The sequence below is a fragment of the Cyprinus carpio genome, chromosome B17 (assembly GCF_018340385.1).
Source record: "Cyprinus carpio isolate SPL01 chromosome B17, ASM1834038v1, whole genome shotgun sequence".
Lineage (NCBI taxonomy): Eukaryota > Metazoa > Chordata > Actinopteri > Cypriniformes > Cyprinidae > Cyprinus > Cyprinus carpio.
In genome coordinates this window covers 17,766,807-17,838,895 of record NC_056613.1, presented here as the reverse complement: position 1 = coordinate 17,838,895, position 72,089 = coordinate 17,766,807, and the positions used below count along the sequence as shown (strand labels likewise).

At 36.4% G+C, this 72,089-nt stretch overlaps 1 long non-coding RNA gene across 1 annotated transcript; it reads right to left on the bottom strand.

Annotated features, from left to right (window-relative positions):
* Positions 1–44,306: 44,306 nt before the first annotated feature.
* On the bottom strand, positions 44,307–45,819 carry LOC109108073. The gene is made up of 3 exons (XR_002020843.2): positions 45,339–45,819; positions 45,104–45,200; positions 44,307–44,911 (listed from the first exon to the last, which is right to left on the bottom strand). It is a non-coding gene; the product is annotated as an uncharacterized LOC109108073 (long non-coding RNA).
* Between the last annotated feature and the right edge of the window lie 26,270 nt (positions 45,820–72,089).

The following is a 72,089-nucleotide window of genomic DNA, read 5'->3' as shown; positions in this document are numbered from 1 at the left end:
TTCCCATTGAGTATATTCGAGGGATCCATTTGGTGGGAAACGCACCTCTCATGCTTTCCTGAGCGAACTGAATATTGTCCCGTTACAGATAGCACAGAATTGTTCTTGTCTTTGATTTCATTGCCCCCCCCCCCTCCTCTTAGCAGAAATGTGGTCAGTGGTGTCATTACTGTAAATCAAAAGCCTCTTTGGCATTATCTAGTTCCCCTTCTGGCTCTGTAGGTCAGAACAGATGTTGGAAAAGAGGACAAAATGGATCTCCCCCCACAGAGAGAAGCTTTTCTTGCCATCGCTAATAGAGACTCCTTGAAATGCTAATGTCCGCAGTGAATGTGGCCCAGGCTCGCATAGAGACGGTGGGAATACACTCTGATCCCCGCAAACCCCCTTTTGTCATAAGACCACTGAAATATGCTCTGTAAAGAAACATCTGAGACCCCAGTGAGAGGAGAACATTTGAGCAAAGAATCACAAAAGAACAAGGGAACATTACCTCAGATCTGCCCCACACATGGAATTCGGCTGTGTGCAGGAATCTCATCGACCCAAACCTGCGTAGTACACCACAAAACATTAATATTACAGACACTCTGCACTCTGTAGTGATATTAGCTTGTACAATAATAATAATGCATAACTATAATTTCTTAAGGGAAGAGTTCACCCAAAAATCATATCAAAAAATTTATATTTTTGCCATTGTTCTGCAGAAGAAGAAATGCTCTGATGTTCTAGCATCCACCCAAAAACTCTCTAGTGATAACTCCGTGAACTCCCTAGCAAGCATCTAGTGACACCCCAGAAACCACAACCAAAACACTCTAGCAATCTCCTGGACCTCCATAGCAACCACCCAGATTATTTGAGCAACATCCTAGCAACCTTCTAGAACTCTCTAGGCAAACTAATATTGCCCCAATAACCACCTTGTTATGTCATAACTTCATAGAACACCCTAACAATGCCTGTAGCAGCTAGCAAAGCTTTAGTAATCCCTAGCAACCACCCAGGATATCCTAGCAACAACCTAGAACACCTTAACAACACCTCTAACATCTAGCAAAGCCCTAGTAATCCCTAGCAACTGCTCAGAACACCCCTAGCAACCACCTAACAAAATCCTAACAACTACCTAGAACACCATAACAACACCTCTAGCATCTAGGAAAGCCCAGGTAACATTCTAAACCACCCTAGTTACCACCCAAAACACTCTTAGACTCTTCTAACACTGTTAGAGCTCCCAAGTAACCTATTTAGAACACCCTAGCAACCACCCAGAACACCCTAGCAACCTTCTTAGAACTCCCTAACAACCACCCGGAACAACCTAGCAACCTTCTAGAATTCCCTAGCAACCTAGCAATATCCTAACAGCAACCACATAACATTGCCCTAGCAACTTATTAATAGTCCCTAACAACTGTCAATATCCTAGCAACAACCTCTAACATCTAGAAAGTCCTAGTAACATTATAAATCACCATAGCAACCATGTAATAATGTCCTATCAACCTTTTAAATCTCCCTTACAACTGTCCTAACAACAACATAAAACACCCTAAAAACACCTCTAACATCTAGCAAAGTCCTAGTAACATTCTAAATCTCCATAGCAACCACTTAGAACATCCTAGCAACCACGTTAGCAATGCCCTAACTACCTCTTAAAAATCCCTAATGACCGCCAATGTCCTAGCAACAACCTAGAACACCTTAACAACACAATTAGCATCTGACAAAACCAACGCTATTTCACGACTAATTCGTACGTATTTTACGAGGTGGCTAATTCGTACAAATTACGATTTCATACGATTGGTCTAGACCCCAGTGATGGGTAGGTTTAGGGGCGGGGTTAGGTGTAGGTCATTCATACAAATTCATACGAATGTGCAACTTGTAAAATACATACGATTTGGCAAAAATCGTATGAATTTGTACGAGTGTGGTCGTACGAATTCCTACGAATTAGCCACCTCGTAAAATATGTACGAATTGCCATAGGATCGAGCTGGACAAAACATAGTTACATCCTAAATCTCCACAGCAACAATCTAGAACTCCCTAGCAACCACATAGCAAAATCCTAACAACAACCACATAGCAATGCCCTAGCAACTGCTCAGAACACCCTAACAACCACCAATATCCTAACAAGTACCTAGAACACCGTAATGCCTCTTATAGCTAGCAAAGCCCTAGCAATGTTCTAAATCTGGAATACTCTAATTTATTATATTTTTGTTGCATTGTATTGGTGCCTTAGCTGAAACACAGAATAGGGAGATTTAGAATGTTGCTGGGGCTTTGCTAGATATTGAAGGCGTTGTCAGGGTGTTGCTAGGATGTTCTTGGTGGCTGCTAGGTAGATTTAGAATGTTACTCTGGCATTGTTTTTTACTTTTGTTCTTAAATGTGTAACTTACATAAAGTCATTGGTTCTCACCTGAAAACCTCTATAATTTTCCAGAAAGGTGAAGTTAGACACAACTGCTTATTTTTGCTTTCTTAACATTGAATTTCTTCAAAGGATTTAATTTTTTCCCCCTAATTTTCTCACACTTGTTTTTCTCCACTCTGACACCCTTTCTCTTTAGCACAGATTTGTTTCTCTCACACACACAGGCGCGCTGGTGTCACCAGCAGCAGCTGGTGGAGGGAGTTGAGCAGAGCCCTTCTAAAGCCCTGCTGCAGAGGCCATGTGGACACTTTAAAGCTCTTCTCTGCAGCCTGTGAAGTTGTAAAGGAGCTCTGCAACACTGGCGACTGGCGCTGTGAATTTCATGCCAGCTGTAGCGCACAGCCCCCCTCCTTCTGTTTCTGTCTCTTTCTGTCTCTTTTCTTTCATTCTATCCATCACTGCGCTCTCTCTGTGGCAGTAGACATCCCCTCGCACTTCTGTCGTGGCCAGCCGGACTCAGGATTTGCACGGCTCTGTGCTTATGCGTAATAGTGAAGCCCATCTGGCTGCAGGTGGGATTTTTACCTGTGCTCAGTACTGAGAGCTGCTCTTGCGGATCAGACACAGTGGCCCCTTTACACCTGGAATTAACATGTGATTTGCGTCTGGATAGAATGGAAGCCTGAATAAAATAAATAAATAAATAAAAATGTAATTGTGACTTTGGTCACACTTTAGTTTGGGGATCAATTCTCACTATTAATTAACTATTAACTATGACTTTTGCCTCATTAAACTCCTAAGTTGCTGCTTATTAATAGTTAGTAAGATAGATGTTATGTTTAGGTATGGGGTAGGATTAAAGGATCTAGAATATGGTCATGCAGAATATGTGCTTAATAAGTACTAATAAACAACCATTATGCATGCTATTAAGCAGCTAGACAATACTGAGAACTGGTCCCTAAACTAAAGTGTTTTTCCTTGCAATTGCGAATTAACAACTCGTTAGTCTGACTTTTTTCTCAGAATTTTGAAATATAAAATCACAATTGACCCATTGCAAATTCCCACCCAACTTAGTTACTGTCCGACAAGCCATGCCACTCCCACGCCACACATCATGTTCTCACGTAGTGAAAAATACATTGCGAAGGTAAGAGGAAACTTACAAAATGTCGACAGGCAAGATAGAGCAGGTTACTTTTGTATGAAACAAAGTCTCAGCTTTCGTAATTTTGTAATTTTTTTTAAGAAATCCAATAAATACCGTTTTGTGGCTCTTCTATGTGTCATTACAGTTCGCTGTAGTGCCTTCCTCTTAACTAGTTGTAGTGCAAAATAAACATGAATGAACGACAGAAGGTATTTTATTTAAAACGCTGAAAGACGTCAATGCATATCATTTTTCAAGTTCTAGTCCACCGATGTCTGTCTGATTTGTTTGTCGAACAAAATGGCAGATACAGCGTTATGATTGGTCAAATCACCTGTCAATCAAACTCCCTGCGAAGGGTCAACTACCAGTTACAAAATCAGAATATTGAGATAAAAACTTGCAGTTCTGAGAAAAAAAGTTAAAATTATGAGTTTAATTTGCAATTCTGACTTTATAACTCAGAATTGTGAGTATATATCCTGCTAAGAAATCACTATTAACTTTTTTTTTTTAATTGAGTGACAGAAACAAGTTTCCATAGGATAGCATGATATTCCTTTAGCTGGATTTTATACTTTTCCTTTATAGGTATCGCAGTCATTTATGCAACCGATTGCTTGAAACGTTTAAAGAGAATAAATCATTGGATATAGTCCCTTTTTTTACATTGCTAGTGCAGAATAAAATGAAAAGACGATGAAAATGCAATAGCATACAGCTTCATCAAATATAGTCAGAAACTGTTTCTGACCACCTCAAAATGTGGTTTGATTGATCCGATCACAATGCATCTTGGGTGTATTTACACCTGGCTTTTCATGTGGTCAGGTACTGTTCGATTATGATCTGATCACCTTACACATGTTAATGTCAGGTGTAAAGGGGGCCTTTGAGTCTAGAGTTGTGGTTAGTGAATACAATATCTGTTGTTTGATCTGGTGTTTATGCTGAGACTCCACCATTATTACTCAGTACATATGATCCTTTGTCTCATACTGTATAGGATCAAAGGCATGAATTTGAATGAGCAGATGCAGCACAATTCATATCAATTGTCATGTTCTAGATACACCAGGATTGTCAGTCAATACAAACGCACAGTATGAGACAGAAGCTCATCCCCATGGCAGGGTTTAAAAAGATAGTTCACCCAAAAATACAAATCCTCTCATAATTTGCTCATCCACATGTTTCTTTCTTCTGCAGAACACAAAGATAATTTGAAGAATGTTTCTACAGTTTTTTCTTTCTTTTCTGAACAATAAAAGTAATTTTTTGTTCTGCAGATGAAAGAAAGTTTAAAGCTTAGAATGAAAGTCAGTAAATGATTTTTCATTCAGAATTTTAACAATTTTACAGATCCCTGCATATGAAATGGGGAAAAAACATATGATAGCCATAAATGAAGAATTCATTCATTTATTAATTTCATTATTTTAATTATTCTATATAATAAAACAACGGAACAAACTAGTACAACATGACCATGAATTTGTCATGGGAACAAACAAGAATAGAATAGAATGTTGCCAGTCTAACAAAACCAAGAGAATTAATTATCAAGTTAATTTCAATAAAATGATAGTGCAAATTACTAAGTCATGGGAACAAGAAAAACTTAACAAACAACAGAAAACAAGAGACTGAATCTTTGTGCTCAAGATGGCTAGCATATCTGGTAATGTGCACTAGCCTAAACTCATAGACATAGCTTTGGTTACCATGAAAAAACAAATTTAGCATCTTTTTTTTTTTTTCTCTCTGATTGGATAATGAATTCACCAACAAAAGTAGTTGATGTCTATCCAATCATGATAAAGGTGAGGGTCAACATGATTTCAGATGTATTCTTGGGTAGAAACACTCTCATTAGCTCTGTCGTAGCTCACAGTTCACATTCGCAATCAAGTCAACACACAGCTGTTTGCACCTCTCATGTGCCGCTCATGTGGATGAGAACATCCGACTGTGGTGATGCACACACCTGTGAGGGTGCCGGAGATACAGGCCTATCACTGCGTCTCAAACCCACACACACGTCATGTGGTGCGTATGTGTGTGTGTGTGTGTGTGTGTACCCTTACCCTAATAAAGCACATGTGACACATGTACAGTACAACTGCCTGTATCACTTGACAATCTGGCACCATGCAGATCTGACACTGCTCTCTCAAGTCAAGCGATGGAAGCGTTCTCACTCCACCTGACAGAAATCACACGTGTCGCACCTCTTCCCCTCTCCACCGATCCTTTCTCCACTCTATATGAGGAGACTCTGTGAGTGAAGGTGCATCTCCTCAAGACAGGCGTCCATCTGTCTTGCGGGGAATAGCTTCCTGTCTCTTCTTTTTTCCTTCATCCACATCAGCAGGGGACAAGCTGCTCCTCATAGTCCATGCCAGCAGTAACTTCATTACTCCAATCCAACTGCATACCCTCCACCCCTACTTATACAGAATCCCAGCAATCTATGTCTAGGATTTGTTTGTATGTGTTCGTTTAGTTTGTTATTTAAATGTTAATTGTTATGCCCTGATTAGTAGAAATCAGGATCAATATTTACTTACTTACTTATTTTTCTATTTTACTAAATTGATTAGATTTAATTTTAATGCCCTGCTTGACAGCAATCATAGTGAACCTTCATTTGTTATGTTTGTTTGTTTGTTTTTTAATTGAATTGATTCTATTTTAATGCCCTGATTAGCAGCAATAAGTAGCGATAGTTTGTTTTTTAATTGAATTGATTTCATTTTTATTGTATTTTTTTAATGGCCTATATAGCAGCAATCAGTTATATTTATTAGCAATTAGTAGAATTACAATGCATGTATACATGTATATTTTATTTTATTTTATTTTTATATTTAAAGCCCTGCTTTACAGCAATCGGTGCCTATATTTATTAGCAATCAGTAGCAATACAATGCATGTATACGTGTGTGTGTGTGTGTATATATATATATATATATATATATATATATATATATAATATATATATATATATATATATATATATATAGCCCTAATATATATATATAAAATTTTGTTTTGTTTTTTCACCTTTTATGTTTTTGATTTTGATGTGAGAAGGCATGTGAGATCTATATATTATTAATTTGTGTTATTTATTTATTTAAATGAATTGATCACATTTATTTTAAGAAAGAAAATATTTGTATATATTTAAATATATTTTACAAACACACACACACACACACACACACACACACACACACACACACACACACACACACACACACACACACACACACACCCATATACATATACATACATATATATTTAAACATATAAATTTTCATTTTATTGCAATACAGTGCACAGTACAGAGATGAATTCATACATTTTGAGCTCCCCATATAATAATTCAAATAATTCCACTTTAACTTCCTATATAATAATGTAGAATAATTCCTTAAAAATCATTTTGTCCCTTATTTTGAACTGATGCCACCATGCACTAGATGTTTGAGTGATTCTCTTTATGTCGAGGCCTTGGTACTTGGAACAAACAAACCCATTGTAACCACGCGGGACATTGATTGGCTCTATTTTTGCCTCTCCATGTGACTGAGGCAGGCTGTTCGACATCCGGCGTCAGCGCACACCTGTTTGGGGTGTTCATTCTGCGACTTGTTTGCACAGACAACATGGGAGATGACAGGGAAGCCTTCATCTCCACAGTCCTGCCATTCAGCAGTGCTCAACAGAACCAACATTAAAGAGAGTTTTCTCAATGTGAAATTAAAAACAAAAGCTATAACCTTATGCTCCTGTCTTTCAAAACTTGATGATTCAATCTATCCACTTTATTTTTGATGTAAGCGCGGATGCAGCTATCTGTAAATGTGTGAGGCTTCCAGTGTCATTTGTTTCCTTTTATTTTATTTCTATCATGACAGCTCTCTGAAAATTTTAGCATGGTAATGCATATGACAATGTTAATATTTTTGGTCTTGGTGGATTAGATCTGCTACACTGCTGCTGCTGTGTTTATTGCTTGTTGTTGTAGATTATTGCTGCTGCTGTCTCTGCTGTACAGGAACTTGCTACTGCCAATACATACACCGATATGGTTCTGTGAGTATTTAAGACACATTGCTGCTGCATAAATAGCATATATAATAACCCATGGCAGGTCTATACAGGTGGAGCTGGGGTGGTGAACTCCGAAAGCGTGCTGCGAAATGCTCTAGTGAATGCTAACCAGCCGTTTAAATGTAAAGCAGCAAGCTCATTGGCTGTGTATGCAACACGAACCACTTAGCTTGTGCCAAGTAGTTTAATGCTTTGAAAACATCAGTTTGCATTGAGGACTCATCAGCCTGCACCATCTAGAGTTTCATGACAGAACTTGGCATCTGTTCAAAAACAGTCTATTATGCTGCTTCATTTTCCAAACTGGTATTTGTTATCATTATCATAATAGTAAACACGCTGGTTTACATCACAAATAGTTTTACCATCTGCTGCAATTTTAAATTTTTATAGTTATTTACCTATAGTGACTAATGAATCGGAAGTCTTAAACATTCAAAGAAAATAGCTTACTTTCGCATTGCAAAATAAGATAGATAGCATAGCTATACAATATGAAGATGATATTATTATTATTCACATATATCAACTAATAAGTTTTTTTTTTTTTTTTTTTTTTTTTTGCAGATCACAGACTATTGTGTGAATGTAAAAGATCAAATGTGGCCTAGCGGATAACATATTTGCTCTAATGAATTGGGATATTAATAATAATAATAATAATAATAATAATAATAATAATAATAATAAACAACAACAACAATAATAATAAATTTTATTTATTAATTTATTTTTTTTAATTTTTTTTTATTTATTTTAAAAACACCTTTTGCTTTAGGTGTAAGAAGGCATCTGAGATCCTTTAATAATTTGTGTTATTTATTTAAATGAATTGAATTTAGTTATTTTATTATATTTTACACATACATTTTTTTAAAACTATTTAAATTTTCATTTTATTTTATTTCAATACAGTGCACAGTACAGAGGTGATTTAATACATTTTGTGCTCCCTATATAATAATTTTAATAATTTCATTATAACTTTCTATATAATAAAATAGAATGATTCCCCTAAAATTATTTTGTCTTATGTGAACTGATGTTACCACGCACCAGAAGTTTGAGTTATTTTCTTTATGTTGAGCAGGTAGCATATTTGCTCTGACTTGGGATAATAATAATAGTAATAATAATAATAAAAAATAAATGTTTTTATTTTATTTTATTTTTTTATTTTATATGTTATGTTATGTAAATTTATTCTATTTTATTTTTGTGTTTTCTATTCAAATGGAATTTCTATCTTTATTAGACTGTGAGTTTACTCTTGTTATATTATGAATAAAAAGTTGCAAAAATGCCAAAAAATGGCTTTCTCCCAATACAATCAACAATAAGTAGAGCCCCTCTTCATCTGAACCAACAGGAGCGTTTCACCTGGTGGAAACATCTACATCACTCACTATATGCCAAGATGATGAGTTGGAGCATTCTGATCATTAGGCCGTCATTCTGGGCAGGTGCGCTCACTCTGAACGGAACCAGATAAAAACAGGCACTGTTGGATTAGATAGACTAAGGTAGGATCATGTGCGCTAATAACTTATAAATGATCATAATGACCATCTGTTCCCTAGTGGAGTGTTCACTCTCTGTGCAGCGTTTGGCAGACATGCTGGAAGCTCTGGTCTAATTCCTTTGAAAATGCCACTCGTTGGCTCCTCGCTGGGATGAGATAAGATCTGCGTTCAACTGAAATGGGAAAAGATCGTCTGCACCGTTCTCCTTAATGTTCTGCGGGACACATATGCTCTGCCACATATGCACATACCACAATGCACTGCATGCCCTATAAATCAGGACAAGGGTTTGCCCTGTCATATTAATCCATACTCGTTTAGCTTTGCTTGTTGCTGTGCGCTTGATTGAAAAATGTACCCTGCATTTTCCCCTCACAGACATCTGCTGTTGCATATGAACTGATTACGCCTGTAGATTTTCAATATGTCTGGTCAGAGAGTTTCCGTAGATGACTGCTACTTTTGCTAGGCAAGCAGCCCGGCTTTCCTTTTTAATCAGTCACCTCTTAACCACATTTGTCACAGTGGACACTCGGGTGCAAGTAAAAACCTCTGGTGGTAGACTTACAAGAAGGAATGTTATCCGCAGTGTATTTCTCTCTCTCTCTCTATGGCTCGCAGCAGATTAGTGGGCAGAAGCTGAGCAGATGGGTGCAGACCTCAGCATCCGTACACAGAGCAGGAGCTTTATAGTCCTTACTGTGCTGGATCGGAGAATGTGTCCTAATCTCAGCGTGGAAGAGCTGGGGATCCTAATACTAGAGCCGCATTGGCTGCTGCGCGTTTAGAGACTACAATGTAGTTGAGGCGAGGTCAAATACAGGCCCTAAGGAAAATCAAAAATATGTTTCTCCTAGCCTAACAAGTTGAGATTTTATATTAATAGTCTATTTTCAGAGGGAAAAAGACAAAAATACTGAGAAATTGATTGTTTTGTACAGTGGAGAATACCCTAACCCTAGTACAAAGTTGTAACATTTGAGGTTATAAATAAAACAAAGATTGTTTTAGTACATGTAATACAAAAAATACAATTTCAGTCTCTTCATAATTTTACCTTTAACACAATGTGTCATGCCTTTTCTTTTTAATTATTGTGACATTTTTACATTTCTGAAAATATTTTCAAAATAAATACTACACTAAAAAAAAAAAAAAAAAAAATAGTGCTGTCAAATGATTAATGCCAATTAATCAAATCCAAAATTAGTTTTTGTTTACATAATATATGATTGTGTACTGTGTATATTTACTATGTATATATAAATACAAACACATGCATGTATTTAATATTTAAGAAAAATATGTTTATATATTAAATAAATTTGTATATTAAATAAAATCTAAATATATAAATATATAAATGCATATACATGTAAATATTTTCAAAATATATACTGTATGTCTGTGTATTTATATATACATAATAAACAAACACAGTCCACATACATATTTTATGTAAACAAAAACTTATTTGGATGTGATTAATCGTGATTAATCGTTTAACAGCACTAAAATAAAAATAGTGTAGAAAGAGTTTTCACACAGAAATTGTTAGTAAATCTCAAACAATTATCATTATTGTCTCATATAATGACAGAAATGGCAAATAACACATTGAAATAAATGTGAAATTTTAAAGTTGGAAGAGTGAAATAATAGCTAGTTTCAATACTGTATTGACAAAAAAAAAAAAAAAAAAAAAAAAAAAAAAAAAAAAATATATATATATATATATATATATAAAAAAAAAAATATATATATATATATATATATATATATATATATATATATATTACATTGCACATCTTTTTGTAATGGACATGTACTGTATAATCCAATTCTGTATGCACCATTATAACCTAATTTCAGTAACAATACTGAGCCAGTATTCCAGTTTCTAGAAATCAGAATAAGGCAAATCCATGTGTAAATCAGAATTTAGTCACATAAACACCTTATTCAGAACATCTACCATAACTGTACATTTATTTATATCTTTGCATTCCTCGAACAAAGATAATTCAGACAGTTGTAAAAAGTCAAGCTATTGTAGAAACACAGAGATTCAGACATTTTGGAAACATTAAACAAACGTCACATTTCCAATATGATTATTCAAATACTGTTGCTTTGGAGGTTTTAAACATCCCTTTCAGAATGCAGACCTGAATGTAGAAAAAAAAAGTGCATGTAGATTTGACCTTTTGGACATGTGTACACGCACACACACACATCCAAAAGATCAAATCTACATGCACTTTTTTTTTTTTTGTTCATTTTCAGAAAAAAAATTAATGAAGCATATTACATTGCAGTGTTAAAAAAAAACATCAAAAAGAAAAAAGAAAAAGAAGGACAAAATAAAAAAAAATAAGGATTTAGGATGTCTGAAATGTGCATCTAATTATTATTAATATTATTGTTGTTGTTGTTGTTGTTGTTATTGTTATTTTACATCAACCATGCCACCTTAATATACATTACATTGATTTTTTTTTTTTTTTCTCTCTTAACCATTTTAAACCCTGCAAGAAAAGCTGCCCTGAAATGACTTGGCTCATTCAACTATAATTTGAAACCTGAATTTAAGTGCAATTTAACCTGCCAATAACCTGAATCTAACCATAGCAATGCTGATACAGGGAATACTGTGAACACTGATAAGGAATTTAGATGTCAATATGTCTATAGATTTAATGCACCATTGAACATTACTGATGTTTCTTAACAAGTGGACATTATAAACATTGATCTTAAAATTAATAATTATTATCATATAATAAATAGCATTTGGATTTGCTAAAACTTTTTTGGACAGAAACTTGACTTCAGTTACAAATTACGATGTTCTGATGTCAAAGAAACCTATGTCTGCAAAAAGAAGTAATTTTTTAAAACACATTTCAACATGGAACGTTGCATATTTTTCCCAAGACCAGCCTATGCTTTTCTCATTTATTTTATAGCTCTATAAATTAATACATATCAACAAATGTGTCCTTTCTTTTATCTTAATGCTTGAAATGATAGAAATAATTCCAAAGCTGAAAAATGAAATGCAACTAAGAAATCATTGCAATCTGCTGACTATATGAAAGAGCAACATCTGAGCAACAAAATGTTCCAGTGGGCGCACATAAGCTGTTAGTGTTACTGTAGGACCGTGTGTCGGGAGTGTTTGTGATAATGTTGGAGCAGGCGTATGGTGTCCAGATCTTCCTCTGGGAGATGAGTGTGTCAACTTCTGCCCACTAATCTGCTGTCTTTGTCGTGTCTACTGAGCTGGTGTCATCTGTGTCTCTTTCTCTAGCTTTCTGTGGTTGCTGTGTGCTTAAACGCAGATGTTTCTTTATGAGTCCACTGCAGATCATTGGACTGAAATGACTGTGGGAAGACGGTGGTGAGATGCAGGGAAAGCAATCTCTCTCTGTGCTTGCTGGTTTCCATGTGTGCTCGGTGGTTGTGTAGTTTGGAAATATGTGTGAAAATATATGCATCTTCCATAAGGACGGCTGCTTCGCCACCATCCCATCGGTTCCCTGTGTATCTCTTCATTATCACTGATCACTCAATCACTCACAGTCGTCCAACCTCTCAGCATGTGGCTGGCTGTAGTTTGTCATCATTTCCTTGCTGAGCCGCACGACTGCTTGCTAGACAGAAGTCTACCTCCGACGGAGCCGAGTAGCTTCCTGGTTACATCTGTGGGCTTGTTGGAGAGGATCAGACAATGATGAACTAATGAGTGTTAATTAGCACGCTCGTTGGGGCTGCTCTTCTGAGCAGGGTCAGAGAAGGGACACTGTTGTGGAAATCACTGCCAGTTCGAATTAAACTTTATTTATTTATTTTTTTATATCTGTTTGTACCAGATTTGTTGGTTCAACACATAAAGTGCTGTGAAAATTAAGTACACCTCATAAAAAGTTAATTTTTTTTTTTTTTTTTTTTTTTTACAGATATTTGATTGGTATTTTAGTAATGTTTATACTAGATAAATGGCAATTACCTTTATATATATATACATATATTTGTCATTCTGTGATACTTATTTCTTTCTTTATTTATTTATTTAGAGGCTCTGAGTTTGAGGTTGGCTATACACTGTCATTATATTGCTGTTCAGAATTTTTTTTTCTTTTGCAATTTCATCTTTTGGGATCCAAAAAAGAAAGAAGGATATACAGCATTAGAACAATACCAGAATGACTGAATTATATATATTTGGGTAAACTAATTTTTTAACATCTGACACTTGCTCAGCTGTACATTTTTGTAGCAATGATTTTTTTTTTTAGCATAAATAAACAGAAATGCCAAAATGGGAAATGTGAGAACAGTTAGTACATACCTATATTTGTCCCAACAATAATTAGAATTAGATGCACCAGTATCAGTACAAATCAAGTGCAACTTGTATAATACCTGACTAAAGCAGCTAATAAATTAGAAATAGTATAAACTGTAATGCTACCAGCTACATGGACTTTTCCTTTTCCTTCGCTCTGTGGCCAAACAAAATGCCTTTATTTTATATAGGTTATAATGCACATTTTCATGGTTATATATGTGATCAGCCACAAATAGTGCTCACAGGGAGCCTCATACTGTCTATCTCTCTGTTCTTACATCTGTCGTTCCTCTCCAACCTGTTTCTATATTGCCTTCTATCGCTGCATTAATTAATGTTTGCCATGTTGTTGTTCCAGGAGCGTAAAGAAAAAACAGTCAACCCAGCATCACTGAATAAAGTCTGTCTCAAGGCAGAAACAACTGCGAGAGCAAGCAGGGCGACTTCCAAATGAGCTGTAGCTTGTTTGATCTCTTGCTAACCGCTCAAATCCTGCACAGCTTGAGAATGATGTGGTTTAGCGACTAGCTGCCCTGCCTCCTCTTAGGACGACTATCTGGCTGACTGCTGCCAGTGTTTGTGTGTGTCTGCTTTATCTGTAGACACTCCCCCTCAGATCAATGGCATAGTCAATCCGGCCCGTGCCTGGCCCATGTGACAGTGGGTATTAAAGTGGTGAGCAGCCTGTTTCTCCTAAAGAGACGCAGCTAGTATCTAAAAGAAAGAGAGAGAAAGGTGTTGCCGTATGCTTGCCTGCTGAATAATGTGATCACAATCATGCTTATCCGCCGTGTACAGCTGACCCTGTGTGTCTAGGCTAATGAACTGGACCAGATTAAAGAAGAGATTTGTAAACTCAAAGACGTGGAGTTAGTGAGACCGACTGAGAAGCAAAAAAGGAAAAAAGACATGATCCGTGTGTGAACCTGGATAGGAACCACTCAAAGCATTTCAGGTGAAACAGTTAGCATGTGGTTACAACTAAGTCATCCCTTTTGCAGCAGAAACCAGGTCTAGGCATGATATGCTGCATGAGGGTTAAACCGGTTTCACTTATAGGCTGAATTTATAACCTGGTTGTCACACAGTAGATCCTCTTCTGGTGCCTCTTAAAAGGGAAGCATTATTTTATCTCATTACAGCAGACAAGCTGTGTCAGTACCACAGGTCAATACATAAAAATCATTCTTTCATGTTGATTTGGTGCTCAGTAAATATTTCAGTGTTGAAAACAGTTGTATTGAAGTCTTTTGTAACATTATAAATGTCTTTACAGTCACTTTGATCAATTTAAAACATCTTTGCTAAATACAAGTATTAATTTATTTCATAAATATGTGCCATAGTAGTATTTGTTGTACTTGTGCTGTATCACTGTATTGCATTTTTTATTATGATTATGTGGGGTATAATTAATGAGATTTAAAAAAAATAATACCATGTCTGGCTGCATACAGTAAAGACAATTTGAGGTGTAAATGTGCTTAACTGTCATGAAAATGATCATCAAAGAAATTGTTGAATACATTAATTATTTTTGTTTTCTTTGCAAACAAAAAGTATTTTTGTAGCTTAATAAAATTAAGGTTGAACCACTGATGTCACATGGACTATTTTAATAATGTCCTCACTACATTTCTGGGCCTTGAACGTGTCAGTTACCTTGCTGTCAATGCAGGGTCAGAAAGCTCTTGGATTTCATCAAAAATATCTTACTTTATATTCCGAAAATGAATGAAGGTCTTACGGGATTAGAACCAGATGAGGGTGAATAATTAATTACAGAATTTTCTTTTTGGGGTGAAATCCCTTTAATTTTGGGTTGAAATGTGAGCTGAATATGTTTTTGTAATACTCATGCCTAAATAGACATGTTAGGCTCATTTGAGGGATTGGAGGTATACATATATATATATATATATATTTTTTTTTTTTTTTTCTGAAGAATGAAAGCCATATGCTGCTCTCTCTAAACTCACAAGCCAAACTGAAAAATCCTCAATTCTTTTCCCTTGTTCTCTGATCACATGCAAGTGCATGAGGCCAGAGTCATGGCTTTTAAACCCATTAGTGACACCTGTGTGTTTGTGAGTGTGTGGATGATGGAGACGCTCAGGAGGAGCAGGCGGCCAAAGCAGATTAGCAGAATCTCACGTTGCGTAACAGATTCTCTTCCTCCTGTCTTGAACCCGCTGCAGTCCACCCATCAGCTGCTGAGCTAAACATACTCTATCTTTTACTTACATGTACAAAGTGCACAGTATGTCTGTCCAGTGGGAAGAATATAAGATTTATCTGTATTCCCAGCTTCTGAAATGGGTGCTAATGAAAGCCTAATGCTTTATTGCAATATTTTGATTGGATGTTGGTAGTGTTCCTTTACACTGAAAAAACAAACAACAAAACTTAGGTATACAATTTTCACACAGAATTTGCTAGTAAAGTTGGCTAACAATTAGAAAGAAACAGCAAGTAACACATTGAATTTAATGTGAAATTTTAAAGAAGAAAAACTGAAAAAGCATTTTCTTGTAAAACATACTCTAATAAACATAGTTTTTTAAAGTGGCATTTTTTTATTTTTTATTAGTGTACAACAACAGTCAGTATAGCATGGCTCTAGCAACAGCAAGGTCATGGATTCAATTCCAAGGCATGAATACCAACATTTAAAAAAAATAGATAATAAAAATATATTACAATAATCGAATTGAAAGATAAGAGACTGTGACCAAATTACAGATTTTGTTTTGCATTGCAACATTTAGTAATCAAATTGAAACCTTGTCAAACCAAATATTTACACTTGTATGTGTCCTCGTGTATGTGGATGGTACAGTATATGTGAGTGTTGTACAATATGTGTGTGTGTGCACATGTGTGTGTGGCCTTAAGGTCCCCGCCAGACTGCTCACCTCATGTAGGTTCAGTCAAAAGCTCTCACAAATGTCATTAACTTCCCAGCCTGTGGCTGATCAGTCCATGTGCTCACAAGCTGCTGCTGGCCAACTGCAGTGTGTGTGTGTATGTGTGTGTGTGTGTGTGTGTGTGTGTCTTCTATCAAAAAACAAGACTGAGCTGTGGACAAGTTCACACTGAGTTCACACTGACAGCAACTTACAACTTGACCAGGACACTAATTTTCAAAGAGAACTGGTGATTTCTGGGGATATGAGAGATAGGGGCCATTGACAGCGTAATGTGGGTGTGTCCATTGATGTGACAAAGTTGAGAAAAGTTCATCTTTATGCAAATTAACATGGAGGAGCACATGTAATACTTTGTGTGCTACTGTAGTTCAGTGTAAGCAAAATAGAGAAGTTCATGTTAGTTTGAGCAATTTCACTATACTATATGATTAATTTCTGCCCAAATACGTATGTACCTAATATATATTATCACAGATTGTTTCTGCATAGTGTTTATTCATAGCAGCAAGAAAACTGATTCCTTGTCAAAAGAAATCTAATCTTATTTTTTAAATAATAAAATTATTTTTTGTATCTTATTTTTACCAGCAAAACATGTTATTTTCAATTTAACTTTCACAAGTTATTGCTAAAATGCAATTCACTTTTCCAGTATGAGATTTAGAATTTTGTTAGAAGTTTTTTAAAATAAAAAATGTAATTAAAAAATGTAAAAAAAATTGTGTGCATCTTATCTGTACAAAATCATATATATATATTGCTAAAACATAAATATCAATGGCACATCAGCTGGTCAAAGTGTTCCTCAGGGATCCATTTGTGGACTCATCCTCTTCTCCATATACACTGCAATGCCACCGGGAACCATTATTCAGGCACATGGTTTGTCCTACCATTTCAGTACTCACAACACACAGCTATACTTTTCATTTCTACCAGATGATCCAAGGGTAGCTGCACAGATCATTGACTACCTTGTGGAAATCTCAACATGAATGCAAGCACAACACCTAGAGCTCAATTTAGCGATGACAGACAAGCATAGCACAGTCATGAAGGTTTGCATTGCACAACATCAGGTCCTTCCTAACGGAGAATGCAGCACAACTTCTCATCCAGGGGCTTGTCATTTCTAGGCAGGACTATTGCAGTGCTCTTCTAGCTGGACTTTCATCACATGCAATCAAACCTCTTCAAATGATTTAGATCTCAGCAGTCTTCAATAAGCCCAAGAAAGCCCATGTGACACCTCTGTTTATCTCTTTGGTCTGGCATATAAGAACAGTCATGGGCTCTGCATCCTCTTCCTGTACCTCCACTTGCTCTTATGAGTGTACATCTTCTCCAGAAGCTTGAGGTCAGTAAGTGAGTGATGCCTGGATGCTTTGGATAAAAATGTTTGCTAAATGAATAAATGTAAAGATAAAATGTAATGTAAATTATTAATAATATTTCAAAAACTTTAGTCTGCAAGATCAAAATCATGTGTTCTCTTTACTAATCCGAAAAAGCTGTTGTTGGAGCAGTTAATAGTAGGTCCTGGAGTTTGGGGCACATGGTGTTCAGTAATAAACAGCACCATGGTGACGGCAGCTGTTGCAGTGGCAGACAGAGAACATCAGCAGTAGTAGCGGTACTGAGGGTCCGCTGAGAACTATAAACACCGGCAGGCCATGACTTCCACAAATAGATCTCTTAGGAGAAAAAAAGAGGGCAATAAAAAGCGTAGAGGGGATGTGTGGGAGTGTGTACGACAGAGAAGGGAAGGATTATTTTCTGGAACCCAGAATAATCAGAAGATGCATAATTTTACATGTTTTAAATTGGTGCTTTTAATTGATGTGTGCATTGGTGGCAGATTATTAGGAAAAGCCTAGTTATCTCATTAGATAAGCCAATTTTAGACATGCTAGATTAATCAAAATCATAATGAGATTACTATTACAGTTTGTTTTATCTTGTCATGGCTTTGCCAGAAATGTTGTGGGCAACATTGAAAAAATAATAATTTTTAGAATTATAACCTCTTGTTTTTAATTCTCTACATACTGTATTATTAAGAGACATGTGCATGTACAGTGGAGTCCTTGTATCCCCTTTAGTATGACTATATTCATAATGTTGCATTTTTAAGTGTTACATTATGAATATAATGTAAAATGTCAAATATAATACAGTCTTTGCATAGAGATCTCTATTTTCCAAAATTATAAATAGACCCAACTGTTTTTGCCTTCAAGTAAAGTATATGTTGGCATAAAATTATGCTTCGGGCTTGCTGATGTGTTTTTAAGGAATTTTTATTACCACTAATGAGTTATATGTTGCAACAGTGACAGATCGCTTAAGTTAAAGGCAGAATAAACATTTTTTTTTCTTTAAATAATGTTTATGGAGAGACCCTGCTTAACCTACAAGCCATTTTTTTAAGCTTTTGTCTTTGTGCTGCTAGAGAAAAGCCTGACCTTTTTGACCATATGGTGCTCTGCATTATACTTTAACCAGAGCCAGACTCTGGGCTGCAACTTTGAGTGTGCTCACTAATATTCAAATAATCCGTGTGATTATGGGAGTGGTTATTAAAATGAATATGGGCAGCAATGTGGAAACAGATGTCCGATGACCCACATCTATGTGTTCCTGCTGAGCAGGATGAGTGTGTGTGGTTGTGTGTGGCCAGGCGGGTGTCTCACAGGGCACAGCTGTGGCCGGGCTGCTGGGTCATCCACCCACCCATTTATCTGTCCAGGAGTGTCCTACAGAGACAAGAGCAATTCACTCCTACAGAGCAGAAAACAACATATGAACAACTATGCCTAAGAATATAACAGGAACTTTTACAGTATATGGCATTACTTCGAGATGAGCTCTATTTTTTCTGTGTAGTGCAGATGGGCATTTTGCATGTGAAGGCTTCCCCAGCTGCATATACAGCTGAAAAACAGAAAAGATGTGCTTTTATATTGGAAAAATTATTAGACAAGAGGACAGCCCCAGGAAAATATGCACAGTGTGGCTGTGCTGTGAAAACACAAAAATTGAGTTTATTTCTAGCAGTAATTCAATTTGACCTAAAGTTACGGTCATTGCTCGCAAAGCTCAAAATTGCAGACATTTCAACCATGTTGTACAACGTCTGTTATTGATATAAATTATTATTCTGTTTATTCTCATGGCAAGCTCACAGACCACCCAACATCCATTCACTGTCTGTTTGACAAAAAAAAAAAAACTTTGGAAGACTGAAACAGCTAGCTCCATTCTGATTGCCTTGACACAACTTCCAGCAACTTATTAGTGCCACTGGCAACAAAGTTGTCAAAAATAATTTCAAACATTTTAAAATAGATTTTTCAGGTATTTCAAATACTATTATTATTTTCATAAAATAAATAAAAAACATTATGGGAGTCACACTACATGACATTTTACAACTTAAACATTTTACAACTAAAAATAAAAGGTCTAAATCTACTATACATTTAGAGACTATGATATCATTTCCTGTTGTTTTTTTTCTGCATGTTGTTTGCACCAAATATCTTTGATTTGCCGACAAGCATTTTTCCAAAGGTTCTTATGCAAATACTAATATTAATAATTATTTGTTATGAATATATGAAATAAATGTGCATATATTTCAAAAATAACAATAATGATAATGCCAAACTAGTTTTGTGTTTTATGTCCCCTTTATGCCCCTGCAAAAATATCAAAATTAATAAAAAATATAAATAAAACAAATGTTTATGATAAAACATGCTCAAAAAAGAAAATAGGCTGGTTTGACAGACAGTGTTTTCCTGATTAAGTGGCCACCTCTTGACTAGAATAAGTTGAACTGATGACTAGGCATTTTGCCGCTAGTCTAGACTATTCTTTTCTATTTTCTATGTCCTTTACCAACCTTCGTCACCTCATCCCCCTCTTTTTGTTCTCGTCTGTTGCACACATCGCTGCACTGGGGCATCATTCAGTGATTGACAGCTGGGGTCAGCATGTTGACACAGTACTCTGGCCTTGTCATCATGACTGTTCATCCCATGCTGTCCTGGGTTAGTGACAGACGCCGGAGGAGCCATTTACTCCCGCTGCTGTTAAAGGCCCATCATCATCGCAGCGCAGCGGAGGGAGAGAATCAGTGTTTCCTGAAATCGTCTTCCTCCGACTGCCATAAATCAAAGGGAATCTGCGGGAACTTAATTAGCTTAATTGCTATGTTTGCTCTAACATAACACTGATAACTCCACCGTTTGAGATACTGCATTTGAATAGGGATAAAACAGATGGTACACTGTCTTTTTGCGCCCTTGTAGAAAATTGTTTGGGGAAGATGAGAAGTCGAGCTGGGGGGCAATGTCTTTAATGGGGGCGGGACTTTTTCATTCTCATTGCATTTTGATTGGTAAGAGAGTGTCATGGTATTTTGAATACCCAGAACTAAAATCAAATGTGTAATTCAACATTCTTATCATCCAATCAGAGTTTATGGCTATGTTTAGTGCTGCTATTGGAGTTTGAACAACAGTTTTACCGTTTCAGCAATTACCTCTTATTTCTGTCAGTGGTTAATGGTAGTTAATTGTTGTTTAGGCTTGGGGCGAGATGTTGATCCACTATTACAGTGACATCAAACAGCATTATGAATAGATACTGACATTTGTTGATGCTCCCTATAGTAGTCTCGCGTAGCCAGAGCTTCAGACTGATGGCTGAAGGTCTGGAATACATTGCAGCTTTCATGTGGCCATTTGACCGACATGTCACACAACCAATCACAGTTCGTTTCATTCATCGTCACGTTTCGGGGCGTGGAAATGTTGCCACAATAACAGACCAGTATGTAAAACTTTCAGATGTATTTTAAAGATTCTATGCTGTGAACTTTACATTTTTCACATCCTTTTGAGGATCCAGCGTTTCGTTCGTCCTGAAAAGCGTTCATCGTCACAGTTGTAAACATGACGGCTTTCTTCTTTCATGAGGGGGTTTGGCGTCATGGCATCTTTGTTTCCAGGCAGAATGTTAAAGTATGCGACACACAGCTCCTGGAAATCCTGTATAATTCAACCAATCCAATGATGACTTCAAAACTCCTGAAGTGTTTTCACTTTTGTGTGCCATGTGCATCAGACATTTAGCCAACGGTCCGTGGGCATGACATCTGAGGCTGAGACAATAGGTGGGCTCGACTTCATGCAGCACTGTGCATACCGATCGCAACGATTGGCCAGATTCACCGCATGACATTGATCGTGTGTGTTTTGGGTTTATTCAGACCTTTTCAATTCCAATAATGGTCACAAATAAAAAAAAATAATGGCCACAAATCTGTGTTTTTAGAACGGTAAAAGAATGTTTTTTTACTGTAGTCGCACTGTTGTATTGAGTCACATTTATCATATAACACTGATAAAAGCATATATACCCCCACTTATTACTACATTATCAATACTAGTAATAAGTATGCAAACAGCGCATGAGTGTCACTAACAGGAGCAGAAAGTGTCCGGCTTGACGTGTCTGTTTTCAACTCCACCCCCGACTGCAAGCGGTTACTCTCCTTGACCGCTATCTGTAGCCATGCTTTAAGTCGAACGCACCTTATCCCTATAGTGACTCTTGCATTTTTCATCTCCAGGGATGTGTATAGTTCTGGGAAGCTACAGCTGCTCAAGCTCCACCCCTTTGCCCTCATTGGCCCAAGTACCCCACCCATGGCAGAGCCAATTGACGGAGCTTGACATGCATCTCCCCCTCTAAGGACGTAATGGGTGGAGCTTGAAGGTCCAACCACACCCTACCCATAAACCTATGCTTAACTAGGTCAAGCTCCACCCATTAAGACCATAGAGATAGAGACTAGGCCAAGCTCCCTATTTGACCCTTTTGGCCCTGCAGTGAACACCACTTGCATTTTTGTATGTATCTATGTATTTATGTTTTACCATGTGATTATTTTTTTTATGTATTTAATATGCGCTCCCATCAGAAAAAATAATAAAAAAAATGAAATAAAAATAAGAAAGGCTCAGTGGTGAACTATTTTATTAATTTGTGTGTACTTTCTTACTTTTTAGTCACCTAAATAAGCTAAAGATGAAAGGACCTAGTAAATGGTCACTTTAAAGCCAATTTCCTTGACTAGGGCATTTCTATGGTAAATGTCAAACTCTGGAGAGCATCAAAATAGCCTTTAGCCTATGTAAATAAATAGTTGTTTTGATTTATTGGATGTTGGTATGTTATATTTATATTGTAGTAGTGAATATTGACCGGTTTCATCAGTTTCAAGGTCTCAGCCTCTCTATTCTCTATTCACTTCAGTGAAACAGCTTCAAATATCTTATCCCTGCAGAGGTAAATCAACTGTCAGCATGTTCCTCTTGAGATTACCTCTGTAGTTTGGATTGTATAACAGAGCTGGTGTATGTGGGAGGGTGGCTGGTATTCATTTGTTTGCAGAATTGCTGCAGGAACCTTCTGCATGGTACCCCTGATGAATTTCAAAGACGTGGTTTCGCCCACTGAAATGCAACATGAAGAGCACTTTCGTGGTTTAAGAAGATATCCAATACAATAAGAGGGTACCAGAAAGCTATCTAATTGTTTTATAAGGGGATCATATATTTTTAGCATTTGGTCAGACTCCATTTTTTTCTCCATAGCAATCCTTATTAGTTTTTAACCATTTTGCAAATAAGAGATATCTAATATGAAGTTGGTATAAAGTATTTAAGACACATTTTTTAAAAATATATATCTATAATATTTTACTAAAGTCACAGCTAACTATATAATACGACAATGTATGTTTATACATTATTATTTAATGAATTAACATTTTTGGGCACAATTTGTACATATTTCTTACATGATGTCACAAGTGTGGGACAGATCATAACATTTTCCTGCACAGCTTTTTCAAAGAATCCTCAATGAATCATTCAAGAGACTGAAAAACTCAGGAGATAACGGTTTGAATCCCGTCTGAATCAAGTAACTTATGATGAAATGAATTCATAACAAATCAGAGAGAGAAGAGTGTGTTTGATTAAAGGGATACTCCACCCCAAAATGAAAATTTTGTCATTAATCACTTACCCCCATGTCGTTCCAAACCCATAAAAGTTCCGTTCATCTTCGGAACACAATTTAAGATATTTTGCATGAAAACCGGGAGGCCTGTGACTGTCCCATAGACTGCCAAGTAAATTACAGTGTCAAGGTCCATAAAAGGTATGAAAGTCGTCATCAGAATACTCCATCTGCCATCAGACGTGCAATCTGGGTTATATGAAGTTTTCTTTCTTATGAAGAAAACAAAAATAACGACTTTATTCAACAATTCCTTTGTCAGTCTCCTCTGTGTCTCTCCATTTCACCGTATGCTGTGTATGCTCTTCTGTATCATCCGTGCAACAAGGATGCGCTAAATACATAGAAACAGCGCATCCTTGTGGTGCAGATGATAAAGAAGACCATACGCAGCATACGTTGATATGGAGAGACACAGAGGAGACTGTTGACAAAGGAATTGTTGAATAAAGTCGTTTTTTTGTTTTCTTCACTTACAAAAAGTGTTCCTGTCGCTTCATATAACCCAGATTGCATGTGTCTGATGGCAGATGGCGAGTATTCTTGATGATTTCATACCTTTTATGGACCTTGACACTGTTATTTACTTGGCAGTCTATGGGACAGTCACAGGCCTCCGGTTTTTATCCAAAATATCTTAAATTGTGTTCCGAAGACGAACGGAGCTTTTACGGGTTTGGAACGACATGGGGGTATGTGATTAATGACAAAATTTTCATTTTGGGGTGGAGTATCCCTTTAAGTCAGAGTTGCTGTAAAAACACTAAGGACAATAAAATACAAAAAAAATGTTCCATCTCTGTGATGGCATTGATGCATGGGTGAAAGGCCTGTGTGTGAATTCATTGCTCTTAACTTGTTGTCAGTGTTTCTCACAACATTTGACATGTTGATGTTGCATAGGAAACAGCTGAGTAAGAACAGCTCTCCACCCCCTCTCTTGTTCACCTCTTGAGGTTTTCGGAGCATGATATTTTCTGTTCAGAATAGAGGGGGGAGTTGGCTTTAGGAAGAAACTTACAGTTTGTTTACTGTAGGTCATTCATTTTGCTCTGCTTTGAGTTTATGTATAGCTGTGAGTCTGTGCATTTCTAGGCAAATGTTTCTCAGACTGGATCATTTGCAGAGGTCTTTCTCATGAGCTTAGTCATTTTATTCTCACGAGATGAGACACATTTGCAGAATTTTCATTTGTTTTACTTCCTCTTTCACAAGCAAGTAAAAAGCAGTGATGCTAATTGGCTCCATTGACTAATTCATGTAAAATTTCTTGATGACTGGCTGATTTTTAGTTCTTGCTAAAGTGAAGACATGTCTTTTGATATGGCATGAACAGTTACTTATTGTGGTAAGTTCATTCATAGGTTGGTCAGCTTTCATTGTATTTTGTTTACCTTTGTTGAGTTCTGCTGAGAAAATGTTTTGTTGGATTTCTGTGAGTGGTGTCAGGTGGATTTCGTATTTTCATAGTTAGTTATATCACAAAACCTCAGGCAAGACCACTGATACAGTTATACATTAGTATATGAACAGAACTGAATATGACCCTGATCCCAGTCTTAATTTAGTAGTCTGACTTTGTCATGTACACAATGTATGTTATTATTATTTTTGTTGTTGTGTACAATTGTATTTGTGTTATCTTGCACTATAACTCGGCTATGCTTTCAGTCTCATATTAGTGTACAATTCTCTTTACACAGTTCTCTATACATGTGATTTATCAGCATCAGTCAGGCACATGCAAAAACCATGCAGATAAAGACAAGGTTTCATGAAAGAGGATGTATTTTTGCAACACAGTTCTTGCTCTCTGTGATGATAAAAATGTTTCTTCACTAAGTGTCTCTGTTCCCTTAGATAAAAATTCACTTCTGAGCTTCCTATTTCTGTTAGGAAGCTTAAGACCTCTTGGTTTTACCAGCAGTGCTGTGAAACACTTTATGTTTATGTTAGAGGGTTCAGTGCATTAGATAAGAGGGGTATCTGCTTGTGTTTGTGGTTCTCCTCCTGCAGTCACTGGCTGTGGATGTGGAGGGGTGAGACAGAGGTGACAGCTTTCCTGTGAGGAGGTTCACCTTGTAGAAAATGATGCTGTCTGGAGACCTGACCCAAAGTTAACTTGGTAGAAAAGGCCAGACCGTCTAGAGAAGTCTCTGAGAGGACATGCTTTAACTTTTCTCAGTGTGGGTGTGTGTATATGTATATGTATGACATGATGTATATGTATGATCTATCTTAAAACATCTGGAAACCCCTCTGAAAATAAAAACTTTAAATAAATATTTACATTTAATATGCATTCATCTAGTAGATGCATTTATCTAAAGCAATTTACAAATGAGCCTTTTTATTATAATGTATTATTTAACTGTGCATGATAATTTCCCTATTTTACATGCATATTCCCTTTGCTGTCAATTAACAGGTTAATTACATATATTATTATAACTATTAATAATGTAATCTTTAGCAAATCTCAAAACGAATATCCATTTTTCATACGAACATTCTTAATTTGTGATGCCTAAATTCACTTGCAAATTAAAAAAAAAGATACATTTTAGTTTTTTTTTTATTTTTAGTTTGTTCAGACAAAATTCTAAAATATTCAAAAAATAATTCAGTAGGTCTCATATTTATATAATAACAGTGTGTCCCTACTAGCTAAATAAATATATAAATACTAGTGCTGTCAAACAATATATCGTGATTAATTTAAATTAAATATTATAGTGACAAATATAAGCTTAAAAATGACATACATGTGTATATATATACATACAATTAACTGTGATAATTTAACTTAAATATTATAGTGACAAAACATACAGTATATATTTTGAAAATATTTACATGTATTTACATGTCTATATTTATATTAATATAATTTATATTATAAATAAATATATTTAAAATATAAACATAAAATATTTTTTCTGAAATATATACATGCATATGTGTGCATTTACAGTATATATGCATAAATATACACAGCACACATACATATAATATGTAAACAAAAACAATTAATTGTTTGACAGCACTAATAAATACCTAAATACTTAAATAAAATACATTTTGATAAAGTGTATTAACAATTGTGAGAGATGTGCACTGTACAAAAATGTCAGCCAAAAAATGGTAGCTGGTTTAACTTACCATATATGAAAAACTGTATGGTTTAAAATCACATAATATGTAATTTTACTGTAAAAAGATTGTAAAAATGAAAGGTTTAGGGAAGTAAAAACTATGACTTACCATATAATTTGTGATAGAAAAACAACAAAGGACATTCCAAGACATTCAGTATATTTATCGTATTCAGATTAGAGTATTTATTTAAGTTGAGATTGTGAGTATAAATCATTTTCAAGTAATTATTATCAGGCACCAGCAATTTGTCCAATTTGATGAACTGAATCAAATGTGTAAATATACAATGAAATTTTCCTCTAAAGCAGCTACAATGGTGAGATTGTATTTCACACGGCTCATTCCTCCACATGTCCCCAGGGGCCTTCACAAGACCTTAAACCTCTGGCACTTATCTAAATTAGCTAGGGGGGGGGAGGTAGCTCAACTGAATTATTAAAGTCGCCTAAATCATTCAGAGCACGAGCCCAATGTCTGCCGTGTTCACAGGAGGTGGAAGGACGCAGAGCAATAATATCACTGCCTACTGTCCAGCTGTCAGGATGATTGTTTCTTCTGAAAGACATTTGTCACCAGCATCAGTTACACCAGTGATACCTCGTTCAGAGTAACTGTACCCAGACATTCTTTCACACGCCGTGTCCTTTACATAACAGAGTATTTAAACTGTGATATTTGTGTTTTTGGCGACTTCAACTTGTGTATAAGTCTGGGAACTATCAGCATTTTTGTCCCCTTCCAACAGCTGGAAACGTTTGCACTTACATTTAATGCGTCATTGTAAACACAACCGATCTGAGGGACAAAAAATAAAATAAACAGCCTTCCCATCATCCGCATAACTGCGTGTTCAGACAGGCAATGATAGTACTTGTTTAAAGATGATAAGGCAACAATGCTGTCAAAACCATCAACATATTCGTAAGCAGTATTTCTGTCTGTTTCTCAAAGTCTTAAGAGGATGGTAATTGGTCTCAAGTTTTGTCCCACTGACCCTTTCCTGGCAGCAGCTGATATTGAAGCTGGAAAGAACAACAAATGTAGGTTTTATGTAACCACTTGGACTAATATTTGTGGACACAACCCTCTCCAAGTTCAAGTTTCACTGGCCCGCTTGATTGATTCCAGAGAGACATCTCAAGGCCCTTTCACATGAAGCAGGGCTTCAGCGCATCTCCCAACACAAGCATCATTCACCGCTTAGACCTCAGCAAGAAAAAGATTGCAGATGACATCAGAGAACGTCAGTTTTTTTTATGTTGTTAGTTGAATTCTAAAAACAGGAAGTGTACGTTGTTTATGGGCTGCTCACACTGTAAGCATTTAACCACTAGAAAGGGGAAACCCGGGAATGAACAGGAGATGCATTCATAGGCTTATTTACTCCCATACATTATTATATACACTCAATACAAATATGGTTCTGCCTCTGGGCTGATCTAATTGATCAGTTTTGGGTGTTATACAACAGCTTGCCGTTTTGCTCCATAGTAGGGCTGCACAATAAATTGAAATAACATTGATATTGCAAAGGTCATATTGCAAGAGGCAATGTAGTTAAATAAATATAAAAATTCAATCATAAACTGCATGCGTGTAAAAGAACACCGTGCCGCGATCCACAATGAAATGGCAGGGCATATATTTATTTGAAGCTTGACGGTTTTACATTTGAAAAAGAAGAAATTAAAAAGTAAATACTTTTTAAAAAAATTATAGATATAGATCACAGAAAGACCTACTCCATAGAGTTCAGTGCATTAAGAAACACTGACAAGTCTTTAAAAGTAGAAATAATGACGTAAATAAATATTGAGTTGTTCAAGAGCAGCTAAAAGCTTCTCTTCAAATTCAATTCAATTGAATTTCAGTTATTTTTTTCTCCCTGTGTTACGGCATACTGAGAGTTTGCATAAAAAAGAAGCTGAAAAGCTATGAAGTAAATGAATGTATAACTAAGTAAAAACAATTGACATAAAATGACATTACAAATCTCGAGGCGTTGAGGCAAGCATCCTGCTTTAACCTTGTTAATATGCCTCCCTCCCCCGCTTCATTTCAATTAAGAAAATTACTTTTTAGTTCAATTAACAATAATTCATGCTTAACTGAATAAAATTTATTAAACAATTAAGGCAGGCAGTGAGAGAGTGTGAGCAATGTGATTAGAAGACAACAATGTGATCTCCTGGTGGAAGGCAATGTGAAAATGCTGCCTCGGATGAGAAAATTAAAGAAAGGAAGTGCAAGAAAGCAAGGTGAGTATAAGAGACTGTCATTGCCTCCGTTGTGCTTGATCTATTACAGATAAACGTGCCACCATGGCTTGGAATACAAAGATAGCATCCTTCCTTCCCCTTGGGCAATGTCTTGCCTTTCAAATACTATTTTAACCATATTCTCCTCTCTACAAGGATATAATGAGCACAAACGCCGTCTGAGATATGTGCACCAGCTTAATTTGAAGCTCTTTTCCCTTGCAGAACACATTTAAATATGTTCTTTGTTTTAAGTAACTGTTTGCTTGCTCTCCTAATCATGGCGGCCCGTACCCAACCGGAATGATTTACGCATCCACAATTATTGGATAATCCCCACTGTCATTACTCCAGGCATCTGCTCTGTCACAGCGCTAAGAGCTTTTGGCTGCGCTTCTGCGAGGTTATTGTGCTCTCTTGTAGGGAGACCGACATGCCTTCATTCCACAGAGTTAAACTCTATTTAAGTCAATGGAATAAAATTAGGGTTTAAATGGTGTAGAATGTAGAGGTTGTTTGTGTGGGTTTGTGTGCTAATGTTACCCATGAGCATAAGTCTTGACAGTGGACAGTCAAAGATACTGAGGTCGAAGGCCCCTTACTAAAATGCCATGCTTGCTGTGTAGTTGCTGACCCGACTAAAAATCACAATAAATATGGGAAGTTTTCAGAAAGTCTGAAAAAAAAAAAAAAATCTTTTTTTTTATTATGGTTTTATACAAAGTTTATACAACAGTTTAGTCACAGGTATGGTTTTGTTGTGCTGTTTTGTTTAGTCTGTTTTATGACAGTAAGGACTATACCAGTTTTTTCTTCTTCTTTTATTTAGGTTTTGTTTTGTGGCTAATTCCACCAAATAATAACTTTTTTTTTTTCTCCTCAGTAAATTGTTGTGGTATTGTGTTTTTTCTTTCTTTGTGACAGTATTAAACAGTTAAAACAATTTAAAATATATTAACAGTTTTGTTTTGTGATGGTCGTTACTTAATTTAAAATCTAGTTTGTTATACCAGCAGTTTTGTTTTGTTGTTTACTTTGCTTTTTGTTTTATTTAGTTTTGTTTTGGGATTTGGCAAATACCAAGATAAAACAGTTTTGTCCTTAAAGGTTTGTTTGTTTTGATTATTGCTTATTTGTGCCATTTTATCAATGAATAAGTTTAAAAAGTATTTTAAACAGTAAATAGCAAGTTAAACAGTGACAGTTATGGATAATAGTACAGTTAAAACTGTTTATTATATCAGTAACTATTAAATTAATGTAATTGTTCACTCAAAAATGAAAATTCTGTCATCATTTACTCAGCCTCGTGCCGTTCCAAATTTGTATGAGTTTCTTTCTTATGTTGAACATATAGGAAGATATTTTGAAGAATGCTGGTAATAAAACAGTTGAGGGTCCCCATTGACTACCATAGTATTTCTTTCCCTACTATGAGTGAATGGGGACAGGGAACTGGTTGGTTCTTCAAAATATCTTTGTGTGTGTGTGTGTGTGTGTGTTTAACATACGAAATCATCTTATACAGGTTTGGAGTGTGAGTAAATGATGACAAAAATGTTATTTTTGGGTGAACTGTTCCTTTAATATTTTAATAGTAGACATTCATCTACTGACCTAAAGTTCATCATAACAGAAAACAACAACAACAACAAAAAGTTTAGTCAGGTATTGTGCTGCCCTGGCAAACCTTGAGTTCATAACCATCTTTAAAAACTTCATATAGTCTCATAACTTCCATTCATATGGTTGCTTCTTTTTATTTTCTGTGCTCATCTAGATGCCCTTTCTTTCTTTAATATCTCTATCATATGAAGGCTATGCATTCATCATTCCTCATTCAGTCTATCAAGTCCTTTCTTAAAGTTTATATGGTATAATGTCCTTGAAGTTGTCTCTAAACTAGAATACACCATAATGACTACGCTCCCCTCTTTTTTCAGTCTTTATATTTGCTAACATATTAATTTATTTCATTTAGGAATAAGTGTTTGCACAAATTCTTATGTACCTATTTGTTTCCTTTATTATCCCTTGATGTGTCAGTAAGACTGAGATTTGCTCTCCAGTTTGAATGAATTACAGCGGGGATTTGGATGACTCTGGTCCAACAGTGAGTGATTGAGATGAATGATCTTTTATTGTCATCCATTTTGTGGATATGATGGGGGAACACATTGTGACCCTCCACTCCAAGCCACTGGAGGCCATGCTGGCAAAGGGGAGAAATGATGATTAAAGACGGAAGAGCCCAATTGCAGAATGTGGTTTAATGAAGCCCAAATGAAATTAATAACCCTGGTGTCCCAGCAGAAGACCAACACAAATGAAAATATGTTATGGGAGCTTAGCGTCTCCCAGATTGTTCATGTTTCAAGGTGATAAGGATACTCAAAGTTTTGCCCATAACCCAGAATTTAAAAGAGTTTTGCTATAATTAAGTAGCTCACTAGACAGTAAAGGACAAACTAGTTCTACAGTCAAAAAATGATTGTCCTGCTCGGATTTATAGGGTACAACAAGAAAAAGACTCAAAAACACTCTAAAAGATTTTATTTTATTTTATTTTATTTTTATTTTATTTTATTTTATTTTATTTTATTTTATTTTATTTTATTTTACTATTATTTTTTTAATAAACACATTGATCTTGCAAATAGCCATAGATGCAATGAGTAAAAATAAACAATTTTTGTTTTTAATAATTTTAATTATTTGACTTTATTTTATTTTATTTTACTTTGCTGCAAAATTTCCATGATCTTAAATATTTTAAAATATATATTTAATTCTGCCAATTTATATACAGTAGTTAATAAGAATTCCTGCGCTATATTTTAAGACAAAATAAATGTATAATCAAGTTTATGATTTTTTTTTTCAAAATTGTAAATAAAAAATTACTATTGAAGTATATTTGACAAGAAAATACTATTTTTGTCTTTGTACTTCAAAATTTCCTGTTTAAGTATGTTACTTGCAATTTAATTGTAATTATTTGTAAAATTTACTAGCAATTTCTGAGTGAAAATTGTTTAATTGTTTGTAATATTTATTTTTTTTTTGTTGTTTAAATTGTTTTAGCTGTGTTCTGATCTGATCTCTTTCACTTAAGAATTACTCATTAATTTGGTCCTGACCAGCTGGTTAATGAACAGTGTGCCCTAGTTAACTATTATTGTTGAACCTGAGCTATTCTAGCTACTGATCACAAGGAAGCGACCGCTGGGAAAGAGCGCACACTCTCAGGAATCACGACAATGCCGAGGTATCCTCTCATTTCAGGGAAGGTGTCTGACAATGTATGAAGCATGGTGGAAAGCAATTCATGTGTGTGCGTGCAATATGGCAGAGCCTCCTGACTCTCTGACTGAGTGGATGGGCTCTCCAGGCTGCTAACAGCAGGGGAGAGCAGTGATGAGCTCATTCCTGTCCTACTGGCAGGAAGGAAGCAGCAGACTCCAGACTCGCAGCCCCCAGGCCTCAGGTGCTGCTGCGCTGCTCATTTAGCTCCTGGCTGCTTTGAGAACACACCAGCAACCACCGCAGGCACACGAAAACCTGCTCCGAGATGATCAGGATCACCTGCAACAAACAAAGACCACTAAACCAAAGAGATGTTTTCTTCTTTCACTTTTTATTTAATTTGCACCCCATAGGTTCTCAATATTAGAACGTATATCAGTTAGCATGGCCCGTTGGCCCCTGCTGGTAAAGGCTGTAATTATACACTTTGCAGATTTTTTTTAATTTTTTTTCATTGTCGGCCTTTCAAAAGCAGTCTTATATTTTAACTAGACTTTAGGCAATCATCATACAGAATATATAGCTAAAAGGTAATTGGTTTCTGTAAATGAATGGGTGTTTTGTTAATCATCTGTGCTTTGAGATTAACTTCTCGTCGCGTAATCTGTAAAAACACCAATAATTAGTAACACTGTTAAATGTAGCAATCTTTAGCAAATCTCAAAATGAATCTATTTGAGTTCATGAGTCTATATGAATACATTTTCATAAACTATAAAAAGTAATACCGTTTGTGCTGATAGCCTAGTGCGCAGTGTGCGAACATACAGTATAACGCTGTTGTGTTGTGGGCGTCCGGAGTTCGAATCCTGGCTCGAGGACATGTCCTGATCCTGCCCCCCACCTCTCTCTCTCTCTCTCTCTCTCTCTCTCTCTCTCTCTCCCAGTTTGCTTCCTGTCTACTGTACACTATCCTATCTTAATAAAGGCAAAATGCCAATAAATAAAAAATAAAATAAATCTTTAAAAAAGTTATACCATGCAATTTTTACCTTAAAAAGTATTTCTAGCCTTAACCCATAAAAAAACAAGTTTTGCTGGTATAAATTATTTAGGTTTTTTCAGTAATATTAATATTTTTGACTTCAGTAGAACTAGTTAATTTAGATGTTAGCATTTTTTAAGTGTATTGTATATTATAATGTTGTGATGGCTAATTTTACTTGTAGCATTCAAAAACAATTGATTTCAGTTTTTAGTGTTTTTTTTAATTTTATTTTTATTTTAAGAATGTAATATACAATTTTAAAATCAGCTTTTTATCGTTTATTATCTGTAACATGAAAATAATTTTTAGCCTATTGTAACGGCCAGAACTTAATTCTGTGCATTCTTAACTGTCATTGACATGGATCTTTTATAAATGGATGTACTGTACAAGTTGGTCAGATGTGTAAAAATATCAAAGCATGTTAAAGATGGTTACAAAATAACACAGAACAGAATGTATTATTTTGGAATATTTACTCATCACTCATGAAGTAGTATTTCTCCTATACTGTTTTATGCGATGCTATAACATAAATGCATATTCAAAAGCTGCCACTTGGTGGATGAGGTTCATTAACACATGGTTGTGACATCAATCTTTAGCAATGTTTCCAAGAGCGACTCTACCCTGTGAATTTGACTGAAATGTCCCTTTTTGGCAGTGTTAGCGTGAGAGTGAACAGTGATGTGGATCTGAAGTCACAGGTGTTGTCACCTCAGGGAACAGGCGGCCATGACAAAGACATCTGACAGGATACACGACTCACCTATTGTCAGGTGTCTGTTACACTGAGTCTGACGATGATGACGGCTCCCTACAAGACTTCTACCAAAGCTATTCGGATTCGTTTGCTTTTCATTATCACAAGCTTTGTATTTGCGAAACATCACTCTGGAGCAGAGTTAAGCAGTCTTCAGCTTTTCTGCATTTGCACACAAGATATATCAGTCATTTGCGGCAAGTCACTGTTGTTGTGAGATTATCAGTTAGGCCAAGTGTCCATATAAAACGTTTTTTATTTATTTATTTATTTTTAAAGTTTTTAACTATTTTAATCGTTTTAGAAATGTTGTTTTTTTCATAATTTTTATTAAATATTTTTACTTCAGCTCTAGTTCATCATTTTAATACTTTAACTTAAAGTATTTCTGTTACTTTACTGTTCTGTTACATTTCTAGTAACACTTTACTAAAAGCCTTTATGTATAATGCATTATAAAAGTATTTTAATGCATTAATTATGCCTTGTAATGCACTTTACTGTATAATGCATTGTACAATCTAATTGTAACCACAGTTATTACATTATAACACTTATCAATTCATTGTTACACTATGCATTTCAAATTCGGTTATAATTATAATGTATTACAAAGCGCATTCTGAATAATTTTAATGCATTATACACCCTTTAATACCCCTTTATTATGCATTATACAAAAAGTTTTAAGTAAAGTATTACCACATTTCCTATTTTCATTTTAATTATCACATTTTTAGCGTAATATTTATATTTTATTTTAGCCTTATCTCAATTACCAAAAACTATTCTATAAGTTTTAGTTAACAATAAAACACTGCATATGACATAAACCATGTGTTTTGTAAGATTTTAGTGTCGAAAAATCACTACAAAGATTTTCTGTATATAATTATATCCAGTTTTACATCTTTGTGGCCAAGAATAACACTACAATATACATGTTAACACTTTTATAGTTCAAATAATGCAGTTTTAATGACCAAATGAATTTTTTTCTAAAATAAGCTTCACATTTTTTTATTTTAAACTGCCCTCCCCCCTTTTTTGTGGTAGATAACATTATACCACAAAAGCTGTCAACTGAGTTGCACTAGAATTAAACCTGGAATATAGCAGACACTTAAATGTCTAAATTTCATTACATATTTTCCTGCAGGTCTTCGTTGTCCTTTACAGGTGTCACACTTTCTTTCAGCATTAGCTACATCTGATAAAGTGCTGGTCAATCTGGCACAACATTTCTCTATTACTGGATTCATTCACAGCTGTTCCCCCCTCCGATCGCTTTTTCCTCCGCCGTCATTCACTGTTAGTGCAAGTGCGCTTCTGCTAATCACAGCCATGTCCTCATCTGCCAAACAGCCACATTGCTAAGAAGCTCAACAGTGGAGCTCCTGCCAATTTTAGTGCCACTCTTGGTGGCAGCAGCAACACCTGTGTCATCTGAGACTTCTGACCCTCGGTCTGTTTTCCCTTTCTGTCTCCCCTCCCTTCTCTCACTCACTCACTCCATTGTTTGTCTTTTCTGCTGCACAGCACAACCTGAGTCACACACAACAAAATACTTTTTGTGTTTTTGGAAGCAGAAAGAGCATGAGAGATAGTGGGGGGAGGGGGAGGGGGGGTGCAATAAGTGCCAGACCTGGGACGTTTTTCTTTCTCTCAGGTGACTGGAATGCCATCAAGGACACGACTTGCAGGGAAGCCTGTGCAGGTGTTGTTTGTTGAGCTCTCAGCAAGGGCTTTTGGTTTAGGTGTCAAAAGACGACCAGGCTAACCAGTTTCAACTATGTGTACGTTGTGTGTCATTGTCTGACGGGCTGCAACTTTTTTGGGACTCAACTGCAAAGCACCTCATCTGCCAGTAATTCCCAGTGCACATTATCCAAAGTGTGGTTGTTTTTGCCATGTTTCTTTTGTATGTCACTAAAAAATAAACCAAATGCATTCTTCTTAAAGTTCTGGGAAAAATTAATGTGGGTAGTAAAGCGCAAATAATTTTGGTTTTGGGAGAACTTAATGACAAGTGCATTAGAAATATACTGAAATATCAGATTTTGCTCGCAAACTTTGGTATTGTGGATAATCTGAGCACGGTTTGTAATGTTGAGATCCATTTTGTAACCCTAGAGGACATGTGAGAGTCTTTATCTCAGGTGAAACGTCTGAGAAACGTGAGTTAAGCTAATGTCTCCATTTGTGCTCCATTTAATGGGTTGAAATCGAGTAAGTTGAAACCCAATACTTACATTTAAAAGTGTAATCTGGCATTTTCTCTCAAAAGAAATTCTGTTGGCGCACAATAACTGGTATAGTCTGGGCCTCAAAGGATCCATTTTTTTTGTATCCTTCATGGCCCGGGAAATGAAGGATGCATTTCGAGGCTGCATTTGAAGGAGTCTTTGAAAGGAGAACTGCCCCCACCGACTGAGCCTGGTTTCTCCCAAGGTTTTTTTCTCCATTCTGTCACTGATGGAGTTTTGGTTCCTTGCCGCTGTCGCCTCTGGCTTGCTTAGTTGAGGACACCTATTTTCTATCGATATTGTCAACTTAATTGCACAGATACTATTTAAACTGAACTGAGCTGGATGATGACATCACTGATGTCAATGTCAATGATGAACTGCTTTAACTAAAAAATTTAGTGTTTACTATTGTCCTTTTGCATTATTGACACACTGTTTTCCTATTTAATACTGTAAAGCTGCTTTGACACAATCTGTAATGTTAAAAGTGCTATATAAATAAAGGTGACTTGACTTGACTTGAAATGTGACAGCTTTCATTGCACTGCTGTGACGCATTCAGTCTTCAAATGCAGCCTTGGAAGGATGCAGCCTCTGAATTGGGAGTCTCAGTTATGAGAAATAAAGTCCCAGTTATGAAAAATAAAGTTACAATTATCTGTTTATTTATTCAATTATTTTATATTACTCTGAGGATGAAACAGACTTCCATATTATCTGCACTGACTGTGTACTAAGCGAGCCCTCGAAATACGAACAAAGAAACAACGGAGTTAATTCTGTTTTTGGATTAATTATTCTGCGCTTCCAGTGCTGTTCCTCTCATACACTTGTCAATGTATTGATGAAACATTTTTTTTTTTGGCTTTTTCTTTCTTTTGCAATTAGAAAATGTAAATCAAGCAGGTGCTGCTGGCACCATTTGGAATTTGTATGTATTTTACCTGAGGCTTCAGATCCTCCCTCTTTCTCGACATTACACCATAGAGAAGCTGACACACACAAACACACACACTCCGCTAGCAGCTTGTTGTTGTCAGTGCAATCACGGCGCCTCTTGTCTGTAGACTCAACCCGTTCTGACAGCCCCTCAAGATACTGTGGTCAAGGTTACTCTTCCATCATCCTGCCATTTTTATCACTTGACTCCACTGCACAAAAATGTGAGCATTGCTCATTCTGCTCAGAATTTTCTCATTCTGTCACAATGTTTAGCATGCTGTAAATAACTCCACAAGAGCACAACTTCAGCTAGTTTAGTCAATTATTATTATTATTATTATTATTTTAGGTTTTGTTTTGTTTGTGTTTAGTTTGTTTTTTGTTTAGTTTTTTTCTTTGTTGTTTTGTATTTGTTTTATTTATTTATTTATTTTGCCATATTTCCTTGCACATTCTCACAAGTACCTATACACTTTTTAAAGAATTTTAAGCTCCTGTTTGCCACACATTGCATAACTACAGTATTTGGACTCACATTAAAATACCTGTTGGATCTGGATCCCTAGTTACTCCTAATACTCTGTGGGAAAAGATTGTTCTACTTTCTTATTAAGGGAATTTACATTGACTAAAACAATAACACTAACAACCAAACAAAAACCTAATCATTATGCTAATATTAGGACAGCAGAAAGTAACTTTTCTCAGGGCAAGAACAATTTCAGAGGCCCACTGCTGAGAATTAGAGCCATCAGGAGTGGTTTATGTGCACAGTACTTATCTCTTTGTGTTTTCATGTGCGGTCTTTTTTTATTTCACTGGCAAGAGTCTTATTCCCACCAGCTGTCGGAATGCATAAAAAAACAGGCTTGTTGTTAAGTCTAGGGCTTAAGTCGCTGCCAAAAAGAAAAGCGTGGCGAATAACGGCATTAATTCTGTGATTTGAGCCACCACTCACACCCGCATTTAAAAGTGCTTAAAAACTAGCAGCTGGTGTCAACAAGGTAATAAAACGAGATGCAGGGGAGCACTCAGTGCGATTAGCGTGTGCACGTGGGACACCCGTGCAGGTTTAAACAGTAGCGGAGGCGCGTGCGACTCGCTGGCATGCAAACGTGCTGCGTGGAAGACAGCAGCCCCTCTGTCACCCGGAGAAACTTTCTTACCCTGTCTTATGCTACATTACAATAGCTCCCATCGTCATCTTTCTCTGTTTGTTTCGATAGCTTATGAAAGGCTCACTTACATTCCCAAGTCTAGAACTTTTTTCAGAACACATTTTTGCTCCAATTCCCTGCAACTGGAATATTTGTTGTCTAAATGTACACAAATGATTGGAATTAAGGCAGTTTGTTGCCTGCAGCCATGTGTTCAGGACTAATGTGATTAATTAGGAGTTAAACTAACCTCAATTTCACCTCAGTAAAAAATGGAAATGTCAGAGCATTGGCCTAGCGATTAGCATATATGCGCCTACTGTAGGCTACACACTGAGCTGTGTAGTAAGTGTGTGTATCTGGCTCACAACGTGTCCTAATGCCTAATGCGCTACCCCTCTATTTCTATTTTGGTCCTTTCTCACATTCTATTAAAGTGGCAAAAGGCCAAAAATATAATAAAAAAGGCGAAAATGACACTTTGTAGTTAGAAACCTTCACACTTGGATGAGAAGTTTCTCTGTGCCAAAATGAATGTTACTAACGTATCATATTGTAACAGCTGTGATTTTTATACAATAAATATGTAGTTTGAAGTATAAAAGAGAGGGGGGCTAGTTTTAAGTCTTAAGTTCTTAAGTTCCATTGTCCTCATTTGTAAGTCGCTTTGGATAAAAGCGTCTGCTAAATGACTAAATTTAAATGTAAATGTAAGTTCTATATATCAGTATAAACTAAAGATTTTGAGTCGAAAGCATAGGCTAATAATAATAATAATAATAATAATAATAATAATAATAATAATTATTATTATTATTATTATTATTATTTATAATAATTATTATTTATTATTAATTATTTTTGTTATTAGTATACCACTAATAATAACACCATTATTATTATTATTATCACCTTTTTTCTCTGACAGTGCTTAGAAACTCTATTTTTAAAACTTAATTTGTCAATTTCAATATCATTCATTCATTTATTCATTCATTCAATCTGGGGTAAATTCCATACAATTTATTATCTACAATTTGTTATTGCCAAGGCAATGTTATGCTATTATTATTATTATTATTATTATTATTATTATTATTATTATTATTATTATTATTATTATTATTATTATTCCTTTTATGTTCTTGCTGTTTTATTATTGTTTTACTGTTTTAATTTAGTTGAATAGCCTATAATTTGTATCCAATATGAAAGCTTAGCCCATATACTGTAAATTTACATTTACATTTAGTCATTTTGCAGACGCTTTTATCCAAAGCGACTTACAATTGGGGCATACATAAAATGATTCGGCAAACATACAAAGCAAGTGCTCATAATATCACGTTTTAGGCATTGTTCAAATAAGTACAAGGTAGAATGAGAAGGAATAAATAAAGATAAATATTTATTTTTTAATTTTTTTTAGGATGAAGTTAAGTAGCATTGAAAGAGATGAGTTTTCAGCTGTCACTTGAAAATTGTCAGGGATTCAGCATCCTGGATAGCGGTGGGAAGATCATTCCACCAGCCAGGAATGGTGAATGAGGATGTTCTGGAAAGTGATTTTGAGCCTCTCTGTAAAGGTACCATGAGGCGTCGTTCACTAGCAGATCTCAGACTTCTGGAGGGGATGTAGATTTGTAGTTGTGAGTGAAAGTAGGTGGGTGCTGAGCCTGTGGCTGTTCTATATGCAAGTATCAATGTCTTATTGCGAGCCACAACCGGTAGCCAGTGCAAGGGGAGAGGTGTAACATGGGCTCTTTTGGGCCCGTTGAAGACCAGTTGTGCCTCTGCATTCTGAATCATTTGTAGAGGTTTGGTAGTGCTTGATGGAAGTCCAGCCAGAAGAGCATTGCAGTAGTCCAGCATAGAAATGACAAGGGCCTGAACAAGAAGTTGTGCCGCATGCTCCGTTAGAAAGTTCTTGATCTTTCTGATATTGTGAAATGCAAACCTGCAAGGTTGAGCAGTCTTAGCAATGTGGTCTTTGAAAGTCAGCTGGTCATCAAAGATTACACCAAGGTTTCTGACCGAAGTTGATGGGGTAATTGTAGAAGAACCTAGCTGGATGGTGAAATTATGCTGTAGAGTTGGAGAGGCAGGAATGACAAGAAGCCCAGTCTTTGCCACCGTTGGATCCTCTGGTTGAAATGAGAGATAGAGCTGTGTGTTATCAGCATTGCAATGGTAGGAGAAATCATGTGCCTGTATGATGGGACCCAGCGATATAGTGTATATGGAGATTAGGAGGGGTCCAAGAACTGATCCCTGAGGATCCCCAGTGACCAGTTGATATGCTTTGGATACCACCTCTCCCCAGGCCACCCTGAAAGACCTACCAGTGAGATAGGATTGAAACCAGCAAAGTGGAAACCCTGTGATGCCCAGTGATGAGAGGGCAGACAGGTGGATCTGATGACTGACAGTATCAAAAGCAGCAGCTAGATCCAGCAGAATAAGAACTGATGATTTAGAATCAGCTTTTGCAATCTGCAAGGCTAGTAGCGCAATCTCATTTGAATGGCCACTCCTGAAAGCTGACTGGTTAGCATCCAGTTTGTTGTTCTGTGAAAGAAACAATGAAACCTGGTTGAGAAAAAAATCGTTCAAGGGTTTTTGCTATGAATGGAAGGAGAGAGACAGGCCTGTAGCTATCTGTAAGTGAAATGTTTAATATAGGTTTTTTGAGCATAGGGGTTATCCGAGCCTGCTTGAATGCAGTGGGGAAGGTGCCTGTGAGGAGGGATGTGTTGGTGATGTGTGTGAGTGCTGGTAAGAGTGTAGGAGAGATTGCTTGGAGAAGGTGTGAGGGGATTGGGTCTAGAGGGCATGTTGTAGGATGGCTCGAAAGGAGAAGTTTTGACACTTCTGCCTCAGTGAGGGGACAGAAGGAGAAGATGGGAGTTTAAGCAGTGGGCGTGGTTGTTTTGAGGTCCTGTGTGTGTAGTGGGGGGGATTGGGGTGGCCTGTGAATTGACTAGAGATTGTTCTAGTTTTGTCTGTGAATGTGGTGAAATCATCAGCTGTTATAAAAGAGGTGGGGGGTGGTAGAAGGGGACAGAGGAGAGAATTGAATGTTTTGAAGAGATTACGTGTGTCTGATTTGTGTGTGCTTGTATTGATAAGTCATTTGCGATCAAACGAAGCAAGGACAGAATGGAAATCTGTAGCTTGTCCAGATGAATGTTGAAGTTGCCAAAGATTAAAAGTGGACTGCCATCCTCTGGGAATGAGGACAGCAGCCCATCCAGCTCCTCTAGGAAGGTGGCTAGAATTTGCCTAGGAGGGCAGTAAATTACCACAACCTGGAGTTTGATAGGAGCTGTTACAGTAATCGCATGAGATTCAAATGAATTATAATTGCGTAGGGGAGAGTGGGTTGAGTATTTCCAATTGTTAGAAATGAGCAGACCAGTGGCCCCACCCCGGCCAACTTGACGTGGGGTCTGAGAGAAAGAGAAGTTGTTAGACAGAGCAGCTGGGGTTGCTGGGTTTTCTGGATGAATCCAGGTCTCAGTCAAGGCCAAGCTGCTGATGCAATCCGTATGGATTGTAAAGAAAAAACAGAAATTAAGTCTGCTTTGTTGACAGCTGACTGACAATTCCAGAGACCCACAGAGAAAGAAAGAGGTGCAGTAGAAGATGTAGAGATAGAATGCAGGTTAGCAAGATTGTGTTGCTGTCTGTGTGTGACGTTAGAGCGTAGTCGAGAGACAACCGGAATGGTTTGAAAACACATGATAGAGGTGGAAAAGAAAGGACAGGAAAGGAGAGTGTGTAAAGGGAAGATAAAAATAATACTCAAGTACGTTGGCAGTTGCGTTGCTCGGTGAAGTCACGCAGGTAAAGTCGGAGGTCTTTATATACAGCGTAAAAATAGTAAAAATGTAGAAAGACTGAAATAGTACTTTCTTGTAGAACGTACTCCAATCATCTTTGCTCTATTTACTACTTACTGTAGATAAAATCATATTCAGTGCATTACTTAAGTAGCAATTTTTAAAAATTGTTTCAAAGTAAATCCTACACCAAGTCTTTTTCGTACATCATACCCCACTTTTTTATTGACAATCTCATTTAGAGTATAAGCATATGTTCTAAGATATAGTCTATTGGGATGTTTTTGGTCACATTTGTTTCTCCATCCGTTGCTTCTCTCCTCTCTACCTACAAGCAGCATGACGACCATATTTAGAGCATCCATTTTTGTCTTGACAATTTACAGCAGTTAGTGCTCCACCCTGAGCCATCTGGTCTCCTGTGCCTCGCTGCACGGCAGAAATACGCTATGTATAATTCATTTAACAGATTATCTTTAGAATAGATTAATACAATAACGACAGTGTGTGAAAGGTCATTTCAAGTACAGGTAGCTATTTAAAGTAATGATCCCTGTGTAACTGTATAAAGCTTTCTGACAGTCCACATACTGTAGTTTATTGTGCGTGTTCAAACGCTTGTGGGGGAGGGTTCCTTCAGACGTTACAGAGTGAAAATATGGCCTGTTTTTACATTAATCAACTGATGTGTAAAGGACAAAGACCCAAATTATAAAGATCTGTCAGTTTTGACAAGAAACGGACGCCTCCAAAGCTGAATTGCTTCAATTGAAGGGTTGAAATAAGAATAACTAGACATTTCAATTATGTCTAGAGATGAAGGTCAATAGAGGTTGATGGGAAAAGAAAAATGTTTTATTAATTACGCTAAGGGAGCAGTTTGGATTAAGGCTAGGGCACAAGGATTATTTCCTGATTCAATAAGTTGCTTTTCATCACCATTAACACATTTCTTTATATTCTCTAGAGGCACGTCTGGGAACGATGTTTACTGTGAGATTGTTCAACAAACCTGCACCAGACTTCGATTTAGCACATAGTACTGGATCCACCCAGGGGACTGGGTCCAGACACAGCTGTTCTCTGTGCTGTGGTGGGCCGTACCTGCAATAGAGGCTGCATGGGATTTGAACCGTTGCTACAAGACCGTGCCACCAATTTTTTATTTATTAATTTATTTATTTTAAGTCGAGGAATATGATAATCAACCTGGTTTGATAGGGTAATTAACTTGGCTAAATGAAAATCCCATGAGATGAAAGGACGGAAAACAGATGTTCCATTAAAAAGGAACACGTCTCGTGAAGGAGTGTGTGAAGATAAAGGGAGCGTGTTGAGTTGTGCTGGCAGCGCTAGTTGACAAAACACCTGAGTTTGTGGCCATATAATGCTGCTCTTTTGTTGTTACGGGGCCTTTATTTGGGTACAGCTGTGCAGTTTACCCATTTCTGGGTTTGATGTAACATTTACAGAACTCAGGGAAGACAAATATGGTTCAGGACAACAGTATAGTATGTGTGTTCAATTGGCAGAGATGCTTTATATTTGATTTCAAGGGTCTCATTTCTTGTGTGTTTCCTGGGAATCAAACCAGCAATATGATGATTTGGTATTACTAGCTTTTCCAGTTTATCAGTACCAACTTATATGGAAATGAAGAACTTGGTTTGCAGTATTAAGGAAACTATGTTTAGACTGAAACAAATCATACACAGCAGACAGTTCACAACAAAGAAACAAACAAAGAAACAAACACATGTATTTACCTTTATCTCCAAAACTGACATTTTCCTAAATAATGTGGTATTAAATTAATAAATACAAATGTATTTACCTTCATCTCCAAAACTGACATCTGTCTGTCTGTCTGGATTAACTGATTTGTTTAAAAATCTGATAAAAATGAATTATTTGTTCATGCATTGGACTGATTCATGAACAAATCTTATGTTGCTACTTCTCCCAAGAATGTGCCAAGAAATACTAAAATGATTGTTAAGATTTTCTGTGAATGACGACTGAAATTTACAAAAGTCATGTGCACCAGTGTTTTTGATTTATTTTTGACGCTCATTTGTCATTTTGGAGTTTGACATCAGCAGTTATATATTGAGTGGCTGGAAAATTCTTAAGAAAATCACTTTTGTGTTCCGACGAAGAAAAAAGGCATACAAGTTTGGAATGGCATGTGGGTGAGTGAATGATGACGGAATTTTATTTTTGGGAAAACTAATCTTTTAAGCTGGGACCAGAGAAATCAAGAAAATCTCTCTCTCTCTCTCTCTCTCTCTCTCTCTCTCTCTCTCTCTCTCTCTCTCTCTCTCTCTCTCACACACACACACACACACACACACAGACACACACACACAATGTAGCTTTAAGAGCTAAGAGAGGACTATATCAGAATTAATGTTCTGTGACTTGGAATTTTGCATCATATGATCTTTTTTAAAACTTTATACTAATGTATTAATTTATGTTTGTGTCTTCACTAAGGCACAGACTGTCTTTCTGTCAGAGGGTGGGATGACTGAACAGACTGACTTCACCGGTTGGCTGTTGACTTGGTGGATAGCAACATCAGTGGCACAACCAGAGGCAAAGTCACACTCCACGGCAAACTCACACAGAGTGAAGCCATCTGCTGCTCTCTCGCAACTCTGGAACAAACACACAAAACTGTCAAAAGTTCCCCACGATCGCCTTGCACTCTCTCTCCTTTGCTCTCTTTCACGCACTCTCTCTCTCTCTTTCCCACCCCTTTTTCGCAGACTCTGTAACACTATTCCAAGTACACATCCCAAATGCAGTCACACGTGCTTGGAGAAATGGTCACTGAGTTGTGTATGTACCTTTTGCCCTCTGACGCTGCAGTTTCCCATTGTTGTAAAATGGGATGACAGTGTAGCTGGAAGTTAAATCCAGATTTTTCCAGCATTTAATTTCCCACTGTAGTGTCAGAAAAACAAGACAAGCAGTGATGTGTGAGTCCACTCACCGCAACACAAACACTCAAACCTTATGAGTTGCTCTTGTTGCACTTATGCTGCATTCCATTCAAATCAGATAGTCAGAACTGACACATACCTCTGATTGAATCCCATTTGAGGTTCCAGTTTAGAAATGTGTGTGGAAATCCACAACTGCCAGGATTCAGGTGTATGATGTCACAGCATAGCAGTACCCAGGGAGATATTTGCTGCTATTATGTAAATATTCAAATAAATAAAACACAACAGTGAGTCAAAGTTCATGTATTCAGGCATAATAAAACCTGTTTAGCTAATGTTGATGGTAAATGATCTACTGTGCATCTGCAGGACAAATGCTAACTCATTTAGCATGTTGTTGACAGTCGAACACATGCAAAGCTAATGTTAATGTTGCCATTGAATTTCCTTCTTTGTCAGCTTATTTGTCTGATCATGGTGAAATGAATGGGATGTAAAAAAAATCCATTAGAAATATACCACTGTTTTAAAATACTTACGATTTTATAATTACATTTTTTTTTTTAAAGAAGTCTCTTATATTGTAATAGAAGTCTCATCTTATTTATTACAGTAAAAACGGTTTAAATTTTTATTGTATTTTAATATATTTTCAGATATGATATTTTTTTTTTAAATTAAAATAATTTACTTTTTTTGTTTTTATTTTTTTTTGGTGTTTTTTTAATTATGGTTGTTATTATTATCAATGTTGAAAAGTTTTTGCTGCCTAATATTTCTGTGGACATTTTTTCTGGATTTTTTTGATAAACCGAAAATACAAAAGAACAGCATTTATTTGAGAGATTGTGATTTTTTGTGACAATTTGTGACATATTTACAATGTCATTTGAAACAATGTCTTCTTATGAAAGCTTACGGTTTAAAACATAGTGAGTGCTGGAAATACTAGTATGTATTATCAAGACAAAATAATTGTATTATTATTTTTACCATAGCTAGAATGAGTACATACAGTACCAGCCTTTCACAACAGTCTGTGTGTTGTAATAAATATCGCAATCGTCCACTGTTTCCACATACATGAAATACTGTGACAGGATAGCCTGTTTTATCAGTATCAACAGAAACCCTATCTGTAGTGAACACTTCTGAACTTCCTCATCATTGAAATACAGTACTAACAGAAGTTATAAATCACATCAGTGCAGGCCTTCCTTTCCCATGATGCCAAGCATGATGTATAACTCGTTGTTGAACATATAGCCACAACATATTGAACATATCAACTGGAGCTGTGAACTCTAAATCATATTGATTTTTTAAACAATAATCTGAAGCCAGTTTTGCAGTTTGTCTTGCTGTGACAACTTACCTGTTAAGAAGTTAACTCTTCACATCAACTACCCTATCCTTCAAAAGAGTAAGCATTTAATGTTTAACTGGCAAACTCCCATATTAACATTCAACATAAGTAAGCATTTAATGTTTAACTGGCAAACTCCCATATTAACATTCAAGTTTATGCCCAGTTCTATTTAGTCTTGTGGTGGTAGATGACCAACACAACCATAACTTACATTATTCTTCATGCAGAGAAAAAGCATAGTTTTGTCCAATTTTCCCTTGCTGGTTGCCACCATATTCTCATGCCAATTCAACTTACCAATCTAAATGTAAATATTTATAATTGAATATAAAATGTAACCTTTCACCAGGTATTACAGAATTCATTTGGATCATTTCACATGCTGTTTTGTGTAAAACCACTTAGCTACATGTTTTTGTGTTTAAAATTTGTGATATTGAGTAGTGCAGTGAAAAATAAAAATGCAAGGTCTTGCGATGCGTTGTTTTTAAAAATTAAACAGTTTTTAACTTGAGTATGTTTAGAATACCGATGTCAATGCATGAGACAAAAGATGCGAACATGATGGTCAAACATATCCGCCTAGCATGTTTACAAAGAAAAACAGCAGGTGGAATACCAAAACACATTCTATGCGAATGCACCCTTATTTTTCCACATCACATATACTTATATAGTCATATATAGTCAGTCTTATGCCTAATTTTTTTTTTTTTTAGCACAAGTAGTCTTGTGGAACTGGATTTTAGCCACTTTCCTCATGTGTTTTCTTGTTGTCTTCAGCAAGACCTTTTATCTTTTGTTGACCATGCACTGCTGCCATGGAAACACTTATAATAGTTCTTTTAAAATCTGCCGGCTACTTGCCGCTCAGACCAAAGAGCGACACTTTCCTCAGCAGTTCTTCTTCCTGCCTCAGTCGCTCTCATTCTCACGCTTTCTCACTTTCTCCATATGTGGAACCCCATCCGCTAGTCCAAAGAGCCTTTCAAGCAGAAAACACTGAGGGTTTATGCTGGTGAAGCATTTCCTTTACAAAAGTCAATCATTATAATGAGTAAATGTTAAACAGAAGAAGTCACCCCCACCTCTCCTGCATGCCATGCCTCTAACTTCTTGCTGTTCTTGTTGACATTTGGAGGGCTGTGACAAAGCTTTCCTTTCACGTGGTCTCAAACTCGTGGGAAATGCTGGTGTATGTCGCAAATGCAACTTGGTACCATCTGCCACCAGCCTGGGAGCGGATGATAAAGTTAGCATGATCATCGCTAGCGTCTTCGTCCCACTGCATCCTCCTCCTTTTCAGTGCTGGTCTCTTCCAGGAAGTGTGTGTGAGTCAGACGTCCAGCTGAGTGTGGCTGACCAGACTTGGCTCCCATGAGGGCCCTGTGGGAGGGGAAACAGGGGGAGAAATCAGAGGATGGGTGGGTGAAGGGATGTATTGTGGTTGCATGTGGTTGACTATCACAGGCCTGCAAGGCAGAGGGCTCGAGTTTAGTTTTTTACGCCATGACAACTTTAAAAAACTTTCTAGTGTTATGTAATTCTGTCCCGACTGAAGTGACAAAATCCAATCTGCACCTATTTGATAGAGTGGGATTTTCAGACAATTACATTTCGCAGTGGGCGGGGCTAATTAGTGTGGGTGTGGCAGAATTATAAACCAAAATGTCCTTTTGCATGTTACTTATTGCGGGTGTAGAAGCAGGGTGGCTCAATTCTGTCATCTGCATCAAGTTTGACATAATCTTTTGTTATTTATTATCATTTTGGTAACACTTTATTGGTAAACCTTTATGTATAATGCATTATCTTTTTTTATGTATAATGCAAATTGTATTTTATTTGTTGTGTGAATTGTAATATTGTTTTTTGTTTGCATTGTTATTTATTATATATTTTAATATGTATTTTTTAACTAATTTAAAATGCATAGTGTTAACTGTGGTTACAATTATTCATGGGATTGTAAAATGCATTATAATGTGCATTACAAGGCATAATTAATGCATTAAAACTACTTTCATAATGTGCTATACATAAAGGCTTTAAGTGAAGTGTTAACAATTTCTTAGACAACAATAATTTACTGCTTATATTATATTATATTATATTATATTATATTATATTATATTATATTATATTATTTTATATTATATTATATTATATTATATTATATTATATTATATTATATTATATTATATTATATTATATTATATTATATTTGGAAAACTTTCAGTCCACCAAATAACTCATGTGGTCAAACTATCATTCAGGGAAAACAAACAAACATAAACATAAAAGAGGAAATGTCATACAAAGAACACGTACAGAAATTTTATGACTGTGTCAAGGTCAGTAAGTCTAATAAAATTTTAGAAAATCTGAGATTTTATGACAAGGCAAGGTTAGTTTGTGTTGTAAAATGTATTGTGGTTTGACTCTCAAAAAAAAAATAAAAAAAATAATGCAAACAAAATGCTTTAACATAACTTTAAAATGAGTTCAAATTTTACATCATTCTCCCCTGACTGGAGTGACAAAACCCAACATGCACATTTTTGGATGAGTGGGATTTTCAGCCTATAAGATTTTTGCTGTGGGTGGGGCTGAAATTTGGTACTTTGCTAGTTGAGGGTGTAACCAATTAGGAAAAAAAACTCAGATTAAGATGGAGAATTTATTAGCTTGCTGCTTTGCCCCTGATGAGGACATGTGTTTGATTGGAGTTTTGTACTTTTTATTAGATTCTAAGTTATGATAAATGACAATGATTTAAGTTTTATCACTTTTGTTACTTTTTAATTAAAGTGCGACGAACAGGCCATTTTGGTTTAATTTCACCTGTTATTAATTTCTGAGATTTCTGATTTGTATCTTGGTGTAGTCACAGCTAATCTTTAATTGCTGCTGTTTAGGCCGCAGAAGGAGGTTGATTAGCTGACCGGATTTCTGGGCTCTTTCCTGTTTGTGTGGCAATGGCCACTCATCTCTGCTGGCAGGGACTAGGAGCAAAGAAGCGTCAGGAGATATTTAATTAAGACAACAGTTCAATTAACAGCTCAATTAGCTGAGGTAATTAGAAGCTCTGTTGGAACAAAAGCCAGCACACTCAGTGGGTCCCTGTGCAGAAGCAGGGTGGCTCAATTCTGCCATCGGCATCATAATCCTGCTTAAGCACTGGACTGAATTTTCACCTTGAGTGCCTGGAGTGGGAATCTTGTACAAACCTACAAATTAGGCATGCTAATTTCTTGAATGCTTTGAGGATCTTTCTGTTAAACTGAGTAAACTTTGGATTGGCATGCCATTCTTTCCATAACAGGACCTATAAATACCCATCAGTTTGCTTTGGTTTGACTGTGTTTTGACTAAGCTATCTGTGCCTGAGTATGACTATGTTCTGCCACCATCCCAAGCATCTGGTGGACCACTGTAGTTTATAGTTATTTTTTTTATGCCATCACCAGAGCACCTGTGACAATACTAAGCTTGTTTTAGATTTAACAGGGTCAGTTTTAATAACAATAATAAATAATAATAATAAATACATTTATAATGACTTTAATATTCTATGACAAGGACGTTTTTAAGTTCTGAATTTATTTTAATATTTTTTTGTTTTGTTTTGGCATAAAATATCAGGATGTATCTTTCCTGATATCATGAAGAAAATAGGCTTCAAATTCTAGCATACTCTTTTATTTAATATAATTTCTTAGATTTTTTTTTTTTTTTTTTTTTTTTTTTTTTTTTCTTTTGTTTTTTATGATATCATATGCTTATTAATACATTAAAAACCTTTATGGTCCATTAAAATAAATCATATGGTCAAACTAATATGCAGAGGAAACAGACATAAATAAACATATAACAGGAAATTATGTAATAAAGCAGACCCACACGACTGAGTGTCAAGGTCAGTAAGTCATTTTTATGATAAGGCATGGCAAGATTAGTTCAGGTTGTAAAATGTCATGTTTGACTCTCTCAAAACCTAATGATAAGAACGTCTTTTGATTATGATACTTGACATTAAAACATAACATTAAACATTTCTTGAAAATGATATAAAATGTCTTAAAACCATATAAATCCACCTTGAATACTAGGATTTCTATTCTAGGTACTTAGTACATATGTTTTAATGTAGATTTCTAAAAGATTCTTTCTTTTTTTATTATTTTTTTTTTTATCTTGTACATTCTTATTTGTCATTGACTCTCTATTTCATCTGCCAAAACTTATCAGGAAGACCAGATAGTCCTACACTTGATCTACAGTAGATTTGATAGAATAAATTGCAAAGAACAGGATGTTGGCAAAACTGTAGTCTATCATTTCCACAACACCCTTTAAAAGCACCTTCAGCCATCAGCTAGAGACACCATACTCCATGTTCTTGTATTGACTGTGGTGTGTGTTGGCCTCCTGTAGAGGGTAGAGATCACAGAGGGCGCAGCTGCTATGTTTAGCCCAGTCCTTGTGTGCCTATGCTTGGTACGGCCTCATTCCCTGAAGCCTGGCTCACCTAATCAGCCCTTGTGTAAATCACCAGGTGAGGCTCCTTATTTGCTGTTGTGCATAGACTGAGATCTCCAGCATTAGTCCCATTCGGAGTGCCGCTCAACACCTGATGACATGTCCATCAAGACACAGCCTTGTATCTGTAGCAGATGGGGTGCTGACCTCAGGGACTTTTGGAGGCGGCATGTGGGACTGTGCGTTGGCTGTATTGGTGAGGAGAGAAAATTCACAGCCACGGTTCTGGTCTACAGCATCTCGCTGTAATGAGATCTGCAAAAGCTGAGGCCAGCTGGGCACAGCAGGGCAGGTCAGGACAGGGCAGGAGAGAAATATGTAGACCTAGTAGAGTTAGACTTACAGATGAGATAAGCTCATTTTTGAGACCTGCTGCAGATGCAGGGCAGCAAGCTTATTTATATGGTCTGAAACACTGGATGTACATGGTTGGAGCCAAGAATATGTCTGTTTCTAGTTGTTTGCAGGATTATGGGCTTCCATTCTTGTTTATTTCATATTAATAGTATTATAGTTACTAGACGCTTTGAATATTATGGCTTAAAATTGGTGAGTGGAGACTTTTTATAGCCCTTTACTTATAGATAAGTTATTTGTTATTAAAATCATCATGAAATCAAGATCGACCATATTTACTTCCTTGATAAGCATTCCTGGTTTTATTGTGCACAATCAATGGGTATTAAATATAAATGTAAATCTTGCATCAAGACTTCTGGAATTATTTCATGTTTCGGCTAATGTCACCAGTCCCTCTTTATTTTCCTGGTTTTATTGTGCACAATCAATGGGTATTATATGGTACCCATACTCGGAATTGGTGCTCTGCATTTAACCCATCCAAGTGCACACGCACAGCAGTGAGAAGTGAACACACCGTGAACACACACCCGGAGCAGTGGGCAACTATATATCCAGCGCCCGGGGAGCAACTGGGGGTTCAGTGCCTTGCTCAAGGGCACTTCAGCCATGGGTATTGAGGGTGGAAGAGAGCGTTGTTCATTCACTCCCTCCCACCTACAACTCCTGCCAGCAACGAGACTCAAACCTGCGACCTTCGGGTTACAAGTCCAAATCTCTCACCATTAGGCCACAGCTTCCCCATCGGCTAATGTCACCAGTCCCTCTTTATTTGTCGGCTAATGTCACCACTTTGCCAAAGGGCAAGTTATTTATTTTTCATTGGCTAAAGTTAAAAAATATAGATGTTTTTTATTAAATTTATTTTTTTTATTTTTTATATAAATATAGAATCATTACCCTAATTTTTTTTAATTGAATAAATATATTAAATATATCAAATGACTTCTCGGAAGAAAATTTATGAAAGTTTTTCTTATTGAATATTCTGTTTCACTTTGAAATACATATAAGGAAGTAAATGGGTTGCAAACACTGTTTAATGTCACTTAAAGGATTAATCCTGGTTTAAACCAAGATCAAATTATAGCATTTGCAGCATGATGCTGATTACCACAAATAGTTTTTTTTTTTTTGTTGTTTTTCCCTTTTTTTAACACATTGTTTATACCTTGTGGCTGTACTATTGAAACACTGAATATTTTATTGTTTATGGATTAAACCCATTCACTTCTATAATAAGTGCCTCATTGTAACCCAGCTTTCTGTTTAGTTTTTTTTGAAAAGGAGGGATAAGTCAATTTTTGTGTGTGTGTTTATGCCACAAGTGCTTTTGATCAAGTGAACCAAACCCAGAATATTCCTTTAAAGGGGTCATATGATGTTGCTAAAAAGAACATTATTTTGTGTATTTGATGTAATGAAATGTGTTTAATGCGGTTTAAGGTTCAAAAAACAGATTACTTTCCATATAATGTATATTATTGTTTCTCCTCTATGCCCCGCCTTTCTGAAACGCATCGATTTTTACAAAGCTCATCGGTCTGAAAGAGTGAAGTGTGCTCTGATTGGCCAGCTATCCAGTGTGTTGTGATTGGCCGAATGCCTCAAGTGTGTGATGGAAAGTTAAGCCCCTTAACATACTATGCTGTCTCCCAGCATCACGAGACTCAGTCCAGCTGCTCTGCTCGTGCACATCCCATCATTGGTTCTATTTTAGCAGTTCAGTCAATGTACTGTTAGGAGTAACTGAATAACTCGGGACACTGGTTTATTTTGCATCAGAGGGAGTGTAAGGCACGTTTATAAACCGAATAACTTAAGTAATTTGTGGATTCCTTCGTACTAAAGATGCGAACCGTTTCGACCAGTTCACTAAGAAGATCCGGTTAAATAGAAAGATTCGTCTGAGATCCGGACATAACTAGACGAGACAAAACCAATAAAACCCATTGTAAACGAGGCATTTGTTGCATCCAGTGGGGATATAATTACTGATTATAATGACTTATACTGTCTTTTTACGCATTGTGTTGCTTATCGTGCTGCGTAAACATAAAACCTTGTCTGCATTTGTGATCTGAAAAGCAACAAACCTACTCTACTGCTCAAACTTGCGTTTGAATTAAAATGGGCAAATTATTTAAATATAAAAAACGTACTTACAGGCTGTGAGTCAGAAGTGCCAGACTGTCCTTGCAAAGTTTGAACTGCCCAACTTTATAGAAACAGCCGTTGTGCCACAGACGCATTGCAGGCTACTGGTTCAGGAAACAGTCCTCATCTTCCATAAAATGCACAGCACACATCTGAAAACTTGGGTTGGACTGTTCTGGAACAGTGTTGAAATACAACTTAACCACTGATTTCTAGTCGTGTCCTCTGTTGGAAGGCCAAACAAAGTAGTTTTGCTTTCACAACAAAACACACAGTGACTCCACAACATGGCAGCGGCGGCAAGAGTGAGAATAAAAGTTACGCCTTCTTTCTTTGCGCGAACATTTGGGCGGCGTTATGCAAATCCTCCCACATAGTGATGTAGACATGTGGGGGCGTGTTAGAACGAGCCATTTTAGGGGGGTGTGGTTGACTCTTAAATTTTATAAAGAATATCTCTTTGGGTTTGAGACTTTAGTCTTTGCAACTTTACAGATCTTCTTTATGCACCAAGAGCTTGTAACACTCCAAAGAGAAAGGAACATTTGAAATCGCATCATATGACCCCTTTAACATCCAAATAATACCAATTTTATCCCAGACTAACCAAGATGATCCCGTGTTCTGAAACAGAATTCAGTGTCAATGGATCTCACAAAATTGTGGTGAATCTTGTGACAGGATGAGTTGCTGTTCGTCACTAACAGTCGAGGGCTGAGGGCTGTTGCCACATGCCACATGTTGCCCTGCACTTCCCCCGCTGTTACCTCATCACACCCCGACAGCTGGGCCTCCAGACCACTTTCTGACAACCGCAGTCTCTGCAGGGCATGTGACTGCATCGCCAGTGGACTGGTGTTAGCTTAGCGCGGGCCTGAACTCCAGGCTTCCTGTCAGCAGCCCTCATCACTTCCTACTGTTGGTGTGAGTTGCGCCCCTCATCCTGCCAGCTGCTTCTGAACATAGAACAGGAGAATCATGCTGAAAACATGGTGTTCCTGTGACCTTTCCCCATTTCTTTAATTCAGTATTAACAACATAAGCATCATCTGAATTAGCACTGAGGCTAAACGCATATTTATGGTATTGATCTTCACAGTGTACCTGTGAAAAACTGTTAGCATAACACTATTATGTGAGTTCCACATCTGTTCATGTGTGTTAATGGGAATTTTTAAACAGTTTAAAGTAAAGTTTGTGAAGCTTTGTCCTTGTACTGATTTAGGACAGCACTTTTCTGGAGGCTATGTTAACAGTGACTTTAAATGAAGGGCGGTTGTTAAAAAGAAAGAGACAGAAAGACACAATGTGTGAGAGTGAATGCTGATAGAGGTATTATGATTCACTTCCTAGTCAGCTAGGGTCACGTTCACACAGTCAAGCAATCAACTAGCTGATAACTAGCTAATTTTTAACCTAAAAATCACACAGACACAATGCACAAGACATGAGTTTATGTGGCATACGTATACACATGAATATTTTTTTCAGCTATAGAAAAGCGTAGAAAAGTGGTCATGTTACCCAAAACATTAATGTTTACTATGTTATATTGTTAAAGGCAGCTGCACAGACCATTTACAATGACGTTAGACAAACAGTTTTATCCAAATAAACTTGCACTGCATTATTAAAGACATGCATTTTTATTGGTTTATGCATGTTCAGTTGGGAATTAAACCCATGATCTTGGCGATGCTAGTGCGAATCTGTACTGTTTACGCCTCATAAGAGCACATGGAAGAGTTTTTTTTTGTTTTTTTTACACTTCTTCTGTTTATGTAAATGATGTAAAAATGTTAAAGATGTTACAATACTATTTATGCTTTTCACAGTTTATGAAAATTAACAACAACAAAGTTGTTAAAGGGATAGTTCTCCCAAAAATGAAAATTACCCCATGATTTACTCACCCTCAAGCCTTCCTAAGTGTATATGACTTTCTTCTTTCTGACGAAAACAATGTGAGTTATATTAAAAAAAAATATATCCTGGCTCTTCTAAGTTTTATAATTGCAGTGAATGGGGTTGAAGATTTTGAAGTCCGATAAAAATGCACAAATCCATCATAAAAAGTGCTCCACCCAGCTCCAAGCAGTTGATAAAAGCCATCTGAAGCAAACCAATGCACTTTTGTCAGAAAAAAAATCATATTTACAACTAAATAAACTCTAATCTCTAGCTTCCACTAATTGTCATATGCACGTTCATGAGAGATTGCCATTTGTACTGAATTCAGTTAAGGCCAATTTTTGACCTTCATCATTAAAATCGTATCCAGATTTTTAACATAATGAAGGGGTTGAAAGGGGAAGTGTAGAATTTTTTGGTAACTATTGTAAAAAAAATAACCACAACCGCATATGAAATTGTGTATTTTAAGTCTATGATATTCAGCGAAGAGCTTATCTACTGTTGATTAACTGCATTCTCTATGTATTCAGGTTTGTAGTATGAATATATTCCTGGGCATACTAACATCTTCCATTTTGGCATTTGACCTGGATGTTCTTTGACCTTTGACATACAACCAAATGTAAAAATAATTATCTCTTGTGTTAAAACAGTGACCATTTAACAACTTGCTTGGTACTTATGACAGTTTCAATCTGGCAAGCCTCTGTGGCCTCATGCAATAGTAAAGTGTAGGATACACTGGTTGAGATGCTTAAACAAATTGACTTGTTTTGTTAGCTCCACAAGGTTTGAGTTATCTCTGAATATCAATTTAGGATATGAAAAGAATTGTAACATTTTAAAATTTACACACTTTACCCTTAAGCTTACTTTTGACTGTGTGTGTGTGTGTGTGTGTGTGTGTGTGTGTGTGTGTGTGTGTACGCGCATTTAAGAGCAGCACTGAACCTTGGCATTAGAGAAATAGGTCAACCATTTTCCCCCGGGGAAACCTGCACAGTTTGCATTCTAATAGCTGATACACACTCTTTTCTCCTTCCCACCATTCCAGGCCGCACCATTTTCATCTACTGTATTTTGCAGTGTCTCCCTGCCCTGCCTGAAACCTTTCAACAGTATTGGTCATTTATAATGATAATAAGAGATCTGGCTCTTTAAAAATGAATGGCGTATCTGTTTCTGTGTATGTGCGTGTGTTTCAAAGGAAAGTGCAGGCTACAGAGAATTCCAGCACAGTCCTTTAATTGGCCTGAAGTCGTTTCTCCGGCCGTGTGTTATCTGAATAATGCATGGCCTTTCTTAATGAAGCATGCTCTTGTTGTTTTACTTCTGTAGGATATAGGGTAAAATTAGCATAGTCCTGTGTCTGCATCTTAATTGACTCTGATAATCAAGCTCTTGCTTTGTTTACAGCTTCCCACGGGTCTACTGTTTACGGTCCGACCCCATAATGCCAGTTTACCTCTAGCACATTTTGGGTCAGCTTCCCACGGGTCTACTGTTTACGGTCCGACCCCATAATGCCAGTTTACCTCTAGCACATTTTGGGTCTATCTTTCTATCTATCTATCTATCTATCTATCTATCTATCTATCTATCTATCATAAAATTTGCAAATCTTATTGTCTAAAGATAGTGATAGCTATATCGTGTGTTTTTTTTTTTTTTTTTTTTTTGAGGGTGCAGGTGGTGTATCTCATGGAGTGGAAATAACTCTCTACCTCTTTCTTTGGTGTGAGGAAAATGGGAAGTCAGCAAAGATTATATACCCTAATGGGAACCTGGGAACATTGACCATGTCCTTCATTTGTCATATTCACAGAAATTCTGCTAACCTCATGTTTTAACCCTCATGCACCGTTGAGATTGACTTTACTTTTTTAGGTCCCAAAGAAATCAAATAAAAATGTTATTTTATTTTAATTTAATTTATGTTAACCCTCTAAAAGCCCACTATGGTAATATTGGATCAGTTTGGACTTAACTTAACAGCAACAAAAACACATTGCAGAAACATGAATTAAAACAGTTCACTGGATGTATAAGGTTTGTAAAATTATGATCCTAGTACTTCACTATTAAGTATGCTTTTCAGATATTAAAAGGGTCGTGGGCCTCTTAAAAACAGAATTTGAGGGTTAAATAACCATGGAGCTAAAATAGCTCCCCTCATATTTCAGTGTAAACCATCAATCTGTCCTGTTGTGTTTGAAGCATTTTGTTAGCATATTTATCATTGTGTGGAACGCTTCCCGAAACTGTCGCTCCATATTTCAAAGCCAATGCATACTGAGCTGGGTGTCCCTTTAACAGATTTCATCCAAATACAAACACCACATGGTCACATACAGTATGAGCCTATTTTCGGTCACAGTCTCTGAAAGACCTTAAAGATTGCAAACTTGGAGGTGGAACATTCCAAAGTCTCATCAAGGCATGCAGAACGGATTCTGCTAATCCAACGGTGGAGTTTCTTTCATCTATTCGCTTTTGCCTGAGAGCGCTCTCATCTGTTTCCAGTGTGAGTCCTGAGAGAAAACGGGCAGGTGGGCTGTGTGAACACTACACATCAACAGTCTATCCAAGAATAGTTAAGCAGATCTCACACAGTTTACCAGATCATTTTTTTCCGGCCTTATTTTACTAGGACCGAGATCAGGACTGAATATATGTTTATTTTATTACGGCAGTGCTTTGTCATCTGCTTGTAATTTGGCCCACTGTAAAGGTGAATAGAAGCTCATCCTCAATTAATTAATGATGTTTGTGTTACGCATGTTGTACGCATTTGTTTTTAGATTGTTTTATGTATGTTGATTGTTTTGTTTTAATATTGTTGTTTGATTTGTTTTTTTTGTGTTACGCATATATATATATATATTATAATAATTTGGTTTATTTACTATAACATAGACGCATGTTGTACGCATTGATTCTTAGATTAACTAATATAAGTGAAAAGTTATTGTAATATTATATATAACCCCTTTAATTAATGATTAATTCAAGTTTTTTTGTGCTTAAAATTCTATACATTTCTCATCTAAAACATAAGATGAATAAGAAACATTGCAAGATTTAAAACAATCTTTTTAAAATGTTATCTAATAATCTAATCTAGATTAGGCAATTGTTACAATATTGGCAATTTAGCATTTTAAATTTAGACAACATATTTAATTAAAATGAAGTAATTGGTCAATAATTGATTAAAATAATTGCAATGCAACTTGGTATTTTTTTTGGTTACACAATCCAGTATTTTAGTATCAATGGGAGATTTAGATTTATTGAATTAAGATTTTTAATCAGATAGTCATTTTTAGTATTTTTTATTTCAGTTAACATTTATTTAATTTCATGTAACTTTGATGTAAGTCCTGTTTAGTTGTAGTTTATTGATTCAAACATTTCATTTTTACAGTGTGGTCATGACAGCTACAAGGCAAGAACTCTAGTGTTAAAATTAGCATTAACATGTAATATTATTTCAAAATTATTTCTCAAAATTATTTGAATTTAATTTCAGTTTTGGTTTGTGGAATGAAAGGAATTAATACATATAGTTGTTATGTTTTTCAAAGTTATTTTTATGGTCAGTTTGGTTTCTCCGCTCTCCTTGGAAAAGAAAGTTTTGTCAAAGTAATTGACTTTTCAGCTTTTCCCGAGTTTATACACTTATCTCTGCTTCTCAGCCTAGAGGGAGAGAGAGAGACTGTGAATATACGCGCACTGAATTATTTAAGGCAGATCTTGTGATGGCGGAAGATTCAGACAGCTGATTTTGGCAGCCATTGGAATACCTGTCAATTCACACATTCTGTGCTGTCTACCAGGTTTAGACAACTCTTCTGTTTTTTTCTGTCTTGGCCAGAAACACAGCCTGGCAAAGGATCAAAAAAAGAAAGAAAAAGAAGTGCAATCACAAGACATTTCTTCTACAGGCGAACTTTGCCAATCTAATTAGTGGGTTTAGACTACTGTCTACAGTAAGTGCGTATTTTGCGCTTGTAACAAACTACCCTGCTTTTAATGACATCTTTTTTTTTTTTTCAGTCCGTGTCTGAAGGTTGATCTTGCCAATCTAAAGTTGTCCGCCTCCTCACTCGTACTAAAAGATCTGCTCTCATCATTCCCATTCCCGTCACCTGCGCTGCTTACCTATTTCTTACTGCATACAGTATACAATCCTCATCCTTTATCCCCAATATTTGTCTGAGCTACTCCACCCCTGTCCATTCTCCCATGGATTAGAGCTTCAGTACCTCTGTGAAGTCTCTTCCCTCTCTTTTGTCAAACTCTTCAGTCTCTTCTCCCTCTTCTATACTCTCACATAGCAGTTTAATGATCCTTTCCTTCTGATGATGATTTACTTAATTATTAATTTTTTCCCCATGTTTTAAGTTTTCTCACCACTCTGCATTTGCTTTGTTTGTTTTTCCCTTCTGTCTCATGTTGTTCCCATGATGTATCTTTTTATCTTCTTTTGATTTGTAATTTTTCTGTAATTGATTGCTCTTCACAATGTTTTCTGTTAAGCAAATTTAAATCCTAGAAAGTTCCCATGAAGTAGTAGCAATAACAATAATAATAATCATATGATGTATAATCTGCCACCAAAATATATTTGATAAGAGTCAATAATTACTATATATTTTTATAATTATTAATGTTTCTGTTAATCATTGTGGACTGAAGAAATCTACATGACAAAAAATATTATTCTAGCGAGCTGGCAGCAGGAAGATTGGCACGTATATAATGACTTTGACATATTCCTCTTCATTTATTATTTTGTTGTTATTGCTGTGAGCCGGGTGTCGAGGGCCCGTTCATTATGCTTACTATTATTATATTCGCATTATTGATTATGCTTATGAAAACAACAGAATGAAAATATGTCATATTTTAGAATGTGGCTCAGCTGTGTTTAAAAACATTGGAACAAAATTATCGTACCTACACAAGAGATTTATATAATGCGGCAAGTAGTATTTTTTTTATGATAAAATCAATAATAATAATAATCAGATCAACACATTCTAGAAAGAAGGCCTTTGCATTATTGCGAATATAGTTGAGTGTTATTATACTATTATTATTACTAATACATGAGAATCAGACATATAGGAATCTGCCCCCAAATTTCAATTTGCTTAACAGAAGATAACGCTATGTGAAGAGCAATTAGTTACAGAAAAGACAAAGATTATTATTCTAAAATTATTACTACAGTTTTGCTATTCCTAAAGGGCCTCCTCCATGCGCCGTGAAAGTTAGTATCGCCCATGGGAATAAAGTTATTGTAACTCAGGCTTAAAAATGTGTAGTGTTTGTAGTCCTAGTGAACACATCTGAAGGCCAATATTCCACTTGGGTGTGGCAAAATGCCTCGAAGCGCCACCTATAAGTTTCAACGGACGTGCCTAGCTACGTTTCACGTAATACAAAATACACATGTAACATAATAACAAAAAATCTTGGTACGAAATAATAATAATAAGTCAATGAATAATAATATTATTAACGAATTAGAGATTTATTATTCTAGGAAGTTGCATTTATTATTATTTTTATTGCTCACATTTGTTTCGCCATGAGAAAGGAAGTTGCTATAACTCAGACATACTACTACATGTTTACTCCTACTACTACTACTATTATTATAACAACAAGTGAATACATTTTCCTAGAAAGAATTTTATATTTCAAAACTAAACTTTGCGATGTTTTGTGAATCTTGATTATAGCCATTGACAAAGTTCGATGTTCGCCATAAAATAATAACATCCAACAACAACAGCAGTTATAAATTATTTTTTGTGAATTTATTTTATTTTTTTTTATAATTTTATAATAATAACAACAATAATAATAATAAAACATTCTAGTAATTAAAAATACTTTTTTGAGAATTTATTATATATTATTATTATTAAATATGTCTGATTGATCTGAATCATCATGACATTATTAGTTAAGCTGGCCGCAGGAAGATTTATATTGACATATTACTTATTATTATTATTACGCAATATCTCGCCGTTATTTTTAGCCACCCGGTTATTATTGCTTGTTGCTGTTATCATTATTACTTACTACTACTATTATTATTACTACTACTACTACATGAGAACATTCTAGGATTTAAATTTGCTTAAAAGAAAGCACTGTGAAGAGCAATAAATTACAGAAAAGTAAAAAAAAAAAAAGATAATTATAAAATTATTACTACTGCTACTCCTCCTCTTCCTGCTACTGATAAGATAATTATAAAATTATTACTACTGCTACTCCTCCTCTTCCTGCTACTGATAATAATAATAATTATAATAGTAGTAGTATTAATTATTCTAGGAAGTCTTTTGATAATTATTCTATTATAGTATTTATTTGCTCAGTGTTGTTATTGCTGGAGATGATTAATTATTCTAGGAAGTTCATTAATTGTTGTTATTGCTGTTGTTATCTATTATTATTATTTGCTCAGTTTGGCCAGCTAAGGATCAAGAGGAAGTTATGATAATATCATAAACATCAAATATAATAAAAGTTAAAAGAAGCACATGTCTGGCCATATTCTGTCTCCGTGCTTAAAGGGGTTGTGGGGGTATGTAATAAAGGTTGGGAAACTCTGACCTAGACAGTCAAATAGCCATCATTCTTCAAATAAAAGCAATAACATCACGGTAACACGGTGATGTGAGACCAGAGCTATTCTGCCTCATTGTTGGTTTGAGCACCATCATCAGTCTCCGGCTAATGGGACTGTTGGTGTGAATCTGGCAGTGACCAGAGCTCAGTGTGCTGAGTAAAGGGTTATGGCCAGTACGCTCACCCTGGTGGCAAAGAGCGACCAGAGATGTCCAGTATCAAGTCAAAGCCAGACACTCTCAGTCAGAGCTGCTATACACTCGTCTCGACAGAATATTATAATAAACTGTGTGTGACTTTTAGTGATGAGATTTGGCACAAGTCAAGGCCTGTCTTTGGCTTACACCTGATACTCAGGATGTAGAGTGTAATGCCTAAAGGTTTTGAACAGATGAACAAGATATTCAAGATTTTATTTATTATGTTTCAAGCAGTTGTCCTTAGAAATCCCCTGATATTTTGACATCTTATTTATGATTTAGTATGAAGGTGACTCAAAAAAGATGGGGGACTTTTTGGGTGTTGTTTCATAGGGAAATGTCCCTTAGTAAACACCAAGATTTAGTATTTCCTATAATCATCTATACTCATCATCTCATACCCTGACACAAAACGGTTAACAAAGCATGATGTTTACAAATGCTAACAAGCAGAAACACAGACAAAAGGCTGTTAACTGTAGGGCATCCAGCTGAAAACATCTCAAAAATAACAAGGAAGTGATTAATCGGGTTTGGTTTCATGAGAAATGCTTCATAAAACAATGAAGTGAGACTTTCTCTTCTAAAACGCAAATTAATAAACCACATATTGTTTTCACAAGAGTAGTGACTCACATATATTGCTGAAAAAAGCCCTGAAATGAAAACCAAATAAAAAGATCCCTCTCACTTCCTTTTCTCAAAGTTGAAATGTGTAATTCCTGTGCCAATATCATCAATAAATGAAACTTCAAACATAAAAACTGTTTTCAAACAGGTTTCCCAAACAATCTCATCTACCACCGGTTGGCCAAACAAATAGCCCCGCCCACAAACTCATCTCATTTGTTGAGTGAAAGTTGCTGTTATAGTCATTTTTTACATTTGTTTTGGTAGTCCCACAGAGCCACAATATTTACACTTTATTTGAAAAAATCACTTTACAAATGGCTTAGTTTTAGTTACATATTATTATTATTCTATGATAGAAAAACACATTTTAACAGTGAAAAAATTACACTTTTCAGCCTTAAATCATCAGTGAATGTGGATCCACATGAGCAGCAAATGAACTATGTTGAAGGCAGATGCTCTTTGAGCTGCCAGACCTTTGTTGCTCGGTGGAAAACAATGAATAATTCTCTTTATGCCACATGTGGGTGTGAAATGGGGAGAGAAAACGGCAAGAGTATTATGTGTTCGCCAGATCAAACAGCCCTGCGAGCGCTTTATGATCACCCTGACTAACAAGGCACCGGCACAAAGGCAGAAAATCGCAGGAATGTTTGTTTGCATACCCAGCCCTACTTAGACATCCTGAACCTCTCACTAAGGTTATGCGCCTGTGTTTTTGTGTCTGTTTATGTGTGTGCGCACATTTGTTTGGTTCCCCAGTAAGTGACAGCTGTGTCTCTTGTAAGACGTCTTGTTTCTTATCCCGGATAAACATCCTCTATTTGTCTGACACTTGGATATTTGTCAATATGTCTGCTTTGATGGAATAAATTTTATCTCCATGTTTACAATGAATGTGATATGCTTGCCAGTAAATTTAAATACGTACTTTGCCATATATGCAAAAGAGTATTTTTTTTTTTTTTAAGAATTATCGTGACATTTAAAGGGATATTTTTTTTTTCATATATATAAAAATAATAACTCTTTTATCGTTTGTTTACCCTCATGTTCTTCCAAACGTGTTTGACTTTCTTCATTCTTTTGAATACAAAAGATAACTTAAATATTAATTGGATTGAATATGTTTAGGATACTTTTATGGTGTTTTTTCATTCAGTTTTTTCCCCAATTGATTAAATTAAAAGAGTGGCAAAGATATTCCTTAAAAATTAACCTTTGGAATGATATGATGGTCAATGACATATGTGACATTGACAAGTGTGTTCATAATAAAAAAAACACCTTTTTCAATATAGGTCAAGAGATACAATCTTCTAGTCTAAAAAGTTAAAAAAAAAAAAATTCTGCATATTGGATTTTTTTATTATTTTTTTTATTTTTTTTTTATTTGTACAACCCCTCCCCCCAATATAATTAGTTTTTAGTATTTTTTAAAATACTAAGTAATTTGAAATAATTTTTATTAAGGTTTATTAGGATTTCTTTCTGTTATTATTATATCAGGACCTTTTTTTGACTTTATATCCCTCTAAAAACATCAGAATTTTGATATTTCAAACTAAATGTCAAACTAAAATATCAGTATTTTAGTAAAAAAAAAAAAAATAAAATGGAAATCATAGAAGAGATTTATTTAAGTCGTTAAGTTTGAGCTGCGTTTTTAGTGTATTTATTGAATAAATAATAGATCTGGACAAAAAAATGAACATCATGGCATTGAGAGTAAGTTATTGGTGACTCAATTTAAATTTTTGGACGAACTAAACTTTTACGTCTTGCTGAAGCTTTAACTTTAAATAGGAGCACTTTAACCTCTTTCTCTTTGTTTGTCTTTCACTTGGTCTTGTTACCTAGACACCGATGTCTCACTAAAATAATTCTCTTCCTCCCCTTTCCTACTTCCATCCGCTGGGCACATTCCCAGGCTGTACTGCCGGAGACAACCAACTACTGTATTACATATACAACAGCGTTTACATCCATCAGAGGGTTCCCTTTTCACCAATTAACTTACAACTTCACGAATGCTCTATAACTACGCTTTTATGTCCAAGTTTTTTGATGACAACCAAATAAAGGAAGAATTACAAAGAGTGGGCGTCTATCAGCGAAGGGCTGTAATCAATCCTAAGAACCCCCCGCCATGATACGGGGGTCTCGCTGAACACAAATGTAATGTAGAAACAGATCTAGACAGGAAGCTTTATTATTACAGAATGTGCCAGGAGGTGCAGTCACTCAATGAGAAAATGATGCAGTGTGTGTGTTTAGCGTGATTGGGTTTAGAGAGAGAGGAATCCAATAAAGACAATGGAGAAGGCCTTGTGTAAAGTGTAGAGGGCGGGCTGCTCTGTAGTGTATTCATATTAAAGACTGCAACGCTGGGAGGGGAAGTGATTACTGTCAGTAACTCCACAGGAAATGTTGCATCTTACTGACATTTAGAAATCATTTCAGCAGCTGGGAACAATAAAAAAGTGAGATTGTGCAATAATTGGCTTGCCTCGCAGGCTTGCAAACAGGGAAAAAAAGGAAAAGGAAAGAAAAAAGCAATAATAGATGTTACCTCCATTTCCCCGCACACCCCCCGCTGCTTTAAAGCTTTATCACTTATGAGACACAAAAGTAGATTCAGTGTTTAACAAGCTTGGGTCGTATGTGCAAAGATGTGTTTTTTGGGGGGTGGTTCAGAGTGGTTGGGGAAAATCATATTTGGGTGGTATTTTGGGGTTAAGGGAAACCAGGGGTGATGTTAAGGTGGGAAACATATTGATGTGAAACATAATAATGTTTTGAGATGATGTTTGTTTTGTGTTTGGTTATGTTTTTGTTTCATGTTGTTTTGCATGGTTTTGTTTTGTGTTTAGCTGTGTTTTTGTTTCATTTTTTATTTTTATTTTTTTGTATGGTTTTGTTGTTTTGTGTTTGGCTGTGTATTTGTTTCAATTTCTTTTCTTTGGTTCTGTTTTGTGTTTGGCTGTGTATTTGTTTCAGTTTGTATTGTTTTGTATGGTTTTGTTGTGTGTTTGGCTGTGTATTTGTTTCAGTTTGTATTGTTTTGTATGGTTTTGTTGTGTGTTTGGCTGTGTATTTGTTTCAATTTGTTTTGCATGGTTTTGTTTCGTTTTATGTTTGGCTTTATTTTGTTTCATTTTTTTTTGGTTGTTTTGTGTGTGTGTGTGTGTTTTGATCATAAAAGATAAAACTAATTAAATCTCTTGTCATTTATTTGGTTTTTTTTTGTTTCATTATATATATAGATATATATATATATATATATATATATATATATATATAAGAGCTCAAGTCTATCACTGGCCTATTGTAGTCTATATCCCTAAAATATGAAAAGGTGTATTTTTAAAACAATTAGTGATTTTTATGACATGATGACAGTACTCCTAGAATTAATTACTTTTTAGAAATTTTGAAAAAGATCTCTGTAGCGTGACTGTCTCACATACCTCGAGTGCTCGCACTATTTTAAGCATTCATTTGAAAAGCAGAAAAAAGGGTGATTTCCCTTGCTGTGGAGGAAAAAAGAGAAAGAAAAAGTAGAGGAAGAGGAAGACCTCGCTTCACCGAAAAAAAAAAAGTTGTGTAGTGCAGAACACTCCGGAAGCCTGCTGCGCCAGATATAGCAGGTGAGCGCAGTCTTCCGGGAGACTTTCTCTTCTGTTACGGCTTTGAAGAGGAGTATCAAAAAGCTGCTCTCACACTCTTTCATCTCCTCTGGCCCGTGCCTCTGCTGGCCAGGTGTTTTCCCCCAGAGGGCTTTCTCTAATCTCTCTCTCTCACTCTCTCTCTCATTTCACTGTCCTATAAGCTACTGTCTTTACAGCACCAGGTTTGATTCTCAAAATGACAGTATAGTCTATGTATAGACATGCACGTGTGTTTGCACACTAATTGTTATGGTTATCACAACTTTGGCGTGGGTGGAATCAGGTGGCATTTAAAAGCACTGCTTGATCATGTATTGAGAAATTACAGAATGACTGATATGACATGAGAGGATAATGTATCATAAATATCTGTACTGACAATCCTGCATGTGTATCAGGGGGCATCAGCAGTGACATTTGAAGAGTGATGGCTTGAATGTCACTCTTTACATAATGCAGGATGGAAAGTTTCCGTTTCAAGGTTGTGACTGAAGATCAGATGCACAGTCAGCTTGTCTTTTCAAAGCATCAGAAAGTCTGTATGGGGTGTTTGCTTGCTTTCACCATGTTTTAAATAAGATATATTCGAGAGATACCTAGTGAGCTGCATTGCTGTGTACTGTTTTTAACGGCAGGAACCTAACTGAAATGAAACCTCATAAGAGATGCTCTTCATAGGCAGCAACCTCCATACAGTATAAATATCTGGCCAGGCTGGTTTGTTGGCTGGTTTAAGGGGGATTCAGTTTTTTTCAGCTAGTCAGGGTGAGAGACAAGCTGGCATCTAAACAAGCTAAACACTAGCTTGCCTGACTGGGAGACCAGCTTACACCAGCCCAATCTGGACTTAACTAGTCTGCAGCCTGGATAAACTGGCTTTCAAATATTCTAGCCAAGTGTGGTCTCCTAGCCTGACCGGCTAAAAGTGGCCAAAAGCTCTTTGAAGCAAACAACCTGACATGCTTGGAGACTAGCAAACCAGCTTTGGCTGTTTAAAAATTATTTTTATTTATTTTTGTTGGTCCCACTTTATATTAGGTGGCCTTAACTACTATCTACTATGTACAACAAAAAATAAGTACAGTACTTATTGTGTTCATATTTTATTGCATAACACGCTGTGATTGAGGTGGGATACGGGTATGGTTAGGAACGGGTTAGGTGGTATGAGTAGGTTTAAGGGTTGGTTAAGGTGTAAGGGAATGGGTCAACAGTGTAATCATAAATGCAATTACAGAAATTAATTTTAGATTTAATTACATAAAGGTATTTTTTTAAATATAAATACAACATGTATGTACACAATAAGTGGATTTAATTACATAAAGGTATTTTTTTAAAGTACACGTACTAAAGGCCACCTAATATGTACACAATAAGTGGGACCTAGCTTATTTGGAATGAACCATTTTAACAGTATCTTTCAGGACAGAAGTATATTGTATATTTACTCAAAATGTATTTTTCCACTATCTTGGATAAATTATTATTATTATTTTTTATTTTTTGTCATGAATTCTGGAATATATATATATATATATATATATATATATATATATATATATATATATATATATATATATATATATATATATAAGCAGCTTAAATAATTTAACTGAAATAATATCTGAAATATAAAATAAACAAATAAAAAAAAAAATTAATCTAGATGCCAAAGCAACGTGCAATGTAATGTACTAAAATAAATGAAATAAAATTAAATTATATAGACATGTTTAAAAAAAAAAAAAAAATTGACTAAAACAAAAAAATGATTAAACTTCAACCAAAATTCAAATGCGAACAGAAAACATAAAAATAAAAACTAATTTAAAATGTTAACTAATTTAAAATACTAATAAAAACTATAATAGTATCTCAGTAATATCAGTTTAACACTGAATAGAAGGCTGCATAAGATTAATACTTTATAATGTTGTCTAGGTAGACGGCTCACTGTGTTTCAGAACAGAAATACTTTGCATTTTATTTTATGTCTTGTATTTTGGACAATTGCAAGTGCAGGAATATGTTCCTATTCAGATATCAATTATGTGTGGATGGTGCTTTATAAATGAGTATAACATCTCCTCATGGACCACTGGAACAAGATAACTGCATGTTCCAATAAATTATCGAAATGAGACGCATCACTATTACTAACATAATTATGTGACACTGTAGCACATGAGAGCTGTTTTTGAATATCTGGTCATGTCACTCCCGCAGCGGAGCGTTTAGCTGCGGCACGGTGATATATAGCTGACTGTAAATTAGTCATAGGGGAGTACAGCGTCTTGTTCAGGTGGGTCGCTCCTGTCAGTTAAACCACAAAGATAATGAGACCATAAAGATTCACCTGCACTCTCTGCCTGGGCCATTAGTGATGACATCACACCTGTGGGACACAAAAAAACGAAGCGGTGACGGTCAGGCGGCAAAGAATGGGCAATTAAAGTGTGATTTCAGAACCCTGCGGGGAGGAAGGGAGAGCATGGGGAGCAGAGGAGGGGGAAAAAAAGAAGGGAGGGAAAAGCTGATGTACAACGAGGCAGGCGGCAACGAGAGAGTGACTGTGAGTGAGAGAGTGGGTGTGTCGTGTCTGTCAGCTGTGCTTGGCTCCATCCTTCCCCTGATCAGCGCGCTGGCCCAGCCTGCCGGTTTCCAAACAAACTCGCCGGAACATGTTGCGCGCTCGGCCGTCCCTGCAGGCCCCCCTGCCGCGCTCCAAAGCTGCCGGCCACAATGCAAGCAGGTGGCCGTGCCGCCTCACTCAAAGAACGGGCACGCTGAGTGGGTGTCAGGCGGCAGAAAAAAATTCCAAAAATCCCCGCTGACCTCCAGCCTTGCCTGCGCTTGCCAAAAACGGCGATAGCAGTTTTGGGTCGAATGCTTTTTCTTTTGCTTTTTGTGTGATGGCGTATTGTGCAACACAAGTATGAGTTGTCATTTGCTCAGCTTGTTGTGGCGAGCCGGAGTTTTTGTGTGTGTGTGTGTGTGTCAAAGCGAAACTCGCAGGCCCAGGCCGGTAGCCTGACTCAGAGGGTAATGTGAGGAGCAGCGGTGGGAGAGGAGAAGAGTTGTAACTCTGTTAACTGATTTTTCCTCCTCCATCGTGGTGGCAGGTGCAGCTAAAGAGACAACAGCAGCAGTAAGCAGGTGATTTCCACCCTGACTCACATTCGCGCTGTCTGATTCCCCATCTGATCACGGTATCTCTCATTATTCAGACTGCAGTTGTTTTTTTCCGCAGCTGAGGCAACCGCCACTTCACCACAATACTTTAGCGTTTTGATTAATCAATCACAAACTAGAGACTGAATATATTTGAAGTGACACCTGCTGGAGTTTCTAACTGTCCAACACTGATCAGCTGCATGTGAAACTAAATTGTTTTGAGAATCGCATAGTTGGTGGGTTGACTGAATGACTAGTTGACTACTTGGGCTTAGAGGGAAATAAAATTCTGTCATTTTCTCACCCTCATGTCATTTTAAACATGTATGACTTACTTTCTTCTGAGATACACTGGACCACAAAGCAACACTGGACCCCACTGATTTTAAATGTATTGGCAAATGACATTTTTCAAAATATTATTTAAATCCCATAAATGACATCCAGCTTTAGGTTCAGCTATCCCAAGCTGGATTTGTTTAATTTCAACATTCTTGCAAATGCTAGACAAGAGTGCAAAGAAACGAAAGGTGAACAAAGTTATTAAAAGTTGGAGTATTTTTAATGTCACAATGGATGTAGACATTTTTTTTTTTTAATTGGAATACAGCAGTGTTTATTATTAATGATTTGTCCCCTGTTGAGAAAAACCCTGCTGGTTTGAGCTGGTTTAAGCTGGTCATGTGCTGGTCCTAAGCAACTAGCTCCTGCTCAAGACCAGCTTAGGACCAGCACATAAGCATCTTAAACAAGCTAAGAACCAGCTTAAAACAGATGATATCTTGTTTATTGGTTAAGCGCTTAAACCAGCTCAAACCTGTTTTTATTTAGATAATCTCTATCCTCAAGCAACCTGTCACTCACATGATATTACAGCAATTAGCAAACACCAACGATCCAACCATCCAAACAATTCCCGATGGACAAAATCAAGTCTTGTCCTACATACCCCCTCCCCTCATTTAAAGGCAGAGTAGGTGATTTGGTTCAAAAATATTTTTTGTTATGCTAGTTGAAAGTCTCTTCTCATCCTGATAGCAATCACTAAGTGGTCTAAATGTATTTGTATATATTTATATCATCTGTGAAAGGCGTTGGACCACAACGTTGGTCATCTAGTTAACCATCCAAACCGTAACAAGTTTAGCTGCTCCGGTTTAGTCTCCACTTCCTGTTCTCATCCGGGAGGTCAAAAGTCTTCACGTGACATCCCTCGTTTTGAACGCTATCGTGCTGTGCGTGGCTTTCTAAGCTCCTTGGCAATGGGAACAAAAGACGATATTGGGATCTTTCTCCACATTTTTACACCATTGTCACATTGAGCCAAGTGTCATGCAGAATTCTGCAACATTGTTCCACAGTACACATGGAGGAGAACAAATGCGATAGAGAGGAGAAGACGTGATTTTCCTCGGAGAGACACAATTTGGCTGCCCATAAGCCAGTCCAAAAATAACAAAGAACAAAGAGGGATAAATGAGAGCATTTTGAACACAGGCTACTGGCTTGGCAGAACAGGCGGGGGATGAGAAGTGCCCGTCCGCACATCTGTCCACGCAGCACGGGGTTCCAGAGACACCCACCCGAATGGGCTTAACCTTCCCTCTCCCACACCACCTGTTCATTAGCATGGGCCCCCCTGCCGAGGCACAGTCATTTTCACTCCCCGTTTTTTTTTTCTCCCCTCTTTTCTCAATGGCGGGAAGCGGAGAGCCTCTGGGACGATGGTTTTCAGTGGAACATAATCTACCATCTGATTCAGGCCATGATGGTTGGGAGGCCAGTGCCATGGAGAGATATGGCCAACTTTGTTGGACACGGTGAAAAAGGGACTGATGAATGGACTCCAAATGCATTCACCCCTGAATTGTCGGAAGTTTTTAATTTTCCATAGCTCTCTGCATCAATCAGAGCTGGCCCATTTTAATCTCTGCACGTCTTCATTAGAATGAGAGAAAGACTGGTATTAATCTCATTGTTTTGTGCCAGGGGATGTCCTTGAAAACTGGTGCATAGCGGCCCTCGACTCTACCATTAGGGCCTGTTGTAATATACGTATATTGTAACAGGACCCATATGGCAAGTCCAAGAGTCCCATAAATGCATTTGATACCTAACATCTTTAACCGTATTAAGGATCAATATTTTTTACGCAAGCGATAGCACCAGTGTGATCAAGGAGGCGAGGAATCTTGATTTAAAGTGGA